Below are 72,089 nucleotides of genomic sequence, written 5' to 3' on the forward strand. Positions count from 1 at the left end.
AAATGGATATTTCTGTTGGAAATGTCATTCTTTTTTAGATGAAAAGAGTTATTCTGGAAACAATGTGTCATATTTGGCTACAAACGCTAATTTTGAAGAGAAATCGATTTCTTTTGGTGATGAAAACCACCTTTATGTTTAGAACATGCTGTTTGTAGAGATGAAAAACATTATTTTGGTAAGAAAACCATATTTATGCAAGGGTAAAGAGTGATACCTAAGAGAGACCTTTTTATTTCTGGTATAAGTATTGATATTCCTGTGAAATTTTTCTAAAATCTCTCAGAAAAGGATATATCTGTTGGAAATGTCCTTATTCTGTAGAGGAGAAAAGGTGTTTCTGTTAGTAATGTCCTCAATTTGTAGAAGAGAAAAGGTATTCTGGAAGCAATGTGTCATATTTTGCTACAAAGCTTCATTTTGTAGAGAAAATGTCTTCTTCTGGGGATGAAAACCAGTATTTCTGGGAAACAACGCTATTTTAAAGGGAAAATAACATAATTTTTATGAGAAAACCATGTTTTTGCAGGGATAAATAATGATTCTTAGACGAGAACTTTTTATTTCTGGGATAGGTACTGATATTTGTGTGACATTCTTCTAAAATTTGTCAGAAATCGATATTTCTGTTGGAAATGTCTTTATTTTCAAGAGGGAGAATGGTATTCCAATAACAGTGTTTCATATGTTGCTACAGGGGACCATTTGTAGAGAAAACGATTTCTATTGGGGATGAAAACCACTTTTTTGGGTAGAAAATGCTACTTGTAATGATGACAAGCTTTGTATTGGTAAGAAAATGAATTTTTTGCAAGATTCAAGAGTGATACCTAAGAGAGAACACATTTTTTTCTGGTGTAAGTCTTCATATTAGTGTGAAATACATGGGAAATTTGTCTGAAATGGATAATTCTTATGTTAATGTCATTATTTTGTAGGGGAAGACAGATATTCTGGAATCAGTGAGTCATAATTTGTTACAAAGCATCATTTGAAAGAGAATGTGTCTTCTTTTGGGGATGAAAACCAGTAATTTAGGGAGAAATTGCTATTTGTAGGGATGAAAAGCATTAGTTTGGGAAGAAAACCATAGTTCTGCAAAGATGAAGAGTGATACGTAATAGTGTACTTTTCATTTCTGGGATAAGTATTGATATTCATGTGACCTACTTCTAAAATCTGTCAGAAATGGATATTTCTGTTGGAAATGTCATTCTTTTTTAGATGAAAAGAGTTATTCTGGAAACAATGTGTCATATTTGGCTACAAACGCTAATTTTGAAGAGAAATCGATTTCTTTTGGTGATGAAAACCACCTTTATGTTTAGAACATGCTGTTTGTAGAGATGAAAAACATTATTTTGGTAAGAAAACCATATTTATGCAAGGGTAAAGAGTGATACCTAAGAGAGACCTTTTTATTTCTGGTATAAGTATTGATATTCCTGTGAAATTTTTCTAAAATCTCTCAGAAAAGGATATATCTGTTGGAAATGTCCTTATTCTGTAGAGGAGAAAAGGTGTTTCTGTTAGTAATGTCCTCAATTTGTAGAAGAGAAAAGGTATTCTGGAAGCAATGTGTCATATTTTGCTACAAAGCTTCATTTTGTAGAGAAAATGTCTTCTTCTGGGGATGAAAACCAGTATTTCTGGGAAACAACGCTATTTTAAAGGGAAAATAGCATAATTTTGATGAGAAAACCATGTTTTTGCAAGGATAAAGAATGATTCTTAGGAGAGAACTTTTTATTTCTGGGATAGGTACTGATATTTGTGTGACATTCTTCTAAAATTTGTCAGAAATCGATCTTTCTGTTGGAAATGTCCTTATTTTGAACAGGGAAAGAGGTATTCCAATAACAGTGTCTCATATGTTGCTACAGGGGACCATTTGTAGAGAAAACGATTTCTATTGGGGATGAAAACCACTTTTTTGGGTAGAAAATGCTACTTGTAATGATGACAAGCTTTGTATTGGTAAGAAAATGAATTTTTTGCAAGATTCAAGAGTGATACCTAAGAGAGAACACATTTTTTTCTGGTGTAAGTCTTGATATTAGTGTGAAATACATGGGAAATTTGTCTGAAATGGATAATCCTTATGTTAATGTCATTATTTTGTAGGGGAAGACAGATATTCTGGAATCAGTGAGTCATAATTTGTTACAAAGCATCACTTTAAAGAGAATGTGTCTTCTTTTGGGGATGAAAACCAGTAATTTAGGGAGAAATTGCTATTTGTATTGATGAAAAGCATTAGTTTGGGAAGAAAACCATAGTTCTGCAAGGATGAAGAGTGATACGTAAGAGTGTACTTTTCATTTCTGGGATAAGAATTGATATTCATGTGACCTACTTCTAAAATCTGTCAGAAATGGATATTTCTGTTGGAAATGTCATTCTTTTTTAGATGAAAAGAGTTATTCTGGAAACAATGTGTCATATTTGGCTACAAACGCTAATTTTGAAGAGAAATCGATTTCTTTTGGTGATGAAAACCACCTTTATGTTTAGAACATGCTGTTTGTAGAGATGAAAAACATTATTTTGGTAAGAAAACCATATTTATGCAAGGGTAAAGAGTGATACCTAAGAGAGACCTTTTTATTTCTGGTATAAGTATTGATATTCCTGTGAAATTTTTCTAAAATCTCTCAGAAAAGGATATATCTGTTGGAAATGTCCTTATTCTGTAGAGGAGAAAAGGTGTTTCTGTTAGTAATGTCCTCAATTTGTAGAAGAGAAAAGGTATTCTGGAAGCAATGTGTCATATTTTGCTACAAAGCTTCATTTTGTAGAGAAAATGTCTTCTTCTGGGGATGAAAACCAGTATTTCTGGGAAACAACGCTATTTTAAAGGGAAAATAACATAATTTTGGTGAGAAAACCATGTTTGTGCAGGGATAAAGAATGATTCTTAGACGAGAACTTTTTATTTCTGGGATAGGTACTGATATTTGTGTGACATTCTTCTAAAATTTGTCAGAAATCGATATTTCTGTTGGAAATGTCTTTATTTTGAAGAGGGAGAATGGTATTCCAATAACAGTGTTTCATATGTTGCTACAGGGGACCATTTGTAGAGAAAACGATTTCTATTGGGGATGAAAACCACTTTTTTGGGTAGAAAATGCTACTTGTAATGATGACAAGCTTTGTATTGGTAAGAAAATGAATTTTTTGCAAGATTCAAGAGTGATACCTAAGAGAGAACACATTTTTTTCTGGTGTAAGTCTTCATATTAGTGTGAAATACATGGGAAATTTGTCTGAAATGGATAATTCTTATGTTAATGTCATTATTTTGTAGGGGAAGACAGATATTCTGGAATCAGTGAGTCATAATTTGTTACAAAGCATCATTTGAAAGAGAATGTGTCTTCTTTTGGGGATGAAAACCAGTAATTTAGGGAGAAATTGCTATTTGTAGGGATGAAAAGCATTAGTTTGGGAAGAAAACCATAGTTCTGCAAAGATGAAGAGGGATACGTAATAGTGTACTTTTCATTTCTGGGATAAGTATTGATATTCATGTGACCTACTTCTAAAATCTGTCAGAAATGGATATTTCTGTTGGAAATGTCATTCTTTTTTAGATGAAAAGAGTTATTCTGGAAACAATGTGTCATATTTGGCTACAAACGCTAATTTTGAAGAGAAATCGATTTCTTTTGGTGATGAAAACCACCTTTATGTTTAGAACATGCTGTTTGTAGAGATGAAAAACATTATTTTGGTAAGAAAACCATATTTATGCAAGGGTAAAGAGTGATACCTAAGAGAGACCTTTTTATTTCTGGTATAAGTATTGATATTCCTGTGAAATTTTTCTAAAATCTCTCAGAAAAGGATATATCTGTGGGAAATGTCCTTATTCTGTAGAGGAGAAAAGGTGTTTCTGTTAGTAATGTCCTCAATTTGTAGAAGAGAAAAGGTATTCTGGAAGCAATGTGTCATATTTTGCTACAAAGCTTCATTTTGTAGAGAAAATGTCTTCTTCTGGGGATGAAAACCAGTATTTCTGGGAAACAACGCTATTTTAAAGGGAAAATAGCATAATTTTGATGAGAAAACCATGTTTTTGCAGGGATAAAGAATGATTCTTAGACGAGAACTTTTTATTTCTGGGATAGGTACTGATATTTGTGTGACATTCTTCTAAAATTTGTCAGAAATCGATCTTTCTGTTGGAAATGTCCTTATTTTGAACAGGGAAAGAGGTATTCCAATAACAGTGTCTCATATGTTGCTACAGGGGACCATTTGTAGAGAAAACGATTTCTATTGGGGATGAAAACCACTTTTTTGGGTAGAAAATGCTACTTGTAATGATGACAAGCTTTGTATTGGTAAGAAAATGAATTTTTTGCAAGATTCAAGAGTGATACCTAAGAGAGAACACATTTTTATCTGGTGTAAGTCTTGATATTAGTGTGAAATACATGGGAAATTTGTCTGAAATGGATAATCCTTATGTTAATGTCATTATTTTGTAGGGGAAGACAGATATTCTGGAATCAGTGAGTCATAATTTGTTACAAAGCATCACTTTAAAGAGAATGTGTCTTCTTTTGGGGATGAAAACCAGTAATTTAGGGAGAAATTGCTATTTGTATAGATGAAAAGCATTAGTTTGGGAAGAAAACCATAGTTCTGCAAGGATGAAGAGTGATACGTAAGAGTGTACTTTTCATTTCTGGGATAAGAATTGATATTCATGTGACCTACTTCTAAAATCTGTCAGAAATGGATATTTCTGTTGGAAATGTCATTCTTTTTTAGATGAAAAGAGTTATTCTGGAAACAATGTGTCATATTTGGCTACAAACGCTAATTTTGAAGAGAAATCGATTTCTTTTGGTGATGAAAACCACCTTTATGTTTAGAACATGCTGTTTGTAGAGATGAAAAACATTATTTTGGTAAGAAAACCATATTTATGCAAGGGTAAAGAGTGATACCTAAGAGAGACCTTTTTATTTCTGGTATAAGTATTGATATTCCTGTGAAATTTTTCTAAAATCTCTCAGAAAAGGATATATCTGTTGGAAATGTCCTTATTCTGTAGAGGAGAAAAGGTGTTTCTGTTAGTAATGTCCTCAATTTGTAGAAGAGAAAAGGTATTCTGGAAGCAATGTGTCATATTTTGCTACAAAGCTTCATTTTGTAGAGAAAATGTCTTCTTCTGGGGATGAAAACCAGTATTTCTGGGAAACAACGCTATTTTAAAGGGAAAATAACATAATTTTTATGAGAAAACCATGTTTTTGCAGGGATAAAGAATGATTCTTAGACGAGAACTTTTTATTTCTGGGATAGGTACTGATATTTGTGTGACATTCTTCTAAAATTTGTCAGAAATCGATATTTCTGTTGGAAATGTCTTTATTTTGAAGAGGGAGAATGGTATTCCAATAACAGTGTTTCATATGTTGCTACAGGGGACCATTTGTAGAGAAAACGATTTCTATTGGGGATGAAAACCACTTTTTTGGGTAGAAAATGCTACTTGTAATGATGACAAGCTTTGTATTGGTAAGAAAATGAATTTTTTGCAAGATTCAAGAGTGATACCTAAGAGAGAACACATTTTTTTCTGGTGTAAGTCTTCATATTAGTGTGAAATACATGGGAAATTTGTCTGAAATGGATAATTCTTATGTTAATGTCATTATTTTGTAGGGGAAGACAGATATTCTGGAATCAGTGAGTCATAATTTGTTACAAAGCATCATTTGAAAGAGAATGTGTCTTCTTTTGGGGATGAAAACCAGTAATTTAGGGAGAAATTGCTATTTGTAGGGATGAAAAGCATTAGTTTGGGAAGAAAACCATAGTTCTGCAAAGATGAAGAGGGATACGTAATAGTGTACTTTTCATTTCTGGGATAAGTATTGATATTCATGTGACCTACTTCTAAAATCTGTCAGAAATGGATATTTCTGTTGGAAATGTCATTCTTTTTTAGATGAAAAGAGTTATTCTGGAAACAATGTGTCATATTTGGCTACAAACGCTAATTTTGAAGAGAAATCGATTTCTTTTGGTGATGAAAACCACCTTTATGTTTAGAACATGCTGTTTGTAGAGATGAAAAACATTATTTTGGTAAGAAAACCATATTTTTGCAAGGGTAAAGAGTGATACCTAAGAGAGACCTTTTTATTTCTGGTATAAGTATTGATATTCCTGTGAAATTTTTCTAAAATCTCTCAGAAAAGGATATATCTGTTGGAAATGTCCTTATTCTGTAGAGGAGAAAAGGTGTTTCTGTTAGTAATGTCCTCAATTTGTAGAAGAGAAAAGGTATTCTGGAAGCAATGTGTCATATTTTGCTACAAAGCTTCATTTTGTAGAGAAAATGTCTTCTTCTGGGGATGAAAACCAGTATTTCTGGGAAACAACGCTATTTTAAAGGGAAAATAACATAATTCTGATGAGAAAACCATGTTTTTGCAGGGATAAAGAATGATTCTTAGACGATAACTTTTTATTTCTGGGATAGGTACTGAGATTTGTGTGACATTCTTCTAAAATTTGTCAGAAATCGATATTTCTGTTGGAAATGTCTTTATTTTAAGAGGGAGAATGGTATTCCAATAACAGTGTTTCATATGTTGCTACAGGGGACCATTTGTAGAGAAAACGATTTCTATTGGGGATGAAAACCACTTTTTTGGGTAGAAAATGCTACTTGTAATGATGACAAGCTTTGTATTGGTAAGAAAATGATTTTTTTGCAAGATTCAAGAGTGATACCTAAGAGAGAACACATTTTTTTCTGGTGTAAGTCTTGATATTAGTGTGAAATACATGGGAAATTTGTCTGAAATGGATAATTCTTATGTTAATGTCATTATTTTGTAGGGGAAGTCTGATATTCTGGAATCAGTGAGTCATAATTTGTTACAAAGCATCATTTTAAAGAGAATGTGTCTTCTTTTGGGGATGAAAAACAATAATTTAGCGAGCAGTTGCTATTTGTAGGGATGAAAAGCATTAGTTTGGGAAGAAAACCATAGTTCTGTAAAGATGAAGAGGGATACGTAATAGTGTACTTTTCATTTCTGGGATAAGTATTGATATTCATGTGACCTACTTCTAAAATCTGTCAGAAATGGATATTTCTGTTGGAAATGTCATTCTTTTTTAGATGAAAAGAGTTATTCTGGAAACAATGTGTCATATTTGGCTACAAACGCTAATTTTGAAGAGAAATCGATTTCTTTTGGTGATGAAAACCACCTTTATGTTTAGAACATGCTGTTTGTAGAGATGAAAAACATTATTTTGGTAAGAAAACCATATTTTTGCAAGGGTAAAGAGTGATACCTAAGAGAGACCTTTTTATTTCTGGTATAAGTATTGATATTCCTGTGAAATTTTTCTAAAATCTCTCAGAAAAGGATATATCTGTTGGAAATGTCCTTATTCTGTAGAGGAGAAAAGGTGTTTCTGTTAGTAATGTCCTCAATTTGTAGAAGAGAAAAGGTATTCTGGAAGCAATGTGTCATATTTTGCTACAAAGCTTCATTTTGTAGAGAAAATGTCTTCTTCTGGGGATGAAAACCAGTATTTCTGGGAAACAACGCTATTTTAAAGGGAAAATAACATAATTCTGATGAGAAAACCATGTTTTTGCAGGGATAAAGAATGATTCTTAGACGATAACTTTTTATTTCTGGGATAGGTACTGAGATTTGTGTGACATTCTTCTAAAATTTGTCAGAAATCGATATTTCTGTTGGAAATGTCTTTATTTTAAGAGGGAGAATGGTATTCCAATAACAGTGTTTCATATGTTGCTACAGGGGACCATTTGTAGAGAAAACGATTTCTATTGGGGATGAAAACCACTTTTTTGGGTAGAAAATGCTACTTGTAATGATGACAAGCTTTGTATTGGTAAGAAAATGATTTTTTTGCAAGATTCAAGAGTGATACCTAAGAGAGAACACATTTTTTTCTGGTGTAAGTCTTGATATTAGTGTGAAATACATGGGAAATTTGTCTGAAATGGATAATTCTTATGTTAATGTCATTATTTTGTAGGGGAAGTCTGATATTCTGGAATCAGTGAGTCATAATTTGTTACAAAGCATCATTTTAAAGAGAATGTGTCTTCTTTTGGGGATGAAAAACAATAATTTAGCGAGCAGTTGCTATTTGTAGGGATGAAAAGCATTAGTTTGGGAAGAAAACCATAGTTCTGTAAAGATGAAGAGTGATACGTAATAGTGTACTTTTCATTTCTGGGATAAGTATTGATATTCATGTGACCTACTTCTAAAATCTGTCAGAAATGGATATTTCTGTTGGAAATGTCATTCTTTTTTAGATGAAAAGAGTTATTCTGGAAACAATGTGTCATATTTGGCTACAAACGCTAATTTTGAAGAGAAATCGATTTCTTTTGGTGATGAAAACCACCTTTATGTTTAGAACATGCTGTTTGTAGAGATGAAAAACATTATTTTGGTAAGAAAACCATATTTATGCAAGGGTAAAGAGTGATACCTAAGAGAGACCTTTTTATTTCTGGTATAAGTATTGATATTCCTGTGAAATTTTTCTAAAATCTCTCAGAAAAGGATATATCTGTGGGAAATGTCCTTATTCTGTAGAGGAGAAAAGGTGTTTCTGTTAGTAATGTCCTCAATTTGTAGAAGAGAAAAGGTATTCTGGAAGCAATGTGTCATATTTTGCTACAAAGCTTCATTTTGTAGAGAAAATGTCTTCTTCTGGGGATGAAAACCAGTATTTCTGGGAAACAACGCTATTTTAAAGGGAAAATAGCATAATTTTGATGAGAAAACCATGTTTTTGCAGGGATAAAGAATGATTCTTAGACGAGAACTTTTTATTTCTGGGATAGGTACTGAGATTTGTGTGACATTCGTCTAAAATTTGTCAGAAATCGATATTTCTGTTGGAAATGTCTTTATTTTGAAGAGGGAGAATGGTATTCCAATAACAGTGTTTCATATGTTGCTACAGGGGACCATTTGTAGAGAAAACGATTTCTATTGGGGATGAAAACCACTTTTTTGGATAGAAAATGCTACTTGTAATGATGACAAGCTTTGTATTGGTAAGAAAATGAATTTTTTGCAAGATTCAAGAGTGATACCTAAGAGAGAACACATTTTTTTCTGGTGTAAGTCTTCATATTAGTGTGAAATACATCGGAAATTTGTCTGAAATGGATAATTCTTATGTTAATGTCTTTATTTTGTAGGGGAAGACAGATATTCTGGAATCAGTGAGTCATAATTTGTTACAAAGCATCATTTGAAAGAGAATGTGTCTTCTTTTGGGGATGAAAACCAGTAATTTAGGGAGAAATTGCTATTTGTAGGGATGAAAAGCATTAGTTTGGGAAGAAAACCATAGTTCTGCAAAGATGAAGAGTGATACGTAATAGTGTACTTTTCATTTCTGGGATAAGTATTGATATTCATGTGACCTACTTCTAAAATCTGTCAGAAATGGATATTTCTGTTGGAAATGTCATTCTTTTTTAGATGAAAAGAGTTATTCTGGAAACAATGTGTCATATTTGGCTACAAACGCTAATTTTGAAGAGAAATCGATTTCTTTTGGTGATGAAAACCACCTTTATGTTTAGAACATGCTGTTTGTAGAGATGAAAAACATTATTTTGGTAAGAAAACCATATTTATGCAAGGGTAAAGAGTGATACCTAAGAGAGACCTTTTTATTTCTGGTATAAGTATTGATATTCCTGTGAAATTTTTCTAAAATCTCTCAGAAAAGGATATATCTGTGGGAAATGTCCTTATTCTGTAGAGGAGAAAAGGTGTTTCTGTTAGTAATGTCCTCAATTTGTAGAAGAGAAAAGGTATTCTGGAAGCAATGTGTCATATTTTGCTACAAAGCTTCATTTTGTAGAGAAAATGTCTTCTTCTGGGGATGAAAACCAGTATTTCTGGGAAACAACGCTATTTTAAAGGGAAAATAACATAATTCTGATGAGAAAACCATGTTTTTGCAGGGATAAAGAATGATTCTTAGACGATAACTTTTTATTTCTGGGATAGGTACTGAGATTTGTGTGACATTCTTCTAAAATTTGTCAGAAATCGATATTTCTGTTGGAAATGTCTTTATTTTAAGAGGGAGAATGGTATTCCAATAACAGTGTTTCATATGTTGCTACAGGGGACCATTTGTAGAGAAAACGATTTCTATTGGGGATGAAAACCACTTTTTTGGGTAGAAAATGCTACTTGTAATGATGACAAGCTTTGTATTGGTAAGAAAATGATTTTTTTGCAAGATTCAAGAGTGATACCTAAGAGAGAACACATTTTTTTCTGGTGTAAGTCTTGATATTAGTGTGAAATACATGGGAAATTTGTCTGAAATGGATAATTCTTATGTTAATGTCATTATTTTGTAGGGGAAGTCTGATATTCTGGAATCAGTGAGTCATAATTTGTTACAAAGCATCATTTTAAAGAGAATGTGTCTTCTTTTGGGGATGAAAAACAATAATTTAGCGAGCAGTTGCTATTTGTAGGGATGAAAAGCATTAGTTTGGGAAGAAAACCATAGTTCTGTAAAGATGAAGAGTGATACGTAATAGTGTACTTTTCATTTCTGGGATAAGTATTGATATTCATGTGACCTACTTCTAAAATCTGTCAGAAATGGATATTTCTGTTGGAAATGTCATTCTTTTTTAGATGAAAAGAGTTATTCTGGAAACAATGTGTCATATTTGGCTACAAACGCTAATTTTGAAGAGAAATCGATTTCTTTTGGTGATGAAAACCACCTTTATGTTTAGAACATGCTGTTTGTAGAGATGAAAAACATTATTTTGGTAAGAAAACCATATTTATGCAAGGGTAAAGAGTGATACCTAAGAGAGACCTTTTTATTTCTGGTATAAGTATTGATATTCCTGTGAAATTTTTCTAAAATCTCTCAGAAAAGGATATATCTGTGGGAAATGTCCTTATTCTGTAGAGGAGAAAAGGTGTTTCTGTTAGTAATGTCCTCAATTTGTAGAAGAGAAAAGGTATTCTGGAAGCAATGTGTCATATTTTGCTACAAAGCTTCATTTTGTAGAGAAAATGTCTTCTTCTGGGGATGAAAACCAGTATTTCTGGGAAACAACGCTATTTTAAAGGGAAAATAGCATAATTTTGATGAGAAAACCATGTTTTTGCAGGGATAAAGAATGATTCTTAGACGAGAACTTTTTATTTCTGGGATAGGTACTGAGATTTGTGTGACATTCGTCTAAAATTTGTCAGAAATCGATATTTCTGTTGGAAATGTCTTTATTTTGAAGAGGGAGAATGGTATTCCAATAACAGTGTTTCATATGTTGCTACAGGGGACCATTTGTAGAGAAAACGATTTCTATTGGGGATGAAAACCACTTTTTTGGATAGAAAATGCTACTTGTAATGATGACAAGCTTTGTATTGGTAAGAAAATGAATTTTTTGCAAGATTCAAGAGTGATACCTAAGAGAGAACACATTTTTTTCTGGTGTAAGTCTTCATATTAGTGTGAAATACATCGGAAATTTGTCTGAAATGGATAATTCTTATGTTAATGTCTTTATTTTGTAGGGGAAGACAGATATTCTGGAATCAGTGAGTCATAATTTGTTACAAAGCATCATTTGAAAGAGAATGTGTCTTCTTTTGGGGATGAAAACCAGTAATTTAGGGAGAAATTGCTATTTGTAGGGATGAAAAGCATTAGTTTGGGAAGAAAACCATAGTTCTGCAAAGATGAAGAGTGATACGTAATAGTGTACTTTTCATTTCTGGGATAAGTATTGATATTCATGTGACCTACTTCTAAAATCTGTCAGAAATGGATATTTCTGTTGGAAATGTCATTCTTTTTTAGATGAAAAGAGTTATTCTGGAAACAATGTGTCATATTTGGCTACAAACGCTAATTTTGAAGAGAAATCGATTTCTTTTGGTGATGAAAACCACCTTTATGTTTAGAACATGCTGTTTGTAGAGATGAAAAACATTATTTTGGTAAGAAAACCATATTTATGCAAGGGTAAAGAGTGATACCTAAGAGAGACCTTTTTATTTCTGGTATAAGTATTGATATTCCTGTGAAATTTTTCTAAAATCTCTCAGAAAAGGATATATCTGTGGGAAATGTCCTTATTCTGTAGAGGAGAAAAGGTGTTTCTGTTAGTAATGTCCTCAATTTGTAGAAGAGAAAAGGTATTCTGGAAGCAATGTGTCATATTTTGCTACAAAGCTTCATTTTGTAGAGAAAATGTCTTCTTCTGGGGATGAAAACCAGTATTTCTGGGAAACAACGCTATTTTAAAGGGAAAATAGCATAATTTTGATGAGAAAACCATGTTTTTGCAGGGATAAAGAATGATTCTTAGACGAGAACTTTTTATTTCTGGGATAGGTACTGAGATTTGTGTGACATTCGTCTAAAATTTGTCAGAAATCGATATTTCTGTTGGAAATGTCTTTATTTTGAAGAGGGAGAATGGTATTCCAATAACAGTGTTTCATATGTTGCTACAGGGGACCATTTGTAGAGAAAACGATTTCTATTGGGGATGAAAACCACTTTTTTGGATAGAAAATGCTACTTGTAATGATGACAAGCTTTGTATTGGTAAGAAAATGAATTTTTTGCAAGATTCAAGAGTGATACCTAAGAGAGAACACATTTTTTTCTGGTGTAAGTCTTCATATTAGTGTGAAATACATCGGAAATTTGTCTGAAATGGATAATTCTTATGTTAATGTCTTTATTTTGTAGGGGAAGACAGATATTCTGGAATCAGTGAGTCATAATTTGTTACAAAGCATCATTTGAAAGAGAATGTGTCTTCTTTTGGGGATGAAAACCAGTAATTTAGGGAGAAATTGCTATTTGTAGGAATGAAAAGCATTAGTTTGGGAAGAAAACCATAGTTCTGCAAAGATGAAGAGTGATACGTAATAGTGTACTTTTCATTTCTGGGATAAGTATTGATATTCATGTGACCTACTTCTAAAATCTGTCAGAAATGGATATTTCTGTTGGAAATGTCATTCTTTTTTAGATGAAAAGAGTTATTCTGGAAACAATGTGTCATATTTGGCTACAAACGCTAATTTTGAAGAGAAATCGATTTCTTTTGGTGATGAAAACCACCTTTATGTTTAGAACATGCTGTTTGTAGAGATGAAAAACATTATTTTGGTAAGAAAATGAATTTTTTGCAAGATTCAAGAGTGATACCTAAGAGAGAACACATTTTTTTCTGGTGTAAGTCTTCATATTAGTGTGAAATACATCGGAAATTTGTCTGAAATGGATAATTCTTATGTTAATGTCATTATTTTGTAGGGGAAGACAGATATTCTGGAATCAGTGAGTCATAATTTGTTACAAAGCATCATTTGAAAGAGAATGTGTCTTCTTTTGGGGATGAAAACCAGTAATTTAGGGAGAAATTGCTATTTGTAGGGATGAAAAGCATTAGTTTGGGAAGAAAACCATAGTTCTGCAAAGATGAAGAGTGATACGTAATAGTGTACTTTTCATTTCTGGGATAAGTATTGATATTCATGTGACCTACTTCTAAAATCTGTCAGAAATGGATATTTCTGTTGGAAATGTCATTCTTTTTTAGATGAAAAGAGTTATTCTGGAAACAATGTGTCATATTTGGCTACAAACGCTAATTTTGAAGAGAAATCGATTTCTTTTGGTGATGAAAACCACCTTTATGTTTAGAAAATGCTGATTGTAGAGATGAAAAACATTATTTTGGTAAGAAAACCATATTTTTGCAAGGGTAAAGAGTGATACCTAAGAGAGACCTTTTTATTTCTGGTATAAGTATTGATATTCCTGTGAAATTTTTCTAAAATCTCTCAGAAAAGGATATATCTGTTGGAAATGTCCTTATTCTGTAGAGGAGAAAAGGTGTTTCTGTTAGTAATGTCCTCAATTTGTAGAAGAGAAAAGGTATTCTGGAAGCAATGTGTCATATTTTGCTACAAAGCTTCATTTTGTAGAGAAAATGTCTTCTTCTGGGGATGAAAACCAGTATTTCTGGGAAACAACGCTATTTTAAAGGGAAAATAGCATAATTTTGATGAGAAAACCATGTTTTTGCAGGGATAAAGAATGATTCTTAGACGAGAACTTTTTATTTCTGGGATAGGTACTGATATTTGTGTGACATTCTTCTAAAATTTGTCAGAAATCGATATTTCTGTTGGAAATGTCTTTATTTTGAAGAGGGAGAATGGTATTCCAATAACAGTGTTTCATATGTTGCTACAGGGGACCATTTGTAGAGAAAACGATTTCTATTGGGGATGAAAACCACTTTTTTGGGTAGAAAATGCTACTTGTAATGATGACAAGCTTTGTATTGGTAAGAAAATGAATTTTTTGCAAGATTCAAGAGTGATACCTAAGAGAGAACACATTTTTTTCTGGTATAAGTCTTGATATTAGTGTGAAATACATGGGAAATTTGTCTGAAATGGATAATCCTTATGTTAATGTCATTATTTTGTAGGGGAAGACAGATATTCTGGAATCAGTGAGTCATAATTTGTTACAAAGCATCACTTTAAAGAGAATGTGTCTTCTTTTGGGGATGAAAACCAGTAATTTAGGGAGAAATTGCTATTTGTAGGGATGAAAAGCATTAGTTTGGGAAGAAAACCATAGTTCTGCAAAGATGAAGAGTGATACGTAAGAGTGTACTTTTCATTTCTGGGATAAGAATTGATATTCATGTGACCTACTTCTAAAATCTGTCAGAAATGGATATTTCTGTTGGAAATGTCATTCTTTTTTAGATGAAAAGAGTTATTCTGGAAACAATGTGTCATATTTGGCTACAAACGCTAATTTTGAAGAGAAATCGATTTCTTTTGGTGATGAAAACCACCTTTATGTTTAGAACATGCTGTTTGTAGAGATGAAAAACATTATTTTGGTAAGAAAACCATATTTATGCAAGGGTAAAGAGTGATACCTAAGAGAGACCTTTTTATTTCTGGTATAAGTATTGATATTCCTGTGAAATTTTTCTAAAATCTCTCAGAAAAGGATATATCTGTTGGAAATGTCCTTATTCTGTAGAGGAGAAAAGGTGTTTCTGTTAGTAATGTCCTCAATTTGTAGAAGAGAAAAGGTATTCTGGAAGCAATGTGTCATATTTTGCTACAAAGCTTCATTTTGTAGAGAAAATGTCTTCTTCTGGGGATGAAAACCAGTATTTCTGGGAAACAACGCTATTTTAAAGGGAAAATAACATAATTTTGGTGAGAAAACCATGTTTTTGCAAGGATAAAGAATGATTCTTAGGAGAGAACTTTTTTTTTCTGGGATAGGTACTGATATTTGTGTGACATTCTTCTAAAATTTGTCAGAAATCGATATTTCTGTTGGAAATGTCTTTATTTTGAAGAGGGAGAATGGTATTCCAATAACAGTGTTTCATATGTTGCTACAGGGGACCATTTGTAGAGAAAACGATTTCTATTGGGGATGAAAACCACTTTTTTGGGTAGAAAATGCTACTTGTAATGATGACAAGCTTTGTATTGGTAAGAAAATGAATTTTTTGCAAGATTCAAGAGTGATACCTAAGAGAGAACACATTTTTTTCTGGTGTAAGTCTTCATATTAGTGTGAAATACATGGGAAATTTGTCTGAAATGGATAATTCTTATGTTAATGTCATTATTTTGTAGGGGAAGTCTGATATTCTGGAATCAGTGAGTCATAATTTGTTACAAAGCATCATTTGAAAGAGAATGTGTCTTCTTTTGGGGATGAAAAGAATAATTTAGGGAGAAATTGCTATTTGTAGGGATGAAAAGCATTAGTTTGGGAAGAAAACCATAGTTCTGCAAGGATGAAGAGTGATACGTAATAGTGTACTTTTCATTTCTGGGATAAGTATTGATATTCATGTGACCTACTTCTAAAATCTGTCAGAAATGGATATTTCTGTTGGAAATGTCATTCTTTTTTAGATGAAAAGAGTTATTCTGGAAACAATGTGTCATATTTGGCTACAAACGCTAATTTTGAAGAGAAATCGATTTCTTTTGGTGATGAAAACCACCTTTATGTTTAGAACATGCTGTTTGTAGAGATGAAAAACATTATTTTGGTAAGAAAACCATATTTATGCAAGGGTAAAGAGTGATACCTAAGAGAGACCTTTTTATTTCTGGTATAAGTATTGATATTCCTGTGAAATTTTTCTAAAATCTCTCAGAAAAGGATATATCTGTTGGAAATGTCCTTATTCTGTAGAGGAGAAAAGGTGTTTCTGTTAGTAATGTCCTCAATTTGTAGAAGAGAAAAGGTATTCTGGAAGCAATGTGTCATATTTTGCTACAAAGCTTCATTTTGTAGAGAAAATGTCTTCTTCTGGGGATGAAAACCAGTATTTCTGGGAAACAACGCTATTTTAAAGGGAAAATAACATAATTTTGGTGAGAAAACCATGTTTTTGCAAGGATAAAGAATGATTCTTAGGAGAGAACTTTTTTTTTCTGGGATAGGTACTGATATTTGTGTGACATTCTTCTAAAATTTGTCAGAAATCGATATTTCTGTTGGAAATGTCTTTATTTTGAAGAGGGAGAATGGTATTCCAATAACAGTGTTTCATATGTTGCTACAGGGGACCATTTGTAGAGAAAACGATTTCTATTGGGGATGAAAACCACTTTTTTGGGTAGAAAATGCTACTTGTAATGATGACAAGCTTTGTATTGGTAAGAAAATGAATTTTTTGCAAGATTCAAGAGTGATACCTAAGAGAGAACACATTTTTTTCTGGTGTAAGTCTTCATATTAGTGTGAAATACATGGGAAATTTGTCTGAAATGGATAATTCTTATGTTAATGTCATTATTTTGTAGGGGAAGTCTGATATTCTGGAATCAGTGAGTCATAATTTGTTACAAAGCATCATTTGAAAGAGAATGTGTCTTCTTTTGGGGATGAAAAGAATAATTTAGGGAGAAATTGCTATTTGTAGGGATGAAAAGCATTAGTTTGGGAAGAAAACCATAGTTCTGCAAGGATGAAGAGTGATACGTAATAGTGTACTTTTCATTTCTGGGATAAGTATTGATATTCATGTGACCTACTTCTAAAATCTGTCAGAAATGGATATTTCTGTTGGAAATGTCATTCTTTTTTAGATGAAAAGAGTTATTCTGGAAACAATGTGTCATATTTGGCTACAAACGCTAATTTTGAAGAGAAATCGATTTCTTTTGGTGATGAAAACCACCTTTATGTTTAGAACATGCTGTTTGTAGAGATGAAAAACATTATTTTGGTAAGAAAACCATATTTATGCAAGGGTAAAGAGTGATACCTAAGAGAGACCTTTTTATTTCTGGTATAAGTATTGATATTCCTGTGAAATTTTTCTAAAATCTCTCAGAAAAGGATATATCTATTGGAAATGTACTTATTCTGTAGAGGAGAAAAGGTGTTTCTGTTAGTAATGTCCTCAATTTGTAGAAGAGAAAAGGTATTCTGGAAGCAATGTGTCATATTTTGCTACAAAGCTTCATTTTGTAGAGAAAATGTCTTCTTCTGGGGATTAAAACCAGTATTTCTGGGAAACATCGCTATTTAAAAGGGAAAATAACATAATTTTGGTGAGAAAACCATGTTTTTGCAGGGATAAAGAATGATTCTTAGGAGAGAACTTTTTATTTCTGGGATAGGTACTGATATTTGTGTGACATTCTTCTAAAATTTGTCAGAAATGGATATTTCTGTTGGAAATGTCGTTATTTTGAACAGGGAAAGAGGTTTTCCAATAACAGTGTTTCATATGTTGCTACAGGGGACAATTTGTAGAGAAAACGATTTCTATTGGGGATGAAAACCACTTTTTTGGGTAGAAAATGCTACTTGTAATGATGACAAGCTTTGTATTGGTAAGAAAATGAATTTTTTGCAAGATTCAAGAGTGATACCTAAGAGAGAACACATTTTTTTCTGGTGTAAGTCTTGATATTAGTGTGAAATACATGGGAAATTTGTCTGAAATGGATAATTCTTATGTTAATGTCATTATTTTGTAGGGGAAGTCTGATATTCTGGAATCAGTGAGTCATAATTTGTTACAAAGCATCATTTTAAAGAGAATGTGTCTTCTTTTGGGGATGAAAAACAATAATTTAGGGAGAAATTGCTATTTGTAGGGATGAAAAGCATTAGTTTGGGAAGAAAACCATAGTTCCGCAAAGATGAAGAGTGATACGTAAGAGTGTACTTTTCATTTCTGGGATAAGAATTGATATTCATGTGACCTACTTCTAAAATCTGTCAGAAATGGATATTTCTGTTGGAAATGTCATTCTTTTTTAGATGAAAAGAGTTATTCTGGAAACAATGTGTCATATTTGGCTACAAACGCTAATTTTGAAGAGAAATCGATTTCTTTTGGTGATGAAAACCACCTTTATGTTTAGAACATGCTGTTTGTAGAGATGAAAAACATTATTTTGGTAAGAAAACCATATTTATGCAAGGGTAAAGAGTGATACCTAAGAGAGACCTTTTTATTTCTGGTATAAGTATTGATATTCCTGTGAAATTTTTCTAAAATCTCTCAGAAAAGGATATATCTGTTGGAAATGTCCTTATTCTGTTGAGGAGAAAAGGTGTTTCTGTTAGTAATGTCCTCAATTTGTAGAAGAGAAAAGGTATTCTGGAAGCAATGTGTCATATTTTGCTACAAAGCTTCATTTTGTAGAGAAAATGTCTTCTTCTGAGGATGAAAACCAGTATTTCTGGGAAACAACGCTATTTTAAAGGGAAAAAAAGCATAATTTTGGTGAGAAAACCATGTTTTTGCAAGGATAAAGAATGATTCTTAGGAGAGAACTTTTTATTTCTGGGATAGGTACTGATATTTGTGTGACATTCTTCTAAAATTTGTCAGAAATCGATATTTCTGTTGGAAATGTCCTTATTTTGAAGAGGGAAAGAGGTATTCCAATAAAAGTGTCTCATATGTTGCTACAGGGGACCATTTGTAGAGAAAACGATTTCTATTGGGGATGAAAACCACTTTTTTGGGTAGAAAATGCTACTTGTAATGATGACAAGCTTTGTATTGGTAAGAAAATGAATTTTTTGCAAGATTCAAGAGTGATACCTAAGAGAGAACACATTTTTTTCTGGTGTAAGTCTTCATATTAGTGTGAAATACATCGGAAATTTGTCTGAAATGGATAATTCTTATGTTAATGTCATTATTTTGTAGGGGAAGACAGATATTCTGGAATCAGTGAGTCATAATTTGTTACAAAGCATCATTTGAAAGAGAATGTGTCTTCTTTTGGGGATGAAAACCAGTAATTTAGGGAGAAATTGCTATTTGTTGGGATGAAAAGCATTAGTTTGGGAAGAAAACCATAGTTCTGCAAAGATGAAGAGTGATACGTAATAGTGTACTTTTCATTTCTGGGATAAGTATTGATATTCATGTGACCTACTTCTAAAATCTGTCAGAAATGGATATTTCTGTTGGAAATGTCATTCTTTTTTAGATGAAAAGAGTTATTCTGGAAACAATGTGTCATATTTGGCTACAAACGCTAATTTTGAAGAGAAATCGATTTCTTTTGGTGATGAAAACCACCTTTATGTTTAGAACATGCTGTTTGTAGAGATGAAAAACATTATTTTGGTAAGAAAACCATATTTATGCAAGGGTAAAGAGTGATACCTAAGAGAGACCTTTTTATTTCTGGTATAAGTATTGATATTCCTGTGAAATTTTTCTAAAATCTCTCAGAAAAGGATATATCTGTTGGAAATGTCCTTATTCTGTAGAGGAGAAAAGGTGTTTCTGTTAGTAATGTCCGAAATTTGTAGAAGAGAAAAGGTATTCTGGAAGCAATGTGTCATATTTTGCTACAAAGCTTCATTTTGTAGAGAAAATGTCTTCTTCTGAGGATGAAAACCAGTATTTCTGGGAAACAACGCTATTTTAAAGTGAAAATAGCATAATTTTGCTGAGAAAACCATGTTTTTGCAAGGATAAAGAATGATTCTTAGACGAGAACTTTTTATTTCTGGGATAGGTACTGAGATTTGTGTGACATTCTTCTAAAATTTGTCAGAAATCGATATTTTTGTTGGAAATGTCTTTATTTTGAAGAGGGAGAATGGTATTCCAATAACAGTGTTTCATATGTTGCTACAGGGGACCATTTGTAGAGAAAACGATTTCTATTGGGGATGAAAACCACTTTTTTGGGTAGAAAATGCTACTTGTAATGATGACAAGCTTTGTATTGGTAAGAAAATGAATTTTTTGCAAGATTCAAGAGTGATACCTAAGAGAGAACACATTTTTTTCTGGTGTAAGTCTTGATATTAGTGTGAAATACATGGGAAATTTGTCTGAAATGGATAATCCTTATGTTAATGTCATTATTTTGTAGGGGAAGACAGATATTCTGGAATCAGTGAGTCATAATTTGTTACAAAGCATCACTTTAAAGAGAATGTGTCTTCTTTTGGGGATGAAAACCAGTAATTTAGGGAGAAATTGCTATTTGTAGGGATGAAAAGCATTAGTTTGGGAAGAAAACCATAGTTCTGCAAGGATGAAGAGTGATACCTAAGAGTATACTTTTCATTTCTGGGATAAGTATTGATATTCATGTGACCTACTTCTAAAATGTGTCAGAAATGGATATTTCTGTTGGAAATGTCATTCTTTTTTAGATGAAAAGAGTTATTCTGGAAACAATGTGTCATATTTGGCTACAAACGCTAATTTTGAAGAGAAATCGATTTCTTTTGGTGATGAAAACCACCTTTATGTTTAGAACATGCTGTTTGTAGAGATGAAAAACATTATTTTGGTAAGAAAACCATATTTTTGCAAGGGTAAAGAGTGATACCTAAGAGAGACCTTTTTATTTCTGGTATAAGTATTGATATTCCTGTGAAATTTTTCTAAAATCTCTCAGAAAAGGATATATCTGTTGGAATTGTCCTTATTCTGTAGAGGAGAAAAGGTGTTTCTGTTAGTAATGTCCTCAATTTGTAGAAGAGAAAAGGTATTCTGGAAGCAATGTGTCATATTTTGCTACAAAGCTTCATTTTGTAGAGAAAATGTCTTCTTCTGGGGATGAAAACCAGTATTTCTGGGAAACAATGCTATTTTAAAGGGAAAATAACATAATTTTAATGAGAAAACCATGTTTTTGCAAGGATAAAGAATGATTCTTAGACGAGAACTTTTTATTTCTGGGATAGGTACTGAGATTTGTGTGACATTCTTCTAAAATTTGTCAGAAATCGATCTTTCTGTTGGAAATGTCCTTATTTTGAACAGGGAAAGAGGTATTCCAATAACAGTGTTTCATATGTTGCTACAGGGGACAATTTGTAGAGAAAACGATTTCTATTGGGGATGAAAACCACTTTTTTGGGTAGAAAATGCTACTTGTAATGATGACAAGCTTTGTATTGGTAAGAAAATGAATTTTTTGCAAGATTCAAGAGTGATACCTAAGAGAGAACACATTTTTTTCTGGTGTAAGTCTTGATATTAGTGTGAAATACATGGGAAATTTGTCTGAAATGGATAATCCTTATGTTAATGTCATTATTTTGTAGGGGAAGACAGATATTCTGGAATCAGTGAGTCATAATTTGTTACAAAGCATCACTTTAAAGAGAATGTGTCTTCTTTTGGGGATGAAAACCAGTAATTTAGGGAGAAATTGCTATTTGTAGGGATGAAAAGCATTAGTTTGGGAAGAAAACCATAGTTCTGCAAGGATGAAGAGTGATACGTAAGAGTGTACTTTTCATTTCTGGGATAAGAATTGATATTCATGTGACCTACTTCTAAAATCTGTCAGAAATGGATATTTCTGTTGGAAATGTCATTCTTTTTTAGATGAAAAGAGTTATTCTGGAAACAATGTGTCATATTTGGCTACAAACGCTAATTTTGAAGAGAAATCGATTTCTTTTGGTGATGAAAACCACCTTTATGTTTAGAACATGCTGTTTGTAGAGATGAAAAACATTATTTTGGTAAGAAAACCATATTTATGCAAGGGTAAAGAGTGATACCTAAGAGAGACCTTTTTATTTCTGGTATAAGTATTGATATTCCTGTGAAATTTTTCTAAAATCTGTAAGAAAAGGATATATCTATTGGAAATGTCCTTATTCTGTAGAGGAGAAAAGGTGTTTCTGGTAGTAATGTCCTCAATTTGTAGAAGAGAAAAGGTATTCTGGAAGCAATGTGTCATATTTTGCTACAAAGCTTCATTTTGTAGAGAAAATGTCTTCTTCTGGGGATGAAAACCAGTATTTCTGGGAAACAACGCTATTTTAAAAAGAAAATAACATAATTTTGATGAGAAAACCATGTTTTTGCAGGGATAAAGAATGATTCTTAGACGAGAACCTTTTATTTCTGGGATAGGTACTGAGATTTGTGTGACATTCTTCTAAAATTTGTCAGAAATCGATATTTTTGTTGGAAATGTCTTTATTTTGAAGAGGGAGAATGGTATTCCAATAACAGTGTTTCATATGTTGCTACAGGGGACCATTTGTAGAGAAAACGATTTCTATTGGGGATGAAAACCACTTTTTTGGGTAGAAAATGCTACTTGTAATGATGACAAGCTTTGTATTGGTAAGAAAATGAATTTTTTGCAAGATTCAGGAGTGATACCTAAGAGAGAACACATTTTTTTCTGGTGTAAGTCTTGATATTAGTGTGAAATACATGGGAAATTTGTCTGAAATGGATAATCCTTATGTTAATGTCATTATTTTGTAGGGGAAGACAGATATTCTGGAATCAGTGAGTCATAATTTGTTACAAAGCATCACTTTAAAGAGAATGTGTCTTCTTTTGGGGATGAAAACCAGTAATTTAGGGAGAAATTGCTATTTGTAGGGATGAAAAGCGTTAGTTTGGGAAGAAAACCATAGTTCTGCAAGGATGAAGAGTGATACGTAAGAGTGTACTTTTCATTTCTGGGATAAGAATTGATATTCATGTGACCTACTTCTAAAATCTGTCAGAAATGGATATTTCTGTTGGAAATGTCATTCTTTTTTAGATGAAAAGAGTTATTCTGGAAACAATGTGTCATATTTGGCTACAAACGCTAATTTTGAAGAGAAATCGATTTCTTTTGGTGATGAAAACCACCTTTATGTTTAGAACATGCTGTTTGTAGAGATGAAAAACATTATTTTGGTAAGAAAACCATATTTATGCAAGGGTAAAGAGTGATACCTAAGAGAGACCTTTTTATTTCTGGTATAAGTATTGATATTCCTGTGAAATTTTTCTAAAATCTGTCAGAAAAGGATATATCTATTGGAAATGTCCTTATTCTGTAGAGGAGAAAAGGTGTTTCTGGTAGTAATGTCCTCAATTTGTAGAAGAGAAAAGGTATTCTGGAAGCAATGTGTCATATTTTGCTACAAAGCTTCATTTTGTAGAGAAAATGTCTTCTTCTGGGGATGAAAACCAGTATTTCTGGGAAACAACGCTATTTTAAAAAGAAAATAACATAATTTTGATGAGAAAACCATGTTTTTGCAGGGATAAAGAATGATTCTTAGACGAGAACTTTTTATTTCTGGGATAGGTACTGAGATTTGTGTGACATTCTTCTAAAATTTGTCAGAAATCGATATTTTTGTTGGAAATGTCTTTATTTTGAAGAGGGAGAATGGTATTCCAATAACAGTGTTTCATATGTTGCTACAGGGGACCATTTGTAGAGAAAACGATTTCTATTGGGGATGAAAACCACTTTTTTGGGTAGAAAATGCTACTTGTAATGATGACAAGCTTTGTATTGGTAAGAAAATGAATTTTTTGCAAGATTCAGGAGTGATACCTAAGAGAGAACACATTTTTTTCTGGTGTAAGTCTTGATATTAGTGTGAAATACATGGGAAATTTGTCTGAAATAAATAATCCTTATGTTAATGTCATTATTTTGTAGGGGAAGACAGATATTCTGGAATCAGTGAGTCATAATTTGTTACAAAGCATCACTTTAAAGAGAATGTGTCTTCTTTCGGGGATGAAAACCAGTAATTTAGGGAGAAATTGCTATTTGTAGGGATGAAAAGCATTAGTTTGGGAAGAAAACCATAGTTCTACAAGGATGAAGTGTGATACGTAAGAGTGTACTTTTCATTTCTGGGATAAGTATTGATATTCATGTGACCTACTTCTAAAATCTGTCAGAAATGGATATTTCTGTTGGAAATGTCATTCTTTTTTAGATGAAAAGAGTTATTCTGGAAACAATGTGTCATATTTGGCTACAAACGCTAATTTTGAAGAGAAATCGATTTCTTTTGGTGATGAAAACAACCTTTATGTTTAGAACATGCTGTTTGTAGAGATGAAAAACATTATTTAGGTAAGAAAACCATATTTTTGCAAGGGTAAAGAGTGATACCTAAGAGAGACCTTTTTATTTCTGGTATAAGTATTGATATTCCTGTGAAATTTTTCTAAAATCTGTCAGAAAAAAATATATCTGTTGGAAATGTCCTTATTCTGTAGAGGAGAAAAGGTGTTTCTGTTAGTAATGTCCTCAATTTGTAGAAGAGAAAAGGTATTCTGGAAGCAATGTGTCATATTTTGCTACAAAACTTCATTTTGTAGAGAAAATGTCTTCTTCTGGGGATGAAAACCAGTATTTCTGGGAAACAACGCTATATTAAATGGAAAATAACATAATTTTGGTGAAAAAACCATGTTTTTGCAGGGATAAAGAATGATTCTTAGGAGAGAACTTTTTATTTCTGGGATAGGTACTGATATTTGTGTGACATTCTTCTAAAATTTGTCAGAAATCGATCTTTCTGTTGGAAATGTCCTTATTTTGAAGAGGGAAAGAGGTATTCCAATAAAAGTGTTTCATATGTTGCTACAGGGGACCATTTGTAGAGAAAACGATTTCTATTGGGGATGAAAACCACTTTTTTGGGTAGAAAATGCTACTTGTAATGATGACAAGCTTTGTATTGGTAAGAAAATGAATTTTTTGCAAGATTCAAGAGTGATACCTAAGAGAGAACACATTTTTTTCTGGTGTAAGTCTTGATATTAGTGTGAAATACATGGGAAATTTGTCTGAAATGGATAATCCTTATGTTAATGTCATTATTTTGTAGGGGAAGTCTGATATTCTGGAATCAGTGAGTCATAATTTGTTACAAAGCATCATTTGAAAGAGAATGTGTCTTCTTTTGGGGATGAAAACCAGTAATTTAGGGAGAAATTGCTATTTGTAGGGATGAAAAGCATTAGTTTGGGAAGAAAACCATAGTTCTGTAAAGATGAAGAGTGATACGTAATAGTGTACTTTTCATTTCTGGGATAAGTATTGATATTCTTGTGACCTACTTCTAAAATCTGTCAGAAATGGATATTTCTGTTGGAAATGTCATTCTTTTTTAGATGAAAAGAGTTATTCTGGAAACAATGTGTCATATTTGGCTACAAACGCTAATTTTGAAGAGAAATCGATTTCTTTTGGTGATGAAAACCACCTTTATGTTTAGAACATGCTGTTTGTAGAGATGAAAAACATTATTTTGGTAAGAAAACCATATTTATGCAAGGGTAAAGAGTGATACCTAAGAGAGACCTTTTTATTTCTGGTATAAGTATTGATATTCCTGTGAAATTTTTCTAAAATCTGTCAGAAAAGGATATATCTGTTGGAAATGTCCTTATTCTGTAGAGGAGAAAAGGTGTTTCTGTTAGTAATGTCCTCAATTTGTAGAAGAGAAAAGGTATTCTGGAAGCAATGTGTCATATTTTGCTACAAAGCTTCATTTTGTAGAGAAAATGTCTTCTTCTGGGGATGAAAACCAGTATTTCTGGGAAACAACGCTATTTTAAAGGGAAAATAACATAATTTTGATGAGAAAACCATGTTTTTGCAGGGATAAAGAATGATTCTTAGACGAGAACTTTTTATTTCTGGGATAGGTACTGAGATTTGTGTGACATTCTTCTAAAATTTGTCAGAAATCGATATTTTTGTTGGAAATGTCTTTATTTTGAAGAGGGAGAATGGTATTCCAATAACAGTGTTTCATATGCTGCTACAGGGGACCATTTGTAGAGAAAACGATTTCTATTGGGGATGAAAACCACTTTTTTGGGTAGAAAATGCTACTTGTAATGATGACAAGCTTTGTATTGGTAAGAAAATGAATTTTTTGCAAGATTCAAGAGTGATACCTAAGAGAGAACACATTTTTTTCTGGTGTAAGTCTTGATATTAGTATGAAATACATGGGAAATTTGTCTGAAATGGATAATCCTTATGTTAATGTCATTATTTTGTAGGGGAAGACAGATATTCTGGAATCAGTGAGTCATAATTTGTTACAAAGCATCATTTGAAAGAGAATGTGTCTTCTTTTGGGGATGAAAAACAATAATTTAGGGAGAAATTGCTATTTGTAGGGATGAAAAGCATTAGTTTGGGAAGAAAACCATAGTTCTGCAAGGATGAAGAGTGATACCTAAGAGTGTACTTTTCATTTCTGGGATAAGTATTGATATTCATGTGACCTACTTCTAAAATCTGTCAGAAATGGATATTTCTGTTGGAAATGTCATTCTTTTTTAGATGAAAAGAGTTATTCTGGAAACAATGTGTCATATTTGGCTACAAACGCTAATTTTGAAGAGAAATCGATTTCTTTTGGTGATGAAAACCACCTTTATGTTTAGAACATGCTGTTTGTAGAGATGAAAAACATTATTTTGGTAAGAAAACCATATTTATGCAAGGGTAAAGAGTGATACCTAAGAGAGACCTTTTTATTTCTGGTATAAGTATTGATATTCCTGTGAAATTTTTCTAAAATCTGTCAGAAAAGGATATATCTGTTGGAAATGTCCTTATTCTGTAGAGGAGAAAAGGTGTTTCTGTTAGTAATGTCCTCAATTTGTAGAAGAGAAAAGGTATTCTGGAAGCAATGTGTCATATTTTGCTACAAAACTTCATTTTGTAGAGAAAATGTCTTCTTCTGGGGATGAAAACCAGTATTTCTGGGAAACAACGCTATTTTAAAGGGAAAATAACATAATTTTGATGAGAAAACCATGTTTTTGCAGGGATAAAGAATGATTCTTAGACGAGAACTTTTTATTTCTGGGATAGGTACTGAGATTTGTGTGACATTCTTCTAAAATTTGTCAGAAATCGATATTTTTGTTGCAAATGTCTTTATTTTGAAGAGGGAGAATGGTATTCCAATAACAGTGTTTCATATGCTGCTACAGGGGACCATTTGTAGAGAAAACGATTTCTATTGGGGATGAAAACCACTTTTTTGGGTAGAAAATGCTACTTGTAATGATGACAAGCTTTGTATTGGTAAGAAAATGAATTTTTTGCAAGATTCAAGAGTGATACCTAAGAGAGAACACATTTTTTTCTGGTGTAAGTCTTGATATTAGTATGAAATACATGGGAAATTTGTCTGAAATGGATAATCCTTATGTTAATGTCATTATTTTGTAGGGGAAGACAGATATTCTGGAATCAGTGAGTCATAATTTGTTACAAAGCATCATTTGAAAGAGAATGTGTCTTCTTTTGGGGATGAAAAACAATAATTTAGGGAGAAATTGCTATTTGTAGGGATGAAAAGCATTAGTTTGGGAAGAAAACCATAGTTCTGCAAGGATGAAGAGTGATACCTAAGAGTGTACTTTTCATTTCTGGGATAAGTATTGATATTCATGTGACCTACTTCTAAAATCTGTCAGAAATGGATATTTCTGTTGGAAATGTCATTCTTTTTTAGATGAAAAGAGTTATTCTGGAAACAATGTGTCATATTTGGCTACAAACGCTAATTTTGAAGAGAAATCGATTTCTTTTGGTGATGAAAACCACCTTTATGTTTAGAACATGCTGTTTGTAGAGATGAAAAACATTATTTTGGTAAGAAAACCATATTTATGCAAGGGTAAAGAGTGATACCTAAGAGAGACCTTTTTATTTCTGGTATAAGTATTGATATTCCTGTGAAATTTTTCTAAAATCTCTCAGAAAAGGATATATCTGTTGGAAATGTCCTTATTCTGTAGAGGAGAAAAGGTGTTTCTGTTAGTAATGTCCTCCATTTGTAGAAGAGAAAAGGTATTCTGGAAGCAATGTGTCATATTTTGCTACAAAGCTTCATTTTGTAGAGAAAATGTCTTCTTCTGGGGATGAAAACCAGTATTTCTGGGAAACAACGCTATTTTAAAGGGAAAATGGCATAATTTTGATGAGAAAACCATGTTTTTGCAGGGATAAAGAATGATTCTTAGGAGAGAACTTTTTATTTCTGGGATAGGTACTGATATTTGTGTGACATTCTTCTAAAATTTGTCAGAAATAGATCTTTCTGTTGGAAATGTCCTTATTTTGAAGAGGGAAAGAGGTATTCCAATAAAAGTGTTTCATATGTTGCTACAGGGGACCATTTGTAGAGAAAACGATTTCTATTGGGGATGAAAACCACTTTTTTGGGTAGAAAATGCTACTTGTAATGATGACAAGCTTTGTATTGGTAAGAAAATGAATTTTTTGCAAGATTCAAGCGTGATACCTAAGAGAGAACACATTTTTTTCTGCTGTAAGTATTGATATTAGTGTGAAATACATGGGAAATTTGTCTGAAATGGATAATCCTTATGTTAATGTCATTATTTTGTAGGGGAAGACAGATATTCTGGAATCAGTGAGTCATAATTTGTTACAAAGCATCACTTTAAAGAGAATGTGTCTTCTTTCGGGGATGAAAACCAGTAATTTAGGGAGAAATTGCTATTTGTAGGGATGAAAAGCATTAGTTTGGGAAGAAAACCATAGTTCTGCAAGGATGAAGAGTGATACCTAAGAGTGTACTTTTCATTTCTGGGATAAGTATTGATATTCATGTGACCTACTTCTAAAATCTGTCAGAAATGGATATTTCTGTTGGAAATGTCATTCTTTTTTAGATGAAAAGAGTTATTCTGGAAACAATGTGTCATATTTGGCTACAAATGCTAATTTTGAAGAGAAATCGATTTCTTTTGGTGATGAAAACCACCTTTATGTTTAGAACATGCTGTTTGTAGAGATGAAAAACATTATTTTGGTAAGAAAACCATATTTTTGCAAGGGTAAAGAGTGATACCTAAGAGAGACCTTTTAATTTCTGGTATAAGTATTGATATTCCTGTGAAATTTTTCTAAAATCTGTCAGAAAAGTATATATCTGTTGGAAATGTCCTTATTCTGTAGAGGAGAAAAGGTGTTTCTGTTAGTAATGTCCTCAATTTGTAGAAGAGAAAAGGTATTCTGGAAGCAATGTGTCATATTTTGCTACAAAGCTTCATTTTGTAGAGAAAATGTCTTCTTCTGGGGATGAAAACCAGTATTTCTGGGAAACAACGCTATTTTAAAGGGAAAATAGCATAATTTTGATGAGAAAACCATGTTTTTGCAGGGATAAAGAATGATTCTTAGACGAGAACTTTTTATTTCTGGGATAGGTACTGATATTTGTGTGACATTCTTCTAAACTTTGTCAGAAATCGATATTTCTGTTGGAAATGTCTTTATTTTGAAGAGGGAAAGAGGTATTCCAATAACAGTGTTTCATATGTTGCTACAGGGGACCATTTGTAGAGAAAACGATTTCTATTGGGGATGAAAACCACTTTTTCGGGTAGAAAATGCTACTTGTAATGATGACAAGCTTTGTATTGGTAAGAAAATGAATTTTTTGCAAGATTCAAGAGTGATACCTAAGAGAGAACACATTTTTTTCTGGTGTAAGTATTGATATTAGTGTGAAATACATGGGAAATTTGTCTGAAATGGATAATCCTTATGTTAATGTCATTATTTTGTAGGGGAAGACAGATATTCTGGAATCAGTGAGTCATAATTTGTTACAAAGCATCACTTTAAAGAGAATGTGTCTTCTTTTGGGGATGAAAACCAGTAATTTAGGGAGAAATTGCTATTTGTAGGGATGAAAAGCATTAGTTTGGGAAGAAAACCATAGTTCTGCAAGGATGAAGAGTGATACCTAAGAGTTTACTTTTCATTTCTGGGATAAGTATTGATATTCATGTGACCTACTTCTAAAATCTGTCAGAAATGGATATTTCTGTTGGAAATGTCATTCTTTTTTAGATGAAAAGAGTTATTCTGGAAACAATGTGTCATATTTGGCTACAAACGCTAATTTTGAAGAGAAATCGATTTCTTTTGGTGATGAAAACCACCTTTATGTTTAGAACATGCTGTTTGTAGAGATGAAAAACATTATTTTGGTAAGAAAACCATATTTATGCAAGAGTAAAGATTGATACCTAAGAGAGACCTTTTTATTTCTGGTATAAGTATTGATATTCCTGTGAAATTTTTCTAAAATCTCTCAGAAAAGGATATATCTGTTGGAAATGTCCTTATTCTGTAGAGGAGAAAAGGTGTTTCTGTTAGTAATGTCCTCAATTTGTAGAAGAGAAAAGGTATTCTGGAAGCAATGTGTCATATTTTGCTACAAAGCTTCATTTTGTAGAGAAAATGTCTTCTTCTGGGGATGAAAACCAGTATTTCTGGGAAACAACGCTATATTAAATGGAAAATAACATAATTTTGGTGAAAAAACCATGTTTTTGCAGGGATAAAGAATGATTCTTAGGAGAGAACTTTTTATTTCTGGGATAGGTACTGATATTTGTGTGACATTCTTCTAAAATTTGTCAGAAATCGATCTTTCTGTTGGAAATGTCCTTATTTTGAAGAGGGAAAGAGGTATTCCAATAAAAGTGTTTCATATGTTGCTACAGGGGACCATTTGTAGAGAAAACGATTTCTATTGGGGATGAAAACCACTTTTTTGGGTAGAAAATGCTACTTGTAATGATGACAAGCTTTGTATTGGTAAGAAAATGAATTTTTTGCAAGATTCAAGAGTGATACCTAAGAGAGAACACATTTTTTTCTGGTGTAAGTCTTGATATTAGTGTGAAATACATGGGAAATTTGTCTGAAATGGATAATCCTTATGTTAATGTCATTATTTTGTAGGGGAAGACAGATATTCTGGAATCAGTGAGTCATAATTTGTTACAAAGCATCACTTTAAAGAGAATGTGTCTTCTTTTGGGGATGAAAAACAATAATTTAGGGAGAAATTGCTATTTGTAGGGATGAAAAGCATTAGTTTGGGAAGAAAACCATAGTTCTGCAAGGATGAAGAGTGATACCTAAGAGTGTACTTTTCATTTCTGGGATAAGTATTGATATTCATGAGACCTACTTCTAAAATCTGTCAGAAATGGATATTTCTGTTGGAAATGTCATTCTTTTTTAGATGAAAAGAGTTATTCTGGAAACAATGTGTCATATTTGGCTACAAACGCTAATTTTGAAGAGAAATCGATTTCTTTTGGTGATGAAAACCACCTTTATGTTTAGAAAATGCTGATTGTAGAGATGAAAAACATTATTTTGGTAAGAAAACCATATTTTTGCAAGGGTAAAGAGTGATACCTAAGAGAGACCTTTTTATTTCTGGTATAAGTATTGATATTCCTGTGAAATTTTTCTAAAATCTCTCAGAAAAGGATATATCTGTTGGAATTGTCCTTATTCTGTAGAGGAGAAAAGGTGTTTCTGTTAGTAATGTCCTCAATTTGTAGAAGAGAAAAAATATTCTGGAAGCAATGTGTCATATTTTGCTACAAAGCTTCATTTTGTAGAGAAAATGTCTTCTTCTGGGGATGAAAACCAGTATTTCTGGGAAACAACGCTATTTTAAAGGGAAAATAACATAATTTTGATGAGAAAACCATGTTTTTGCAGGGATAAAGAATGATTCTTAGACGAGAACTTTTTATTTCTGGGATAGGTACTGAGATTTGTGTGACATTCTTCTAAAATTTGTCAGAAATCGATATTTTTGTTGCAAATGTCTTTATTTTGAAGAGGGAGAATGGTATTCCAATAACAGTGTTTCATATGCTGCTACAGGGGACCATTTGTAGAGAAAACGATTTCTATTGGGGATGAAAACCACTTTTTTGGGTAGAAAATGCTACTTGTAATGATGACAAGCTTTGTATTGGTAAGAAAATGAATTTTTTGCAAGATTCAAGCGTGATACCTAAGAGAGAACACATTTTTTTCTGCTGTAAGTATTGATATTAGTGTGAAATACATGGGAAATTTGTCTGAAATGGATAATCCTTATGTTAATGTCATTATTTTGTAGGGGAAGACAGATATTCTGGAATCAGTGAGTCATAATTTGTTACAAAGCATCACTTTAAAGAGAATGTGTCTTCTTTCGGGGATGAAAACCAGTAATTTAGGGAGAAATTGCTATTTGTAGGGATGAAAAGCATTAGTTTGGGAAGAAAACCATAGTTCTGCAAGGATGAAGAGTGATACCTAAGAGTGTACTTTTCATTTCTGGGATAAGTATTGATATTCATGTGACCTACTTCTAAAATCTGTCAGAAATGGATATTTCTGTTGGAAATGTCATTCTTTTTTAGATGAAAAGAGTTATTCTGGAAACAATGTGTCATATTTGGCTACAAATGCTAATTTTGAAGAGAAATCGATTTCTTTTGGTGATGAAAACCACCTTTATGTTTAGAACATGCTGTTTGTAGAGATGAAAAACATTATTTTGGTAAGAAAACCATATTTTTGCAAGGGTAAAGAGTTATACCTAAGAGAGACCTTTTAATTTCTGGTATAAGTATTGATATTCCTGTGAAATTTTTCTAAAATCTGTCAGAAAAGTATATATCTGTTGGAAATGTCCTTATTCTGTAGAGGAGAAAAGGTGTTTCTGTTAGTAATGTCCTCAATTTGTAGAAGAGAAAAGGTATTCTGGAAGCAATGTGTCATATTTTGCTACAAAGCTTCATTTTGTAGAGAAAATGTCTTCTTCTGGGGATGAAAACCAGTATTTCTGGGAAACAACGCTATATTAAATGGAAAATAACATAATTTTGGTGAAAAAACCATGTTTTTGCAGGGATAAAGAATGATTCTTAGGAGAGAACTTTTTATTTCTGGGATAGGTACTGATATTTGTGTGACATTCTTCTAAACTTTGTCAGAAATCGATATTTCTGTTGGAAATGTCTTTATTTTGAAGAGGGAAAGAGGTATTCCAATAACAGTGTTTCATATGTTGCTACAGGGGACCATTTGTAGAGAAAACGATTTCTATTGGGGATGAAAACCACTTTTTCGGGTAGAAAATGCTACTTGTAATGATGACAAGCTTTGTATTGGTAAGAAAATGAATTTTTTGCAAGATTCAAGAGTGATACCTAAGAGAGAACACATTTTTTTCTGGTGTAAGTATTGATATTAGTGTGAAATACATGGGAAATTTGTCTGAAATGGATAATCCTTATGTTAATGTCATTATTTTGTAGGGGAAGACAGATATTCTGGAATCAGTGAGTCATAATTTGTTACAAAGCATCACTTTAAAGAGAATGTGTCTTCTTTTGGGGATGAAAACCAGTAATTTAGGGAGAAATTGCTATTTGTAGGGATGAAAAGCATTAGTTTGGGAAGAAAACCATAGTTCTGCAAGGATGAAGAGTGATACCTAAGAGTTTACTTTTCATTTCTGGGATAAGTATTGATATTCATGTGACCTACTTCTAAAATCTGTCAGAAATGGATATTTCTGTTGGAAATGTCATTCTTTTTTAGATGAAAAGAGTTATTCTGGAAACAATGTGTCATATTTGGCTACAAACGCTAATTTTGAAGAGAAATCGATTTCTTTTGGTGATGAAAACCACCTTTATGTTTAGAACATGCTGTTTGTAGAGATGAAAAACATTATTTTGGTAAGAAAACCATATTTATGCAAGAGTAAAGATTGATACCTAAGAGAGACCTTTTTATTTCTGGTATAAGTATTGATATTCCTGTGAAATTTTTCTAAAATCTCTCAGAAAAGGATATATCTGTTGGAAATGTCCTTATTCTGTAGAGGAGAAAAGGTGTTTCTGTTAGTAATGTCCTCAATTTGTAGAAGAGAAAAGGTATTCTGGAAGCAATGTGTCATATTTTGCTACAAAGCTTCATTTTGTAGAGAAAATGTCTTCTTCTGGGGATGAAAACCAGTATTTCTGGGAAACAACGCTATATTAAATGGAAAATAACATAATTTTGGTGAAAAAACCATGTTTTTGCAGGGATAAAGAATGATTCTTAGGAGAGAACTTTTTATTTCTGGGATAGGTACTGATATTTGTGTGACATTCTTCTAAAATTTGTCAGAAATCGATCTTTCTGTTGGAAATGTCCTTATTTTGAAGAGGGAAAGAGGTATTCCAATAAAAGTGTTTCATATGTTGCTACAGGGGACCATTTGTAGAGAAAACGATTTCTATTGGGGATGAAAACCACTTTTTTGGGTAGAAAATGCTACTTGTAATGATGACAAGCTTTGTATTGGTAAGAAAATGAATTTTTTGCAAGATTCAAGAGTGATACCTAAGAGAGAACACATTTTTTTCTGGTGTAAGTCTTGATATTAGTGTGAAATACATGGGAAATTTGTCTGAAATGGATAATCCTTATGTTAATGTCATTATTTTGTAGGGGAAGACAGATATTCTGGAATCAGTGAGTCATAATTTGTTACAAAGCATCACTTTAAAGAGAATGTGTCTTCTTTTGGGGATGAAAAACAATAATTTAGGGAGAAATTGCTATTTGTAGGGATGAAAAGCATTAGTTTGGGAAGAAAACCATAGTTCTGCAAGGATGAAGAGTGATACCTAAGAGTGTACTTTTCATTTCTGGGATAAGTATTGATATTCATGAGACCTACTTCTAAAATCTGTCAGAAATGGATATTTCTGTTGGAAATGTCATTCTTTTTTAGATGAAAAGAGTTATTCTGGAAACAATGTGTCATATTTGGCTACAAACGCTAATTTTGAAGAGAAATCGATTTCTTTTGGTGATGAAAACCACCTTTATGTTTAGAAAATGCTGATTGTAGAGATGAAAAACATTATTTTGGTAAGAAAACCATATTTTTGCAAGGGTAAAGAGTGATACCTAAGAGAGACCTTTTTATTTCTGGTATAAGTATTGATATTCCTGTGAAATTTTTCTAAAATCTCTCAGAAAAGGATATATCTGTTGGAATTGTCCTTATTCTGTAGAGGAGAAAAGGTGTTTCTGTTAGTAATGTCCTCAATTTGTAGAAGAGAAAAAATATTCTGGAAGCAATGTGTCATATTTTGCTACAAAGCTTCATTTTGTAGAGAAAATGTCTTCTTCTGGGGATGAAAACCAGTATTTCTGGGAAACAACGCTATTTTAAAGGGAAAATAACATAATTTTGATGAGAAAACCATGTTTTTGCAGGGATAAAGAATGATTCTTAGACGAGAACTTTTTATTTCTGGGATAGGTACTGAGATTTGTGTGACATTCTTCTAAAATTTGTCAGAAATCGATATTTTTGTTGCAAATGTCTTTATTTTGAAGAGGGAGAATGGTATTCCAATAACAGTGTTTCATATGCTGCTACAGGGGACCATTTGTAGAGAAAACGATTTCTATTGGGGATGAAAACCACTTTTTTGGGTAGAAAATGCTACTTGTAATGATGACAAGCTTTGTATTGGTAAGAAAATGAATTTTTTGCAAGATTCAAGAGTGATACCTAAGAGAGAACACATTTTTTTCTGGTGTAAGTCTTGATATTAGTATGAAATACATGGGAAATTTGTCTGAAATGGATAATCCTTATGTTAATGTCATTATTTTGTAGGGGAAGACAGATATTCTGGAATCAGTGAGTCATAATTTGTTACAAAGCATCATTTGAAAGAGAATGTGTCTTCTTTTGGGGATGAAAAACAATAATTTAGGGAGAAATTGCTATTTGTAGGGATGAAAAGCATTAGTTTGGGAAGAAAACCATAGTTCTGCAAGGATGAAGAGTGATACCTAAGAGTGTACTTTTCATTTCTGGGATAAGTATTGATATTCATGTGACCTACTTCTAAAATCTGTCAGAAATGGATATTTCTGTTGGAAATGTCATTCTTTTTTAGATGAAAAGAGTTATTCTGGAAACAATGTGTCATATTTGGCTACAAACGCTAATTTTGAAGAGAAATCGATTTCTTTTGGTGATGAAAACCACCTTTATGTTTAGAACATGCTGTTTGTAGAGATGAAAAACATTATTTTGGTAAGAAAACCATATTTATGCAAGGGTAAAGAGTGATACTTAAGAGAGACCTTTTTATTTCTGGTATAAGTATTGATATTCCTGTGAAATTTTTCTAAAATCTCTCAGAAAAGGATATATCTGTTGGAAATGTCCTTATTCTGTAGAGGAGAAAAGGTGTTTCTGTTAGTAATGTCCTCAATTTGTAGAAGAGAAAAGGTATTCTGGAAGCAATGTGTCATATTTTGCTACAAAGCTTCATTTTGTAGAGAAAATGTCTTCTTCTGGGGATGAAAACCAGTATTTCTGAGAAACAACGCTATTTTAAAGGGAAAATGGCATAATTTTGATGAGAAAACCATGTTTTTGCAGGGATAAAGAATGATTCTTAGGAGAGAACTTTTTATTTCTGGGATAGGTACTGATATTTGTGTGACATTCTTCTAAAATTTGTCAGAAATAGATCTTTCTGTTGGAAATGTCCTTATTTTGAAGAGGGAAAGAGGTACTCCAATAAAAGTGTTTCATATGTTGCTACAGGGGACCATTTGTAGAGAAAACGATTTCTATTGGGGATGAAAACCACTTTTTTGGGTAGAAAATGCTACTTGTAATGATGACAAGCTTTGTATTGGTAAGAAAATGAATTTTTTGCAAGATTCAAGAGTGATACCTAAGAGAGAACACATTTTTTTCTGGTGTAAGTCTTGATATTAGTGTGAAATACATGGGAAATTTGTCTGAAATGGATAATCCTTATGTTAATGTCATTATTTTGTAGGGGAAGACAGATATTCTGGAATCAGTGAGTCATAATTTGTTACAAAGCATCACTTTAAAGAGAATGTGTCTTCTTTTGGGGATGAAAACCAGTAATTTAGGGAGAAATTGCTATTTGTAGGGATGAAAAGCATTAGTTTGGGAAGAAAACCATAGTTCTACAAGGATGAAGAGTGATACGTAAGAGTGTACTTTTCATTTCTGGGATAAGTATTGATATTCATGTGACCTACTTCTAAAATCTGTCAGAAATGGATATTTCTGTTGGAAATGTCATTCTTTTTTAGATGAAAAGAGTTATTCTGGAAACAATGTGTCATATTTGGCTACAAACGCTAATTTTGAAGAGAAGTCGATTTCTTTTGGTGATGAAAACCACCTTTATGTTTAGAACATGCTGTGTGTAGAGATGAAAAACATTATTTTGGTAAGAAAACCATATTTTTGCAAGGGTAAAGAGTGATACCTAAGAGAGACCTTTTTATTTCTGGTATAAGTATTGATATTCCTGTGAAATTTTTCTAAAATCTCTCAGAAAACGATATATCTGTTGGAATTGTCCTTATTCTGTAGAGGAGAAAAGGTGTTTCTGTTAGTAATGTCCTCAATTTGTAGAAGAGAAAAGGTATTCTGGAAGCAATGTGTCATATTTTGCTACAAAGCTTCATTTTGTAGAGAAAATGTCTTCTTCTGAGGATGAAAACCAGTATTTCTGGGAAACAACGCTATTTTAAAGGGAAAAAAAGCATAATTTTGCTGAGAAAACCATGTTTTTGCAAGGATAAAGAATGATTCTTAGGAGAGAACTTTTTATTTCTGGGATAGGTACTGATATTTGTGTGACATTCTTCTAAAATTTGTCAGAAATCGATCTTTCTGTTGGAAATGTCCTTATTTTGAAGAGGGAAAGAGATATTCCAATAACAGTGTTTCATATGTTGCTACAGGGGACCATTTGTAGAGAAAACGATTTCTATTGGGGATGAAAACCACTTTTTTGGGTAGAAAATGCTACTTGTAATGATGACAAGCTTTGTATTGGTAAGAAAATGAATTTTTTGCAAGATTCAAGAGTGATACCTAAGAGAGAACACATTTTTTTCTGGTGTAAGTCTTGATATTAGTGTGAAATACATGGGAAATTTGTCTGAAATGGATAATCCTTATGTTAATGTCATTATTTTGTAGGGGAAGACAGATATTCTGGAATCAGTGAGTCATAATTTGTTACAAAGCATCACTTTAAAGAGAATGTGTCTTCTTTTGGGGATGAAAACCAGTAATTTAGGGAGAAATTGCTATTTGTAGGGATGAAAAGCATTAGTTTGGGAAGAAAACCATAGTTCTGCAAGGATGAAGAGTGATACCTAAGAGTGTACTTTTCATTTCTGGGATAAGTATTGATATTCATGTGACCTACTTCTAAAATCTGTCAGAAATGGATATTTCTGTTGGAAATGTCATTCTTTTTTAGATGAAAAGAGTTATTCTGGTAACAATGTGTCATATTTGGGTACAAATGCCAATTTTGAAGAGAAATCGATTTCTTTTGGTGATGAAAACCACCTTTATGTTTAGAACATGCTGTTTGTAGAGATGAAAAACATTATTTTGGTAAGAAAACCATATTTTTGCAAGGGTAAAGAGTGATACCTAAGAGAGACCTTTTTATTTCTGGTATAAGTATTGATATTCCTGTGCAATTTTTCTAAAATCTGTCAGAAAAGGATATATCTGTTGGAAATGTCCTTATTCTGTAGAGGAGAAAAGGTGTTTCTGTTAGTAATGTCCTCAATTTGTAGAAGAGAAAAGGTATTCTGGAAGCAATGTGTCATATTTTGCTACAAAGCTTCATTTTGTAGAGAAAATGTCTTCTTCTGGGGATGAAAACCAGTATTTCTGGGAAACAACGCTATTTTAAATGGAAAATAACATAATTTTGGTGAGAAAACCATGTTTTTGCAGGGATAAAGAATGATTCTTAGGAGAGAACTTTTTATTTCTGGGATAGGTACTGATATTTGTGTGACATTCTTCTAAAATTTGTCAGAAATCGATATTTCTGTTGGAAATGTCTTTATTTTGAAGAGGGAGAATGGTATTCCAATAACAGTGTTTCATATGTTGCTACAGGGGACCATTTGTAGAGAAAACGATTTCTATTGGGGATGAAAACCACTTTTTTGGGTAGAAAATGCTACTTGTAATGATGACAAGCTTTGTATTGGTAAGAAAATGAATTTTTTGCAAGATTCAAGAGTGATACCTAAGAGAGAACACATTTTTTTCTGGTGTAAGTATTGATATTAGTGTGAAATACATGGGAAATTTGTCTGAAATGGATAATCCTTATGTTAATGTCATTATTTTGTAGGGGAAGACAGATATTCTGGAATCAGTGAGTCATAATTTGTTACAAAGCATCACTTTAAAGAGAATGTGTCTTCTTTTGGGGATGAAAACCAGTAATTTAGGGAGAAATTGCTATTTGTAGGGATGAAAAGCATTAGTTTGGGAAGAAAACCATAGTTCTGCAAGGATGAAGAGTGATACCTAAGAGTGTACTTTTCATTTCTGGGATAAGTATTGATATTCATGTGACCTACTTCTAAAATCTGTCAGAAATGGATATTTCTGTTGGAAATGTCATTCTTTTCTAGATGAAAAGAGTTATTCTGGAAACAATGTGTCATATTTGGCTACAAACGCTAATTTTGAAGAGAAATCGATTTCTTTTGGTGATGAAAACCACCTTTATGTTTAGAACATGCTGTTTGTAGAGATGAAAAACATTATTTTGGTAAGAAAACCATATTTTTGCAAGGGTAAAGAGTGATACCTAAGAGAGACCTTTTTATTTCTGGTATAAGTATTGATATTCCTGTGCAATTTTTCTAAAATCTCTCAGAAAAGGATATATCTGTTGGAAATGTCCTTATTCTGTAGAGGAGAAAAGGTGTTTCTGTTAGTAATGTCCTCAATTTGTAGAAGAGAAAAGGTATTCTGGAAGCAATGTGTCATATTTTGCTACAAAGCTTCATTTTGTAGAGAAAATGTCTTCTTCTGGGGATGAAAACCAGTATTTCTGGGAAACAACGCTATTTTAAATGGAAAATAACATAATTTTGGTGAGAAAACCATGTTTTTGCAGGGATAAAGAATGATTCTTAGACGAGAACTTTTTAGTTCTGGGATAGGTACTGAGATTTGTGTGACATTCTTCTAAAATTTGTCAGAAATCGATATTTCTGTTGGAAATGTCTTTATTTTGAAGAGGGAGAATGGTATTCCAATAACAGTGTTTCATATGTTGCTACAGGGGACCATTTGTAGAGAAAACGATTTCTATTGGGGATGAAAACCACTTTTTTGGGTAGAAAATGCTACTTGTAATGATGACAAGCTTTGTATTGGTAAGAAAATGAATTTTTTGCAAGATTCAAGAGTGATACCTAAGAGAGAACACATTTTTTTCTGGTGTAAGTCTTGATATTAGTGTGAAATACATGGGAAATTTGTCTGAAATGGATAATCCTTATGTTAATGTCATTATTTTGTAGGGGAAGACAGATATTCTGGAATCAGTGAGTCATAATTTGTTACAAAGCATCACTTTAAAGAGAATGTGTCTTCTTTTGGGGATGAAAACCAGTAATTTAGGGAGAAATTGCTATTTGTAGGGATGAAAAGCATTAGTTTGGGAAGAAAACCATAGTTCTGCAAGGATGAAGAGTGATACCTAAGAGTGTACTTTTCATTTCTGGGATAAGTATTGATATTCATGTGACCTACTTCTAAAATGTGTCAGAAATGGATATTTCTGTTGGAAATGTCATTCTTTTTTAGATGAAAAGAGTTATTCTGGAAACAATGTGTCATATTTGGCTACAAACGCTAATTTTGAAGAGAAATCGATTTCTTTTGGTGATGAAAACCACCTTTATATTTAGAACATGCTGTTTGTAGAGATGAAAAACATTATTTTGGTAAGAAAACCATATTTTTGCAAGGGTAAAGAGTGATACCTAAGAGAGACCTTTTTATTTCTGGTATAAGTATTGATATTCCTGTGAAATTTTTCTAAAATCTCTCAGAAAAGGATATATCTGTTGGAAATGTCCTTATTCTGTAGAGGAGAAAAGGTGTTTCTGTTAGTAATGTCCTCAATTTGTAGAAGAGAAAAGGTATTCTGGAAGCAATGTGTCATATTTTGCTACAAAGCTTCATTTTGTAGAGAAAATGTCTTCTTCTGAGGATGAAAACCAGTATTTCTGGGAAACAACGCTATTTTAAAGGGAAAAAAAGCATAATTTTGGTGAGAAAACCATGTTTTTGCAAGGATAAAGAATGATTTTTAGGAGAGAACTTTTTATTTCTGGGATAGGTACTGATATTTGTGTGACATTCTTCGAAAATTTGTCAGAAATCGATCTTTCTGTTGGAAATGTCCTTATTTTGAAGAGGGGAAGAGGTATTCCAATAACTGTGTCTCATATGTTGCTACAGGGGACCATTTGTAGAGAAAACGATTTCTATTGGGGATGAAAACCACTTTTTTGGGTAGAAAATGCTACTTGTAATGATGAAAAGCTTTGTCTTGGTAAGAAAATGAATTTTTTGCAAGATTCAAGAGTGATACCTAAGAGAGAACACATTTTTTTCTGGTGTAAGTCTTGATATTAGTGTGAAATACATGGGAAATTTGTCTGAAATGGATAATCCTTATGTTAAAGTCATTATTTTGTAGGGGAAGACAGATATTCTGGAATCAGTGAGTCATAATTTGTTACAAAGCATCACTTTAAAGAGAATGTGTCTTCTTTTGGGGATGAAAACCAGTAATTTAGGGAGAAATTGCTATTTGTAGGGATGAAAAGCATTAGTTTGGGAAGAAAACCATAGTTCTGCAAGGATGAAGAGTGATACCTAAGAGTGTACTTTTCATTTCTGGGATAAGTATTGATATTCATGTGACCTACTTCTAAAATGTGTCAGAAATGGATATTTCTGTTGGAAATGTCATTCTTTTTTAGATGAAAAGAGTTATTCTGGAAACAATGTGTCATATTTGGGTACAAATGCCAATTTTGAAGAGAAATCGATTTCTTTTGGTGATGAAAACCACCTTTATGTTTAGAACATGCTGTTTGTAGAGATGAAAAACATTTTTTTGGTAAGAAAACCATATTTTTGCAAGGGTAAAGAGTGATACCTAAGAGAGACCTTTTTATTTCTGGTATAAGTATTGATATTCCTGTGCAATTTTTCTAAAATCTGTCAGAAAAGGATATATCTGTTGGAAATGTCCTTATTCTGTAGAGGAGAAAAGGTGTTTCTGTTAGTAATGTCCTCAATTTGTAGAAGAGAAAAGGTATTCTGGAAGCAATGTGTCATATTTTGCTACAAAGCTTCATTTTGTAGAGAAAATGTCTTCTTCTGGGGATGAAAACCAGTATTTCTGGGAAACAACGCTATTTTAAATGGAAAATAACATAATTTTGGTGAGAAAACCATGTTTTTGCAGGGATAAAGAATGATTCTTAGACGAGAACTTTTTAGTTCTGGGATAGGTACTGAGATTTGTGTGACATTCTTCTAAAATTTGTCAGAAATCGATATTTCTGTTGGAAATGTCTTTATTTTGAAGAGGGAGAATGGTATTCCAATAACAGTGTTTCATATGTTGCTACAGGGGACCATTTGTAGAGAAAACGATTTCTATTGGGGATGAAAACCACTTTTTTGGGTAGAAAATGCTACTTGTAATGATGACAAGCTTTGTATTGGTAAGAAAATGAATTTTTTGCAAGATTCAAGAGTGATACCTAAGAGAGAACACATTTTTTTCTGGTGTAAGTATTGATATTAGTGTGAAATACATGGGAAATTTGTCTGAAATGGATAATCCTTATGTTAATGTCATTATTTTGTAGGGGAAGACAGATATTCTGGAATCAGTGAGTCATAATTTGTTACAAAGCATCACTTTAAAGAGAATGTGTCTTCTTTTGGGGATGAAAACCAGTAATTTAGGGAGAAATTGCTATTTGTAGGGATGAAAAGCATTAGTTTGGGAAGAAAACCATAGTTCTGCAAGGATGAAGAGTGATACCTAAGAGTGTACTTTTCATTTCTGGGATAAGTATTGATATTCATGTGACCTACTTCTAAAATCTGTCAGAAATGGATATTTCTGTTGGAAATGTCATTCTTTTCTAGATGAAAAGAGTTATTCTGGAAACAATGTGTCATATTTGGCTACAAACGCTAATTTTGAAGAGAAATCGATTTCTTTTGGTGATGAAAACCACCTTTATGTTTAGAACATGCTGTTTGTAGAGATGAAAAACATTATTTTGGTAAGAAAACCATATTTTTGCAAGGGTAAAGAGTGATACCTAAGAGAGACCTTTTTATTTCTGGTATAAGTATTGATATTCCTGTGCAATTTTTCTAAAATCTCTCAGAAAAGGATATATCTGTTGGAAATGTCCTTATTCTGTAGAGGAGAAAAGGTGTTTCTGTTAGTAATGTCCTCAATTTGTAGAAGAGAAAAGGTATTCTGGAAGCAATGTGTCATATTTTGCTACAAAGCTTCATTTTGTAGAGAAAATGTCTTCTTCTGGGGATGAAAACCAGTATTTCTGGGAAACAACGCTATTTTAAATGGAAAATAACATAATTTTGGTGAGAAAACCATGTTTTTGCAGGGATAAAGAATGATTCTTAGACGAGAACTTTTTAGTTCTGGGATAGGTACTGAGATTTGTGTGACATTCTTCTAAAATTTGTCAGAAATCGATATTTCTGTTGGAAATGTCTTTATTTTGAAGAGGGAGAATGGTATTCCAATAACAGTGTTTCATATGTTGCTACAGGGGACCATTTGTAGAGAAAACGATTTCTATTGGGGATGAAAACCACTTTTTTGGGTAGAAAATGCTACTTGTAATGATGACAAGCTTTGTATTGGTAAGAAAATGAATTTTTTGCAAGATTCAAGAGTGATACCTAAGAGAGAACACATTTTTTTCTGGTGTAAGTCTTGATATTAGTGTGAAATACATGGGAAATTTGTCTGAAATGGATAATCCTTATGTTAATGTCATTATTTTGTAGGGGAAGACAGATATTCTGGAATCAGTGAGTCATAATTTGTTACAAAGCATCACTTGAAAGAGAATGTGTCTTCTTTTGGGGATGAAAACCAGTAATTTAGGGAGAAATTGCTATTTGTAGGGATGAAAAGAATTAGTTTGGGAAGAAAACCATAGTTCTGCAAGGATGAAGAGTGATACCTAAGAGTGTACTTTTCATTTCTGGGATAAGTATTGATATTCATGTGACCTACTTCTAAAATGTGTCAGAAATGGATATTTCTGTTGGAAATGTCATTCTTTTTTAGATGAAAAGAGTTATTCTGGAAACAATGTGTCATATTTGGCTACAAACGCTAATTTTGAAGAGAAATCGATTTCTTTTGGTGATGAAAACCACCTTTATATTTAGAACATGCTGTTTGTAGAGATGAAAAACATTATTTTGGTAAGAAAACCATATTTTTGCAAGGGTAAAGAGTGATACCTAAGAGAGACCTTTTTATTTCTGGTATAAGTATTGATATTCCTGTGAAATTTTTCTAAAATCTCTCAGAAAAGGATATATCTGTTGGAAATGTCCTTATTCTGTAGAGGAGAAAAGGTGTTTCTGTTAGTAATGTCCTCAATTTGTAGAAGAGAAAAGGTATTCTGGAAGCAATGTGTCATATTTTGCTACAAAGCTTCATTTTGTAGAGAAAATGTCTTCTTCTGAGGATGAAAACCAGTATTTCTGGGAAACAACGCTATTTTAAAGGGAAAAAAAGCATAATTTTGGTGAGAAAACCATGTTTTTGCAAGGATAAAGAATGATTTTTAGGAGAGAACTTTTTATTTCTGGGATAGGTACTGATATTTGTGTGACATTCTTCGAAAATTTGTCAGAAATCGATCTTTCTGTTGGAAATGTCCTTATTTTGAAGAGGGAAAGAGGTATTCCAATAACAGTGTTTCATATGTTGCTACAGGGGACCATTTGTAGAGAAAACGATTTCTACTGGGGATGAAAACCACTTTTTTGGGTAGAAAATGCTACTTGTAATGATGACAAGCTTTGTATTGGTAAGAAAATGAATTTTTTGCAAGATTCAAGAGTGATACCTAAGAGAGAACACATTTTTTTCTGGTGTAAGTCTTGATATTAGTGTGAAATACATGGGAAATTTGTCTGAAATGGATAATTCTTATGTTAATGTCATTATTTTGTAGGGGAAGACAGATATTCTGGAATCAGTGAGTCATAATTTGTTACAAAGCATCATTTGAAAGAGAATGTGTCTTCTTTTGGGGATGAAAAACAATAATTTAGGGAGAAATTGCTATTTGTAGGGATGAAAAGCATTAGTTTGGGAAGAAAACCATAGTTCTGCAAGGATGAAGAGTGATACCTAAGAGTGTACTTTTCATTTCTGGGATAAGTATTGATATTCATGTGACCTACTTCTAAAATCTGTCAGAAATGGATATTTCTGTTGGAAATGTCATTCTTTTCTAGATGAAAAGAGTTATTCTGGAAACAATGTGTCATATTTGGCTACAAACGCTAATTTTGAAGAGAAATCGATTTCTTTTGGTGATGAAAACCACCTTTATGTTTAGAACATGCTGTTTGTAGAGATGAAAAACATTATTTTGGTAAGAAAACCATATTTTTGCAAGGGTAAAGAGTGATACCTAAGAGAGACCTTTTTATTTCTGGTATAAGTATTGATATTCCTGTGAAATTTTTCTAAAATCTCTCAGAAAAGGATATATCTGTTGGAAATGTCCTTATTCTGTAGAGGAGAAAAGGTGTTTCTGTTAGTAATGTCCTCAATTTGTAGAAGAGAAAAGGTATTCTGGAAGCAATGTGTCATATTTTGCTACAAAGCTTCATTTTGTAGAGAAAATGTCTTCTTCTGGGGATGAAAACCAGTAGTTCTGGGAAACAACGCTATTTTAAAGGGAAAAAAAGCATAATTTTGGTGAGAAAACCATGTTTTTGCAAGGATAAAGAATTTTTCTTAGGAGAGAACTTTTTATTTCTGGGATAGGTACTGATATTTGTGTGACATTCTTCTAAAATTTGTCAGAAATCGATCTTTCTGTTGGAAATGTCCTTATTTTGAAGAGGGAAAGACGTATTCCAATAACAGTGTTTCATATGCTGCTACAGGGGACCATTTGTAGAGAAAACGATTTCTACTGGGGATGAAAACCACTTTTTTGGGTAGAAAATGCTACTTGTAATGATGACAAGCTTTGTATTGGTAAGAAAATGAATTTTTTGCAAGATTCAAGAGTGATACCTAAGAGAGAACACATTTTTTTCTGGTGTAAGTCTTGATATTAGTGTGAAATACATGGGAAATTTGTCTGAAATGGATAATTCTTATGTTAATGTCATTATTTTGTAGGGGAAGTCTGATATTCTGGAATCAGTGAGTCATAATTTGTTACAAAGCATCATTTGAAAGAGAATGTGTCTTCTTTTGGGGATGAAAACCAGTAATTTAGGGAGAAATTGCTATTTGTAGGGATGAAAAGCATTAGTTTGGGAAGAAAACCATAGTTCTGCAAGGATGAAGAGTGATACCTAAGAGTGTACTTTTCATTTCTGGGATAAGTATTGATATTCATGTGACCTACTTCTAAAATCTGTCAGAAATGGATATTTCTGTTGGAAATGTCATTCTTTTTTAGATGAAAAGAGTTATTCTGGAAACAATGTGTCATATTTGGCTACAAACGCTAATTTTGAAGAGAAATCGATTTCTTTTGGTGATGAAAACCACCTTTATGTTTAGAACATGCTGTTTGTAGAGATGAAAAACATTATTTTGGTAAGAAAACCATATTTTTGCAAGGGTAAAGAGTGATACCTAAGAGAGACCTTTTTATTTCTGGTATAAGTATTGATATTCCTGTGCAATTTTTCTAAAATCTCTCAGAAAAGGATATATCTGTTGGAAATGTCCTTATTCTGTAGAGGAGAAAAGGTGTTTCTGTTAGTAATGTCCTCAATTTGTAGAAGAGAAAAGGTATTCTGGAAGCAATGTGTCATATTTTGCTACAAAGCTTCATTTTGTAGAGAAAATGTCTTCTTCTGAGGATGAAAACCAGTATTTCTGGGAAACAACGCTATTTTAAAGGGATAAAAAGCATAATTTTGGTGAGAAAACCATGTTTTTGCAAGGATAAAGAATTTTTCTTAGGAGAGAACTTTTTATTTCTGGGATAGGTACTGATATTTGTGTGACATTCTTCTAAAATTTGTCAGAAATCGATATTTCTGTTGGAAATGTCCTTATTTTGAAGAGGGAAAGAGGTATTCCAATAAAAGTGTTTCTTATGTTGCTACAGGGGACCATTTGTAGAGAAAACGATTTCTATTGGGGATGAAAACCACTTTTTTGGGTAGAAAATGCTACTTGTAATGATGACAAGCTTTGTATTGGTAAGAAAATGAATTTTTTGCAAGATTCAAGAGTGATACCTAAGAGAGAACACATTTTTTTCTGGTGTAAGTCTTGATATTAGTGTGAAATACATGGGAAATTTGTCTGAAATGGATAATTCTTATGTTAATGTCATTATTTCGTAGGGGAAGTCTGATATTCTGGAATCAGTGAGTCATAATTTGTTACAAAGCATCATTTGAAAGAGAATGTGTCTTCTTTTGGGGATGAAAAACAATAATTTAGGGAGAAATTGCTATTTGTAGGGATGAAAAGCATTAGTTTGGGAAGAAAACCATAGTTCTGCAAGGATGAAGAGTGATACCTAAGAGTGTACTTTTCATTTCTGGGATAAGTATTGATATTCATGTGACCTACTTCTAAAATCTGTCAGAAATGGATATTTCTGTTGGAAATGCCATTCTTTTTTAGATGAAAAGAGTTATTCTTGAAACAATGTGTCATATTTGGCTACAAACGCTAATTTTGAAGATAAATCGATTTCTTTTGGTGATGAAAACCACCTTTATGTTTAGAACATGCTGTTTGTAGAGATGAAAAACATTATTTTGGTAAGAAAACCATATTTTTGCAAGGGTAAAGAGTGATACCATTTGTAGAGAAAACGATTTCTATTGGGGATGTATTGGTAAGAAAATGAATTTTTTGCAAGATTCAAGAATGATACCTAAGAGAGAACACAATAGCTGGTTTTCATCACCAAAAGAAATCGATTTCTCTTCAAAATTAGCGTTTGTAGCCAAATATGACACATTGTTACCAGAATAACTCTTTTCATCTAAAAAAGAATGACATTTCCAACAGAAATATCCATTTCTGACAGATTTTAGAAGTAGGTCACATGAATATCAATACTTATCCCAGAAATGAAAAGTACACTCTTACGTATCACTCTTCATCCTTGCAGAACTATGGTTTTCTTCCCAAACTAATGCTTTTCATCCCTACAAATAGCAATTTCTCCCTAAATTACTGGTTTTCATCCCCAAAAGAAGACACATTCTCTTTCAAATGATGCTTTGTAACAAATTATGACTCACTGATTCCAGAATATCTGTCTTCCCCTACAAAATAATGACATTAACATAAGAATTATCCATTTCAGACAAATTTCCCATGTATTTCACACTAATATCAAGACTTACACCAGAAAAAAATGTGTTCTCTCTTAGGTATCACTCTTGAATCTTGCAAAAAATTCATTTTCTTACCAATACAAAGCTTGTCATCATTACAAGTAGCATTTTCTACCCAAAAAAGTGGTTTTCATCCCCAATAGAAATCGTTTTCTCTACAAATGGTCCCCTGTAGCAACATATGAAACACTGTTATTGGAATACCTCTTTCCCTCTTCAAAATAAAGACATTTCCAAAGGAAATATCGATTTCTGACAAATTTTCGAAGAATGTCACACAAATATCAGTACCTATCCCAGAAATAAAAAGTTCTCTCCTAAGAATCATTCTTTATCCTTGCAAAAACATGGTTTTCTCACCAAAATTATGCTTTTTATCCCTTTAAAATAGCGTTGTTTCCCAGAAATACTGGTTTTCATCCCCAGAAGAAGACATTTTCTCTACAAAATGAAGCTTTGTAGCAAAATATGACACATTGCTTCCAGAATACCTTTTCTCTTCTACAAATTGAGGACATTACTAGCAGAAACACCTTTTCTCCTCTACAGAATAAGGACATTTCCAACAGATATATCCTTTTCTGACAGATTTTAGGAAAATTTCACAGGAATATCAATACTTATACCAGAAATAAAAAGGTCTCTCTTAGGTATCACTCTTTACCCTTGCAAAAATACGGTTTTCTTACCAAAATAATGTTTTTCATCTCTACAAACAGCATGTTCTAAACATAAAGGTGGTTTTCATCACCAAAAGAAATCGATTTCTCTTCAAAATTAGCGTTTGTAGCCAAATATGACACATTGTTACCAGAATAACTCTTTTCATCTAAAAAAGAATGACATTTCCAACAGAAATATCCATTTCTGACAGATTTTAGAAGTAGGTCACATGAATATCAATACTTATCCCAGAAATGAAAAGTACACTCTTAGGTATCACTCTTCATCCTTGCAGAACTATGGTTTTCTTCCCAAACTAATGCTTTTCATCCCTACAAATAGCAATTTCTCCCTAAATTACTGGTTTTCATCCCCAAAAGAAGACACATTCTCTTTCCAATGATGCTTTGTAACAAATTATGACTCACTGATTCCAGAATATCTGTCTTCCCCTACAAAATAATGACATTAACATAAGAATTATCCATTTCAGACAAATTTCCCATGTATTTCACACTAATATCAAGACTTACACCAGAAAAAAATGTGTTCTCTCTTAGGTATCACTCTTGAATCTTGCAAAAAATTCATTTTCTTACCAATACAAAGCTTTTCATCATTACAAGTATCATTTTCTACCCAAAAAGTGGTTTTCATCCCCAATAGAAATCGTTTTCTCTACAAATGGTCCCCTGTAGCAACATATGAAACACTGTTATTGGAATACCTCTTTCCCTCTTCAAAATAAGGACATTTCCAAAGGAAATATCGATTTCTGACAAATTTTCGAAGAATGTCACACAAATATCAGTACCTATCCCAGAAATAAAAAGTTCTCTCCTAAGAATCATTCTTTATCCATGCAAAAACATGGTTTTCTCACCAAAATTATGCTTTTTATCCCTTTAAAATAGCGTTGTTTCCCAGAAATACTGGTTTTCATCCCCAGAAGAAGACATTTTCTCTACAAAATGAAGCTTTGTAGCAAAATATGACACATTGCTTCCAGAATACCTTTTCTCTTCTACAAATTGAGGACATTACTAGCAGAAACACCTTTTCTCCTCTACAGAATAAGGACATTTCCAACAGATATATCCTTTTCTGAGAGATTTTAGAAAAATTGCACAGGAATATCAATACTTATACCAGAAATAAAAAGGTCTCTCTTAGGTATCACTCTTTACCCTTGCAAAAATACGGTTTTCTTACCAAAATAATGTTTTTCATCTCTACAAACAGCATGTTCTAAACATAAAGGTGGTTTTCATCACCAAAAGAAATCGATTTCTCTTCAAAATTAGCGTTTGTAGCCAAATATGACACATTGTTTCCAGAATAACTCTTTTCATCTAAAAAAGAATGACATTTCCAACAGAAATATCCATTTCTGACAGATTTTAGAAGTAGGTCATATGAATATCAATTCTTATCCCAGAAATGAAAAGTACACTCTTAGGTATCACTCTTCATCCTTGCAGAACTATGGTTTTCTTCCCAAACTAATGCTTTTCATCCCTACAAATAGCAATTTCTCCCTAAATTACTGGTTTTCATCCCCAAAAGAAGACACATTCTCTTTCAAATGATGCTTTGTAACAAATTATGACTCACTGATTCCAGAATATCTGTCTTCCCCTACAAAATAATGACATTAACATAAGAATTATCCATTTCAGACAAATTTCCCATGTATTTCACACTAATATGAAGACTTACACCAGAAAAAAATGTGTTCTCTCTTAGGTATCACTCTTGAATCTTGCAAAAAATTCATTTTCTTACCAATACAAAGCTTGTCATCATTACAAGTAGCATTTTCTACCCAAAAAAGTGGTTTTCATCCCCAATAGAAATCGTTTTCTCTACAAATGGTCCCCTGTAGCAACATATGAAACACTGTTATTGGAATACCATTCTCCCTCTTCAAAATAAAGACATTTCCAAAGGAAATATCGATTTCTGACAAATTTTCGAAGAATGTCACACAAATATCAGTACTATCCCAGAAATAAAAAGTTCTCTCCTAAGAATCATTCTTTATCCTTGCAAAAACATGGTTTTCTCACCAAAATTATGCTTTTTTCCCTTTAAAATAGCGTTGTTTCCCAGAAATACTGGTTTTCATCTTCAGAAGAAGACATTTTCTCTACAAAATGAAGCTTTGTAGCAAAATATGACACATTGCTTCCAGAATACCTTTTCTCTTCTACAAATTGAGGACATTACTAGCAGAAACACCTTTTCTCCTCTACAGAATAAGGACATTTCCAACAGATATATCCTTTTCTGAGAGATTTTAGAAAAATTGCACAGGAATATCAATACTTATACCAGAAATAAAAAGGTCTCTCTTAGGTATCACTCTTTACCCTTGCAAAAATACGGTTTTCTTACCAAAATAATGTTTTTCATCTCTACAAACAGCATGTTCTAAACATAAAGGTGGTTTTCATCACCAAAAGAAATCGATTTCTCTTCAAAATTAGCGTTTGTAGCCAAATATGACACATTGTTTCCAGAATAACTCTTTTCATCTAAAAAAGAATGACATTTCCAACAGAAATATCCATTTCTGACAGATTTTAGAAGTAGGTCACATGAATATCAATTCTTATCCCAGAAATGAAAAGTACACTCTTAGGTATCACTCTTCATCCTTGCAGAACTATGGTTTTCTTCCCAAACTAATGCTTTTCATCCCTACAAATAGCAATTTCTCCCTAAATTACTGGTTTTCATCCCCAAAAGAAGACACATTCTCTTTCAAATGATGCTTTGTAACAAATTATGACTCACTGATTCCAGAATATCTGTCTTCCCCTACAAAATAATGACATTAACATAAGAATTATCCATTTCAGACAAATTTCCCATGTATTTCACACTAATATCAAGACTTACACCAGAAAAAAATGTGTTCTCTCTTAGGTATCACTCTTGAATCTTGCAAAAAATTCATTTTCTTACCAATACAAAGCTTGTCATCATTACAAGTAGCATTTTCTACCCAAAAAAGTGGTTTTCATCCCCAGTAGAAATCGTTTTCTCTACAAATGGTCCCCTGTAGCAACATATGAAACACTGTTATTGGAATACCTCTTTCCCTCTTCAAAATAAAGACATTTCCAAAGGAAATATCGATTTCTGACAAATTTTCGAAGAATGTCACACAAATATCAGTACTATCCCAGAAATAAAAAGTTCTCTCCTAAGAATCATTCTTTATCCTTGCAAAAACATGGTTTTCTCACCAAAATTATGCTTTTTTCCCTTTAAAATAGCGTTGTTTCCCAGAAATACTGGTTTTCATCTTCAGAAGAAGACATTTTCTCTACAAAATGAAGCTTTGTAGCAAAATATGACACATTGCTTCCAGAATACCTTTTCTCTTCTACAAATTGAGGACATTACTAGCAGAAACACCTTTTCTCCTCTACAGAATAAGGACATTTCCAACAGATATATCCTTTTCTGAGAGATTTTAGAAAAATTGCACAGGAATATCAATACTTATACCAGAAATAAAAAGGTCTCTCTTAGGTATCACTCTTTACCCGTGCAAAAATACGGTTTTCTTACCAAAATAATGTTTTTCATCTCTACAAACAGCATGTTCTAAACATAAAGGTGGTTTTCATCACCAAAAGAAATCGATTTCTCTTCAAAATTAGCGTTTGTAGCCAAATATGACACATTGTTTCCAGAATAACTCTTTTCATCTAAAAAAGAATGACATTTCCAACAGAAATATCCATTTCTGACAGATTTTAGAAGTAGGTCACATGAATATCAATTCTTATCCGAGAAATGAAAAGTACACTCTTAGGTATCACTCTTCATCCTTGCAGAACTATGGTTTTCTTCCCAAACTAATGCTTTTCATCCCTACAAATAGCAATTTCTCCCTAAATTACTGGTTTTCATCCCCAAAAGACACATTCTCTTTCAAATGATGCTTTGTAACAAATTATGACTCACTGATTGCAGAATATCTGTCTTCCCCTACAAAATAATGACATTAACATAAGAATTATCCATTTCAGACAAATTTCCCATGTATTTCACACTAATATCAAGACTTACACCAGAAAAAAATGTGTTCTCTCTTAGGTATCATTCTTGAATCTTGCCAAAAATTCATTTTCTTACCAATACAAAGCTTGTCATCATTACAAGTAGCATTTTCTACCCAAAAAAGTGGTTTTCATCCCCAATAGAAATCGTTTTCTCTACAAACGGTCCCCTGTAGCAACATATGAAACACTGTTATTGGAATACCTCTTTCCCTCTTCAAAATAAGGACATTTCCAACAGAAATATCGATTTCTGACAAATTTTAGAAGAATGTCACACAAATATCAGTACCTATCCCAGAAATAAAAAGTTCTCTCCTAAGAATCATTCTTTATCCTTGCAAAAACATGGTTTTCTCACCAAAATTATGCTTTTTTCCCTTTAAAATAGCGTTGTTTCCCAGAAATACTGGTTTTCATCCCCAGGAGAAGACATTTTCTCTACAAAATGAAGCTTTGTAGCAAAATATGACACATTGCTTCCAGAATACCTTTTCTCTTCTACAAATGGAGGACATTACTAGCAGAAACACCTTTTCTCCTCTACAGAATAAGGACATTTCCAACAGATATATCCTTTTCTGACAGATTTTAGGAAAATTTCACAGGAATATCAATACTTATACCAGAAATAAAAAGGTCTCTCTTAGGTATCACTCTTTACCCTTGCAAAAATATGGTTTTCTTACCAAAATAATGTTTTTCATCTCTACAAACAGCATGTTCTAAACATAAAGGTGGTTTTCATCACCAAAAGAAATCGATTTCTCTTCAAAATTAGCGTTTGTAGCCAAATATGACACATTGTTACCAGAATAACTCTTTTCATCTAAAAAAGAATGACATTTCCAACAGAAATATCCATTTCTGACAGATTTTAGAAGTAGGTCACATGAATATCAATACTTATCCCAGAAATGAAAAGTACACTCTTAGGTATCACTCTTCATCCTTGCAGAACTATGGTTTTCTTCCCAAACTAATGCTTTTCATCCCTACAAATAGCAATTTCTCCCTAAATTACTGGTTTTCATCCCCAAAAGAAGACACATTCTCTTTCAAATGATGCTTTGTAACAAATTATGACTCACTGATTCCAGAATATCTGTCTTCCCCTACAAAATAATGACATTAACATAAGAATTATCCATTTCAGACAAATTTCCCATGTATTTCACACTAATATCAAGACTTACACCAGAAAAAAATGTGTTCTCTCTTAGGTATCACTCTTGAATCTTGCAAAAAATTCATTTTCTTACCAATACAAAGCTTGTCATCATTACAAGTAGCATTTTCTACCCAAAAAAGTGGTTTTCATCCCCAATAGAAATCGTTTTCTCTACAAATGGTCCCCTGTAGCAACATATGAAACACTGTTATTGGAATACCATTCTCCCTCTTCAAAATAAAGACATTTCCAAAGGAAATATCGATTTCTGACAAATTTTCGAAGAATGTCACACAAATATCAGTACTATCCCAGAAATAAAAAGTTTTCTCCTAAGAATCATTTTTTATCCTTGCAAAAACATGGTTTTCTGACCAAAATTATGCTTTTTTCCCTTTAAAATAGCGTTGTTTCCCAGAAATACTGGTTTTCATCCCCAGAAGAAGACATTTTCTCTACAAAATGAAGCTTTGTAGCAAAATATGACACATTGCTTCCAGAATACCTTTTCTCTTCTACAAATTGAGGACATTACTAGCAGAAACACCTTTTCTCCTCTACAGAATAAGGACATTTCCAACAGATATATCCTTTTCTGAGAGATTTTAGAAAAATTGCACAGGAATATCAATACTTATACCAGAAATAAAAAGGTCTCTCTTAGGTATCACTCTTTACCCTTGCAAAAATACGTTTTTCTTACCAAAATAATGTTTTTCATCTCTACAAACAGCATGTTCTAAACATAAAGGTGGTTTTCATCACCAAAAGAAATCGATTTCTCTTCAAAATTAGCGTTTGTAGCCAAATATGATACACTGTTACCAGAATAACTCTTTTCATCTAAAAAAGAATGACATTTCCAACAGAAATATCCATTTCTGACAGATTTTAGAAGTAGGTCACATGAATATCAATACTTATCCCAGAAATGAAAAGTACACTCTTACGTATCACTCTTCATCCTTGCAGACCTATGGTTTTCTTCCCAAACTAATGCTTTTCATCCCTACAAATAGCAATTTCTCCCTAAATTACTGGTTTTCATCCCCAAAAGAAGACACATTCTCTTTCAAATGATGCTTTGTAACAAATTATGACTCACTGATTCCAGAATATCTGTCTTCCCCTACAAAATAATGACATTAACATAAGAATTATCCATTTCAGACAAATTTCTCATGTTTTTCACACTAATATCAAGACTTACACCAGAAAAAAATGTGTTCTCTCTTAGGTATCACTCTTGAATCTTGCAAAAAATTCATTTTCTTACCAATACAAAGCTTGTCATCATTACAAGTAGCATTTTCTACCCAAAAAAGTGGTTTTCATCCCCAATAGAAATCGTTTTCTCTACAAATGGTCCCCTGTAGCAACATATGAAACACTGTTATTGGAATACCTCTTTCCCTCTTCAAAATAAGGACATTTCCAACAGAAATATCAATTTCTGACAAATTTTAGAAGAATGTCACACAAATATCAGTACCTATCCCAGAAATAAAAAGTTCTCTCCTAAGAATCATTCTTTATCCTTGCAAAAACATGGTTTTCTCACCAAAATTATGCTTTTTTCCCTTTAAAATAGCGTTGTTTCCCAGAAATACTGGTTTTCATCCCCAGAAGAAGACATTTTCTCTACAAAATGAAGCTTTGTAGCAAAATATGACACATTGCTTCCAGAATACCTTTTCTCTTCTACAAATTGAGGACATTACTAGCAGAAACACCTTTTCTCCTCTACAGAATAAGGACATTTCCAACAGATATATTTTTTTCTGAGAGATTTTAGAAAAATTTCACAGGAATATCAATACTTATACCAGAAATAAAAAGTTCTCTCTTAGGTATCACTCTTTACCCTTGCAAAAATACGGTTTTCTTACCAAAATAATGTTTTTCATCTCTACAAACAGCATGTTCTAAACATAAAGGTGGTTTTCATCACCAAAAGAAATCGATTTCTCTTCAAAATTAGCGTTTGTAGCCAAATATGACACATTGTTTCCAGAATAACTCTTTTCATCTAAAAAAGAATGACATTTCCAACAGAAATATCCATTTCTGAACGATTTTAGAAGTAGGTCACATGAATATCAATTCTTATCCCAGAAATGAAAAGTACACTCTTAGGTATCACTCTTCATCCTTGCAGAACTATGGTTTTCTTCCCAAACTAATGCTTTTCATCCCTACAAATAGCAATTTCTCCCTAAATTACTGGTTTTCATCCCCAAAAGAAGACACATTCTCTTTCAAATGATGCTTTGTAACAAATTATGACTCACTGATTCCAGAATATCTGTCTTCCCCTACAAAATAATGACATTAACATAAGAATTATCCATTTCAGACAAATTTCCCATGTATTTCACACTAATATCAATACTTACACCAGAAAAAAATGTGTTCTCTCTTAGGTATCACTCTTGAATCTTGCAAAAAATTCATTTTCTTACCAATACAAAGCTTGTCATCATTACAAGTAGCATTTTCTACCCAAAAAAGTGGTTTTCATCCCCAATAGAAATCGTTTTCTCTACAAATGGTCCCCTGTAGCAACATATGAAACACTGTTATTGGAATACCATTCTCCCTCTTCAAAATAAGGACATTTCCAAAGGAAATATCGATTTCTGACAAATTTTCGAAGAATGTCACACAAATATCAGTACTATCCCAGAAATAAAAAGTTCTCGTCTAAGAATCATTCTTTATCCCTGCAAAAACATGGTTTTCTCATCAAAATTATGTTATTTTCTTTTTAAAATAGCGTTGTTTCCCAGAAATACTGGTTTTCATCCCCAGAAGAAGACATTTTCTCTACAAAATGAAGCTTTGTAGCAAAATATGACACATTGCTTCCAGAATACCTTTTCTCTTCTACAAATTTTGGACATTACTAGCAGAAACACCTTTTCTCCTCTACAGAATAAGGACATTTCCAACAGATATATCCTTTTCTGAGAGATTTTAGAAAAATTTCACAGGAATATCAATACTTATACCAGAAATAAAAAGGTCTCTCTTAGGTATCACTCTTTACCCTTGCAAAAATACGTTTTTCTTACCAAAATAATGTTTTTCATCTCTACAAACAGCATGTTCTAAACATAAAGGTGGTTTTCATCACCAAAAGAAATCGATTTCTCTTCAAAATTAGCGTTTGTAGCCAAATATGATACACTGTTACCAGAATAACTCTTTTCATCTAAAAAAGAATGACATTTCCAACAGAAATATCCATTTCTGACAGATTTTAGAAGTAGGTCACATGAATATCAATACTTATCCCAGAAATGAAAAGTACACTCTTAGGTATCACTCTTCATCCTTGCAGAACTATGGTTTTCTTCCCAAACTAATGCTTTTCATCCCTACAAATAGCAATTTCTCCCTAAATTACTGGTTTTCATCCCCAAAAGAAGACACATTCTCTTTCAAATGATGCTTTGTAACAAATTATGACTCACTGATTCCAGAATATCTGTCTTCCCCTACAAAATAATGACATTAACATAAGAATTATCCATTTCAGACAAATTTCTCATGTTTTTCACACTAATATCAAGACTTACACCAGAAAAAAATGTGTTCTCTCTTAGGTATCACTCTTGAATCTTGCAAAAAATTCATTTTCTTACCAATACAAAGCTTGTCATCATTACAAGTAGCATTTTCTACCCAAAAAAGTGGTTTTCATCCCCAATAGAAATCGTTTTCTCTACAAATGGTCCCCTGTAGCAACATATGAAACACTGTTATTGGAATACCTCTTTCCCTCTTCAAAATAAGGACATTTCCAACAGAAATATCAATTTCTGACAAATTTTAGAAGAATGTCACACAAATATCAGTACCTATCCCAGAAATAAAAAGTTCTCTCCTAAGAATCATTCTTTATCCTTGCAAAAACATGGTTTTCTCACCAAAATTATGCTTTTTTCCCTTTAAAATAGCGTTGTTTCCCAGAAATACTGGTTTTCATCCCCAGAAGAAGACATTTTCTCTACAAAATGAAGCTTTGTAGCAAAATATGACACATTGCTTCCAGAATACCTTTTCTCTTCTACAAATTGAGGACATTACTAGCAGAAACACCTTTTCTCCTCTACAGAATAAGGACATTTCCAACAGATATATCCTTTTCTGAGAGATTTTAGAAAAATTTCACAGGAATATCAATACTTATACCAGAAATAAAAAGGTCTCTCTTAGGTATCACTCTTTACCCTTGCAAAAATACGGTTTTCTTACCAAAATAATGTTTTTCATCTCTACAAACAGCATGTTCTAAACATAAAGGTGGTTTTCATCACCAAAAGAAATCGATTTCTCTTCAAAATTAGCGTTTGTAGCCAAATATGATACACTGTTACCAGAATAACTCTTTTCATCTAAAAAAGAATGACATTTCCAACAGAAATATCCATTTCTGAACGATTTTAGAAGTAGGTCACATGAATATCAATTCTTATCCCAGAAATGAAAAGTACACTCTTAGGTATCACTCTTCATCCTTGCAGAACTATGGTTTTCTTCCCAAACTAATGCTTTTCATCCCTACAAATAGCAATTTCTCCCTAAATTACTGGTTTTCATCCCCAAAAGAAGACACATTCTCTTTCAAATGATGCTTTGTAACAAATTATGACTCACTGATTCCAGAATATCTGTCTTCCCCTACAAAATAATGACATTAACATAAGAATTATCCATTTCAGACAAATTTCCCATGTATTTCACACTAATATCAAGACTTACACCAGAAAAAAATGTGTTCTCTCTTAGGTATCACTCTTGAATCTTGCAAAAAATTCATTTTCTTACCAATACAAACCTTGTCATCATTACAAGTAGCATTTTCTGCCCAAAAAAGTGGTTTTCATCCCCAATAGAAATCGTTTTCTCTACAAATGGTCCCCTGTAGCAACATATGAAACACTGTTATTGGAATACCTCTTTCCCTCTTCAAAATAAGGACATTTCCAACAGAAATATCAATTTCTGACAAATTTTAGAAGAATGTCACACAAATATCAGTACCTATCCCAGAAATAAAAAGTTCTCTCCTAAGAATCATTCTTTATCCTTGCAAAAACATGGTTTTCTCACCAAAATTATGCTTTTTTCCCTTTAAAATAGCGTTGTTTCCCAGAAATACTGGTTTTCATCCCCAGAAGAAGACATTTTCTCTACAAAATGAAGCTTTGTAGCAAAATATGACACATTGCTTCCAGAATACCTTTTCTCTTCTACAAATTGAGGACATTACTAGCAGAAACACCTTTTCTCCTCTACAGAATAAGGACATTTCCAACAGATATATCCTTTTCTGAGAGATTTTAGAAAAATTTCACAGGAATATCAATACTTATACCAGAAATAAAAAGGTCTCTCTTAGGTATCACTCTTTACCCTTGCAAAAATACGGTTTTCTTACCAAAATAATGTTTTTCATCTCTACAAACAGCATGTTCTAAACATAAAGGTGGTTTTCATCACCAAAAGAAATCGATTTCTCTTCAAAATTAGCGTTTGTAGCCAAATATGATACACTGTTACCAGAATAACTCTTTTCATCTAAAAAAGAATGACATTTCCAACAGAAATATCCATTTCTGAACGATTTTAGAAGTAGGTCACATGAATATCAATTCTTATCCCAGAAATGAAAAGTACACTCTTAGGTATCACTCTTCATCCTTGCAGAACTATGGTTTTCTTCCCAAACTAATGCTTTTCATCCCTACAAATAGCAATTTCTCCCTAAATTACTGGTTTTCATCCCCAAAAGAAGACACATTCTCTTTCAAATGATGCTTTGTAACAAATTATGACTCACTGATTCCAGAATATCTGTCTTCCCCTACAAAATAATGACATTAACATAAGAATTATCCATTTCAGACAAATTTCCCATGTATTTCACACTAATATCAAGACTTACACCAGAAAAAAATGTGTTCTCTCTTAGGTATCACTCTTGAATCTTGCAAAAAATTCATTTTCTTACCAATACAAAGCTTGTCATCATTACAAGTAGCATTTTCTACCCAAAAAAGTGGTTTTCATCCCCAATAGAAATCGTTTTCTCTACAAATGGTCCCCTGTAGCAACATATGAAACACTGTTATTGGAATACCTCTTTCCCTCTTCAAAATAAGGACATTTCCAACAGAAATATCAATTTCTGACAAATTTTAGAAGAATGTCACACAAATATCAGTACCTATCCCAGAAATAAAAAGTTCTCTCCTAAGAATCATTCTTTATCCTTGCAAAAACATGGTTTTCTCACCAAAATTATGCTTTTTATCCCTTTAAAATAGCGTTGTTTCCCAGAAATACTGGTTTTCATCCCCAGAAGAAGACATGTTCTCTACAAAATGAAGCTTTGTAGCAAAATATGACACATTGCTTCCAGAATACCTTTTCTCTTCTACAAATTGAGGACATTACTAACAGAAACACCTTTTCTCCTCTACAGAATAAGGACATTTCCAACAGATATATCCTTTTCTGAGAGATTTTAGAAAAATTGCACAGGAATATCAATACTTATACCAGAAATAAAAAGGTCTCTCTTAGGTATCACTCTTTACCCTTGCAAAAATATGGTTTTCTTACCAAAATAATGTTTTTCATCTCTACAAACAGCATGTTCTAAACATAAAGGTGGTTTTCATCACCAAAAGAAATCGATTTCTCTTCAAAATTAGCGTTTGTAGCCAAATATGACACATTGTTTCCAGAATAACTCTTTTCATCTAAAAAAGAATGACATTTCCAACAGAAATATCCATTTCGGACACATTTTAGAAGTAGGTCACATGAATATCAATTCTTATCCCAGAAATGAAAAGTACACTCTTAGGTATCACTCTTCATCCTTGCAGAACTATGGTTTTCTTCCCAAACTAATGCTTTTCATCCCTACAAATAGCAATTTCTCCCTAAATTACTGGTTTTCATCCCCAAAAGAAGACACATTCTCTTTCAAATGATGCTTTGTAACAAATTATGACTCACTGATTCCAGAATATCTGTCTTCCCCTACAAAATAATGACATTAACATAAGAATTATCCATTTCAGACAAATTTCCCATGTATTTCACACTAATATCAAGACTTACACCAGAAAAAAATGTGTTCTCTCTTAGGTATCACTCTTGAATCTTGCAAAAAATTCATTTTCTTACCAATACAAAGCTTGTCATCATTACAAGTAGCATTTTCTACCCAAAAAAGTGGTTTTCATCCCCAATAGAAATCGTTTTTTCTACAAATGGTCCCCTGTAGCAACATATGAAACACTGTTACTGGAATACCTCTTTCCCTCTTCAAAATAAGGACATTTCCAACAGAAAGATCGATTTCTGACAAATTTTAGAAGTATGTCACACAAAAATCAGTTCCTATCCCAGAAATAAAAAGTTCTCTATTAAGAATCATTCTTTATCCTTGCAAAAACATGGTTTTCTCACCAAAATTATGCTTTTTTCCCTTTAAAATAGCGTTGTTTCCCAGAAATACTGGTTTTCATCCCCAGAAGAAGACATTTTCTCTACAAAATGAAGCTTTGTAGCAAAATATGACACATTGCTTCCAGAATACCTTTTCTCTTCTACAAATTGAGGACATTACTAACAGAAACACCTTTTCTCCTCTACAGAATAAGGACATTTCCAACAGATATATCCTTTTCTGAGAGATTTTAGAAAAATTGCACAGGAATATCAATACTTATACCAGAAATAAAAAGGTCTCTCTTAGGTATCACTCTTTACCCTTGCAAAAATACGGTTTTCTTACCAAAATAATGTTTTTCATCTCTACAAACAGCATGTTCTAAACATAAAGGTGGTTTTCATCACCAAAAGAAATCGATTTCTCTTCAAAATTAGCGTTTGTAGCCAAATATGAAACATTGTTTCCAGAATAACTCTTTTCATCTAAAAAAGAATGACATTTCCAACAGAAATATCCATTTCTGACACATTTTAGAAGTAGGTCACATGAATATCAATTCTTATCCCAGAAATGAAAAGTACACTCTTAGGTATCACTCTTCATCCTTGCACAACTATGGTTTTCTTCCCAAACTAATGCTTTTCATCCCTACAAATAGCAATTTCTCCCTAAATTACTGGTTTTCATCCCCAAAAGAAGACACATTCTCTTTCAAATGATGCTTTGTAACAAATTATGACTCACTGATTCCAGAATATCAGACTTCCCCTACAAAATAATGACATTAACATAAGAATTATCCATTTCAGACAAATTTCCCATGTATTTCACACTAATATCAAGACTTACACCAGAAAAAAATGTGTTCTCTCTTAGGTATCACTCTTGAATCTTGCAAAAAATTCATTTTCTTACCAATACAAAGCTTGTCATCATTACAAGTAGCATTTTCTACCCAAAAAAGTGGTTTTCATCCCCAATAGAAATCGTTTTCTCTACAAATGGTCCCCTGTAGCAACATATGAAACACTGTTATTGGAATACCATTCTCCCTCTTCAAAATAAATACATTTCCAAAGGAAATATCGATTTCTGACAAATTTTCGAAGAATGTCACACAAATATCAGTACTATCCCAGAAATAAAAAGTTCTCTCCTAAGAATCATTCTTTATCCTTGCAAAAACATGGTTTTCTCACCAAAATTATGCTTTTTTCCCTTTAAAATAGCGTTGTTTCCCAGAAATACTGGTTTTCATCCCCAGAAGAAGACATGTTCTCTACAAAATGAAGCTTTGTAGCAAAATATGACACATTGCTTCCAGAATACCTTTTCTCTTCTACAAATTGAGGACATTACTAACAGAAACACCTTTTCTCCTCTACAGAATAAGGACATTTCCAACAGATATATCCTTTTCTGAGAGATTTTAGAAAAATTGCACAGGAATATCAATACTTATACCAGAAATAAAAAGGTCTCTCTTAGGTATCACTCTTTACCCTTGCAAAAATATGGTTTTCTTACCAAAATAATGTTTTTCATCTCTACAAACAGCATGTTCTAAACATAAAGGTGGTTTTCATCACCAAAAGAAATCGATTTCTCTTCAAAATTAGCGTTTGTAGCCAAATATGACACATTGTTTCCAGAATAACTCTTTTCATCTAAAAAAGAATGACATTTCCAACAGAAATATCCATTTCGGACACATTTTAGAAGTAGGTCACATGAATATCAATTCTTATCCCAGAAATGAAAAGTACACTCTTAGGTATCACTCTTCATCCTTGCAGAACTATGGTTTTCTTCCCAAACTAATGCTTTTCATCCCTACAAATAGCAATTTCTCCCTAAATTACTGGTTTTCATCCCCAAAAGAAGACACATTCTCTTTCAAATGATGCTTTGTAACAAATTATGACTCACTGATTCCAGAATATCTGTCTTCCCCTACAAAATAATGACATTAACATAAGAATTCTCCATTTCAGACAAATTTCCCATGTATTTCACACTAATATCAAGACTTACACCAGAAAAAAATGTGTTCTCTCTTAGGTATCACTCTTGAATCTTGCAAAAAATTCATTTTCTTACCAATACAAAGCTTGTCATCATTACAAGTAGCATTTTCTACCCAAAAAAGTGGTTTTCATCCCCAATAGAAATCGTTTTTTCTACAAATGGTCCCCTGTAGCAACATATGAAACACTGTTACTGGAATACCTCTTTCCCTCTTCAAAATAAGGACATTTCCAACAGAAAGATCGATTTCTGACAAATTTTAGAAGTATGTCACACAAAAATCAGTTCCTATCCCAGAAATAAAAAGTTCTCTATTAAGAATCATTCTTTATCCTTGCAAAAACATGGTTTTCTCACCAAAATTATGCTTTTTTCCCTTTAAAATAGCGTTGTTTCCCAGAAATACTGGTTTTCATCCCCAGAAGAAGACATTTTCTCTACAAAATGAAGCTTTGTAGCAAAATATGACACATTGCTTCCAGAATACCTTTTCTCTTCTACAAATTGAGGACATTACTAACAGAAACACCTTTTCTCCTCTACAGAATAAGGACATTTCCAACAGATATATCCTTTTCTGAGAGATTTTAGAAAAATTGCACAGGAATATCAATACTTATACCAGAAATAAAAAGGTCTCTCTTAGGTATCACTCTTTACCCTTGCAAAAATACGGTTTTCTTACCAAAATAATGTTTTTCATCTCTACAAACAGCATGTTCTAAACATAAAGGTGGTTTTCATCACCAAAAGAAATCGATTTCTCTTCAAAATTAGCGTTTGTAGCCAAATATGAAACATTGTTTCCAGAATAACTCTTTTCATCTAAAAAAGAATGACATTTCCAACAGAAATATCCATTTCTGACACATTTTAGAAGTAGGTCACATGAATATCAATTCTTATCCCAGAAATGAAAAGTACACTCTTAGGTATCACTCTTCATCCTTGCACAACTATGGTTTTCTTCCCAAACTAATGCTTTTCATCCCTACAAATAGCAATTTCTCCCTAAATTACTGGTTTTCATCCCCAAAAGAAGACACATTCTCTTTCAAATGATGCTTTGTAACAAATTATGACTCACTGATTCCAGAATATCAGACTTCCCCTACAAAATAATGACATTAACATAAGAATTATCCATTTCAGACAAATTTCCCATGTATTTCACACTAATATCAAGACTTACACCAGAAAAAAATGTGTTCTCTCTTAGGTATCACTCTTGAATCTTGCAAAAAATTCATTTTCTTACCAATACAAAGCTTGTCATCATTACAAGTAGCATTTTCTACCCAAAAAAGTGGTTTTCATCCCCAATAGAAATCGTTTTCTCTACAAATGGTCCCCTGTAGCAACATATGAAACACTGTTATTGGAATACCATTCTCCCTCTTCAAAATAAATACATTTCCAAAGGAAATATCGATTTCTGACAAATTTTCGAAGAATGTCACACAAATATCAGTACTATCCCAGAAATAAAAAGTTCTCTCCTAAGAATCATTCTTTATCCTTGCAAAAACATGGTTTTCTCACCAAAATTATGCTTTTTTCCCTTTAAAATAGCGTTGTTTCCCAGAAATACTGGTTTTCATCCCCAGAAGAAGACATGTTCTCTACAAAATGAAGCTTTGTAGCAAAATATGACACATTGCTTCCAGAATACCTTTTCTCTTCTACAAATTGAGGACATTACTAACAGAAACACCTTTTCTCCTCTACAGAATAAGGACATTTCCAACAGATATATCCTTTTCTGAGAGATTTTAGAAAAATTGCACAGGAATATCAATACTTATACCAGAAATAAAAAGGTCTCTCTTAGGTATCACTCTTTACCCTTGCAAAAATATGGTTTTCTTACCAAAATAATGTTTTTCATCTCTACAAACAGCATGTTCTAAACATAAAGGTGGTTTTCATCACCAAAAGAAATCGATTTCTCTTCAAAATTAGCGTTTGTAGCCAAATATGACACATTGTTTCCAGAATAACTCTTTTCATCTAAAAAAGAATGACATTTCCAACAGAAATATCCATTTCTGACACATTTTAGAAGTAGGTCACATGAGTATCAATTCTTATCCCAGAAATGAAAAGTACACTCTTACGTATCACTCTTCATCCTTGCAGAACTATGGTTTTCTTCCCAAACTAATGCTTTTCATCCCTACAAATAGCAATTTCTCCCTAAATTACTGGTTTTCATCCCCAAAAGAAGACACATTCTCTTTCAAATGATGCTTTGTAACAAATTATGACTCACTGATTCCAGAATATCTGTCTTCCCCTACAAAATAATGACATTAACATAAGAATTATCCATTTCAGACAAATTTCCCATGTATTTCACACTAATATCAAGACTTACACCAGAAAAAAATGTGTTCTCTCTTAGGTATCACTCTTGAATCTTGCAAAAATTCATTTTCTTACCAATACAAAGCTTGTCATCATTACAAGTAGCATTTTCTACCCAAAAAAGTGGTTTTCATCCCCAATAGAAATCGTTTTCTCTACAAATGGTCCCCTGTAGCAACATATGAAACACTGTTATTGGAATACCATTCTCCCTCTTCAAAATAAAGACATTTCCAACAGAAATATCGATTTCTGACAAAGTTTAGAAGAATGTCACACAAATATCAGTACTATCCCAGAAATAAAAAGTTCTCTCCTAAGAATCATTCTTTATCCTTGCAAAAACATGGTTTTCTCACAAAAATTATGCTTTTTATCCCTTTAAAATAGCGTTGTTTCCCAGAAATACTGGTTTTCATCCCCAGAAGAAGACATGTTCTCTACAAAATGAAGCTTTGTAGCAAAATATGACACATTGCTTCCAGAATACCTTTTCTCTTCTACAAATTGAGGACATTACTAGCAGAAACACCTTTTCTCCTCTACAGAATAAGGACATTTCCAACAGATATATCCTTTTCTGACAGATTTTAGGAAAATTTCACAGGAATATCAATACTTATACCAGAAATAAAAAGGTCTCTCTTAGGTATCACTCTTTACCCTTGCAAAAATATGGTTTTCTTACCAAAATAATGTTTTTCATCTCTACAAACAGCATGTTCTAAACATAAAGGTGGTTTTCATCACCAAAAGAAATCGATTTCTCTTCAAAATTAGCGTTTGTAGCCAAATATGACACATTGTTTCCAGAATAACTCTTTTCATCTAAAAAAGAATGACATTTCCAACAGAAATATCCATTTCTGACAGATTTTAGAAGTAGGTCACATGAATATCAATACTTATCCCAGAAATGAAAAGTACACTCTTAGGTATCACTCTTCATCCTTGCAGAACTATGGTTTCCTTCCCAAACTAATGCTTTTCATCCCTACAAATAGCAATTTCTCCCTAAATTACTGGTTTTCATCCCCAAAAGAAGACAAATTCTCTTTAAAGTGATGCTTTGTAACAAATTATGACTCACTGATTCCAGAATATCTGTCTTCCCCTACAAAATAATGACATTAACATAAGATTTATCCATTTCAGACAAATTTCCCATGTATTTCACACTAATATCAAGACTTACACCAGAAAAAAATGTGTTCTCTCTTAGGTATCACTCTTGAATCTTGCAAAAAATTCATTTTCTTACCAAGACAAAGCTTGTCATCATTACAAGTAGCATTTTCTACCCAAAAAAGTGGTTTTCATCCCCAATAGAAATCGTTTTCTCTACAAATGGTCCCCTGTGGCAACATATGAAACACTGTTATTGGAATACCTCTTTCCCTCTTCAAAATAAGGACATTTCCAACAGAAATATCGATTTCTGACAAATTTTAGAAGAATGTCACACAAATATCAGTACCTATCCCAGAAATAAAAAGTTCTCTTCTAAGAATCATTCTTTATCCTTGCAAAAACATGGTTTTCTCACCAAAATTATGCTTTTTATCCCTTTAAAATAGCATTGTTTCCCAAAAATACTGGTTTTCATCCTCAGAAGAAGACATGTTCTCTACAAAATGAAGCTTTGTAGCAAAATATGACACATTGCTTCCAGAATACCTTTTCTCTTCTACAAATTGAGGACATTACTAGCAGAAACACCTTTTCTCCTCTACAGAATAAGGACATTTCCAACGGATATATGCTTTTCTGACAGATTTTAGAAAAATTTCACAGGAATATCAATACTTATACCAGAAATAAAAAGGTCTCTCTTAGGTATCACTCTTTACCCTTGCAAAAATATGGTTTTCTTACCAAAATAATGTTTTTCATCTCTACAAACAGCATGTTCTAAACATAAAGGTGGTTTTCATCACCAAAAGAAATCGATTTCTCTTCAAAATTAGCGTTTGTAGCCAAATATGACACATTGTTTCCAGAATAACTCTTTTCATCTAAAAAAGAATGACATTTCCAACAGAAATATCCATTTCTGACAGATTTTAGAAGTAGGTCACATGAATATCAATACTTATCCCAGAAATGAAAAGTACACTCTAAGGTATCACTCTTCATCCTTGCAGAACTATGGTTTCCTTCCCAAACTAATGCTTTTCATCCCTACAAATAGCAATTTCTCCCTAAATTACTGGTTTTCATCCCCAAAAGAAGACACATTCTCTTTAAAGTGATGCTTTGTAACAAATTATGACTCACTGATTCCAGAATATCTGTCTTCCCCTACAAAATAATGACATTAACATAAGAATTATCCATTTCAGACAAATTTCCCATGTATTTCACACTAATATCAAGACTTACACCAGAAAAAAATGTGTTCTCTCTTAGGAATCACTCTTGAATCTTGCAAAAAATTTATTTTCTTACCAAGACAAAGCTTGTCATCATTACAAGTAGCTTTTTCTACCCAAAAAAGTGGTTTTCATCCCCAATAGAAATCGTTTTCTCTACAAATGGTCCCCTGTAGCAACATATGAAACACTGTTATTGGAATACCTCTTTCCCTCTTCAAAATAAGGACATTTCCAACAGAAAGATCGATTTCTGACAAATTTTAGAAGAATGTCACACAAATATCAGTACCTATCCCAGAAATAAAAAGTTCTCTTCTAAGAATCATTCTTTATCCTTGCAAAAACATGGTTTTCTCACCAAAATTATGCTTTTTATCCCTTTAAAATAGATTGTTTCCCAGAAATACTGGTTTTCATCCCCAGAAGAAGACATGTTCTCTACAAAATGAAGCTTTGTAGCAAAATATGACACATTGCTTCCAGAATACCTTTTCTCTTCTACAAATTGAGGACATTACTAACAGAAACATCTTTTCTCCTCTACAGAATAAGGACATTTCCAACATATATATCCTTTTCTGACAGATTTTAGGAAAATTTCACAGGAATATCAATACTTATACCAGAAATTAAAAGGTCTCTCTTAGGTATCACTCTTTACCCTTGCAAAAATATGGTTTTCTTACCAAAATAATGTTTTTCATCTCTACAATCAGCATGTTCTAAACATAAAGGTGGTTTTCATCACCAAAAGAAATCGATTTCTCTTCAAAATTAGCGTTTGTAGCCAAATATGACACATTGTTTCCAGAATAACTCTTTTCATCTAAAAAAGAATGACATTTCCAACAGAAATATCCATTTCTGACAGATTTTAGAAGTAGGTCACATGAATATCAATACTTATCCCAGAAATGAAAAGTACACTCTTAGGTATCACTCTTCATCCTTGCAGAACTATGGTTTCCTTCCCAAACTAATGCTTTTCATCCCTACAAATAGCAATTTCTCCCTAAATTACTGGTTTTCATCCCCAAAAGAAGACACATTCTCTTTAAAGTGATGCTTTGTAACAAATTATGACTCACTGATTCCAGAATATCTGTCTTCCCCTACAAAATAATGACATTAACATAAGAATTATCCATTTCAGACAAATTTCCCATGTATTTCACACTAATATCAAGACTTACACCAGAAAAAAATGTGTTCTCTCTTAGGTATCACTCTTGAATCTTGCAAAAAATTTATTTTCTTACCAAGACAAAGCTTGTCATCATTACAAGTAGCTTTTTCTACCCAAAAAAGTGGTTTTCATCCCCAATAGAAATCGTTTTCTCTACAAATGGTCCCCTGTAGCAACATATGAAACACTGTTATTGGAATACCTCTTTCCCTCTTCAAAATAAGGACATTTCCAAAAGAAAGATCGATTTCTGACAAATTTTAGAAGAATGTCACACAAATATCAGTACCTATCCCAGAAATAAGAAGTTCTCTCCTAAGAATCATTCTTTATCCTTGCAAAAACATGGTTTTCTCACCAAAATTATGCTTTTTTCCCTTTAAAATAGATTGTTTCCCAGAAATACTGGTTTTCATCCCCAGAAGAAGACATGTTCTCTACAAAATGAAGCTTTGTAGCAAAATATGACACATTGCTTCCAGAATACCTTTTCTCTTCTACAAATTGAGGACATTACTAACAGAAACACCTTTACTCCTCTACATAATAAGGACATTTCCAACAGATATATCCTTTTCTGAGAGATTTTAGAAAAATTGCACAGGAATATCAATACTTATACCAGAAATAAAAAGGTCTCTCTTAGGTATCACTCTTTACCCTTGCAAAAATATTGTTTTCTTACCAAAATAATGTTTTTCATCTCTACAAACAGCATGTTCTAAACATAAAGGTGGTTTTCATCACCAAAAGAAATCAATTTCTCTTCAAAATTAGCGTTTGTAGCCAAATATGACAAATTGTTTCCAGAATAACTCTTTTCATCTAAAAAAGAATGACATTTCCAACAGAAATATCCATTTCTGACAGATTTTAGAAGTAGGTCACATGAATATCAATACTTATCCCAGAAATGAAAAGTACACTCTTAGGTATCACTCTTCATCCTTGCAGAACTATGGTTTTCTTCCCAAACTAATGCTTTTCATCCCTACAAATAGCAATTTCTCCCTAAATTACTGGTTTTCATCCCCAAAAGAAGACACATTCTCTTTCAAATGATGCTTTGTAACAAATTATGACTCACTGATTCCAGAATATCTGTCTTCCCCTACAAAATAATGACATTAACATAAGAATTATCCATTTCAGAATAATTTCTCATGTTTTTCACACTAATATCAAGACTTACACCAGAAAAAAATGTGTTCTCTCTTAGGTATCACTCTTGAATCTTGCAAAAAATTCATTTTCTTACCAATACAAAGCTTGTCATCATTACAAGTAGCATTTTCTACCCAAAAAAGTGGTTTTCATCCCCAGTAGAAATCGTTTTCTCTACAAATGGTCCCCTGTAGCAACATATGAAACACTGTTATTGGAATACCTCTTTCCCTCTTCAAAATAAGGACATTTCCAACAGAAATATCGATTTCTGACAAATTTTAGAAGAATGTCACACAAATATCAGTACCTATCCCAGAAATAAAAAGTTCTCTTCTAAGAATCATTCTTTATCCTTGCAAAAACATGGTTTTCTCACCAAAATTATGCTTTTTATCCCTTTAAAATAGATTGTTTCCCAGAAATACTGGTTTTCATCCCCAGAAGAAGACATGTTCTCTACAAAATGAAGCTTTGTAGCAAAATATGACACATTGCTTCCAGAATACCTTTTCTCTTCTACAAATTGAGGGCATTACTAATAGAAACACCTTTTCTCCTCTACAGAATAAGGATATTTCCAACAGATATATCCTTTTCTGAGAGATTTTAGATAAATTGCACAGGAATATCAATACTTATACCAGAAATAAAAAGGTCTCTCTTAGGTATCACTCTTTACCCTTGCAAAAATATGGTTTTCTTAACAAAATAATGTTTTTCATCTCTACAATCAGCATTTTCTAAACATAAAGGTGGTTTTCATCACCAAAAGAAATTGACTTCTCTTCAAAATTAGCGTTTG

Source organism: Coturnix japonica, chromosome W (genome assembly GCF_054131305.1).
Source record: "Coturnix japonica strain WE chromosome W, WE-NBRP24, whole genome shotgun sequence".
Lineage (NCBI taxonomy): Eukaryota > Metazoa > Chordata > Aves > Galliformes > Phasianidae > Coturnix > Coturnix japonica.